This window comes from Euprymna scolopes, chromosome 39, assembly GCF_053919585.1.
Source record: "Euprymna scolopes isolate OS-2025 chromosome 39, ASM5391958v1, whole genome shotgun sequence".
Lineage (NCBI taxonomy): Eukaryota > Metazoa > Mollusca > Cephalopoda > Sepiida > Sepiolidae > Euprymna > Euprymna scolopes.
Window position 1 is genome coordinate 2112776 of NC_136520.1, and position 72089 is coordinate 2184864.

Genomic DNA, 72089 nt, shown 5'->3' on the forward strand with positions numbered 1-72089 from the left:
TTTCTCCAAGTTCAAATACAATTTCCAAGTTCGAATCCAATTTCCAAGTTCGAATCCAATTTCCAAGTTCGAATCCAATTTCCAAGTTCGAATCCAATTCCTCCAAGTTCGAATCCAATTTCTCCAAGTTCGAATTCAATTCCTCCGAGTTCGAATACAATTTCCAAGTTCGAATCCAATTTCCAAGTTCGAATCCAATTTCCAAGTTCGAATACAATTTCCAAGTTCAAATACAATTTCCAAGTTCGAATCCAATTCCTCCAAGTTCGAATCCAATTTCCAAGTTCGAATCCAATTTCCAAGTTCGAATCCAATTCCTCCAAGTTCGAATCCAATTTCTCCAAGTTCGAATCCAATTCCTCCGAGTTCGAATACAATTTCCAAGTTCAAATCCAATTTCCAAGTTCGAATCCAATTTCCAAGTTCGAATACAATTTCCAACTCCGAATACAATTTCCAAGTTCGAATCCAATTTCCAAGTTCGAATACAATTTCCAACTCCGAATACAATTTCTCCAAGTTCAAATACAATTTCCAAGTTCGAATCCAATTTCCAAGTTCGAATCCAATTTCCAAGTTCGAATCCAATTTCCAAGTTCGAATCCAATTTCCAAGTTCGAATCCAATTCCTCCAAGTTCGAATCCAATTTCTCCAAGTTCGAATCCAATTCCTCCGAGTTTGAATCCAATTCCCAAGTTCGAATCCAATTTCCAAGTTCGAATCCAATTCCTCCAAGTTTGAATCCAATTCCCAAGTTCGAATCCAATTTCCAAGTTCGAATCAAATTCCTCCAAGTTTGAATCCAATTTCCAAGTTCGAATCCAATTTCCAAGTTCGAATACAATTCCTCCAAGTTTGAATCCAATTCCCAAGTTCGAATCCAATTTCCAAGTTCGAATCCAATTTCCAAGTTCGAATACAATTTCCAACTCCGAATACAATTTCTCCAAGTTCAAATACAATTTCCAAGTTCGAATCCAATTTCCAAGTTCGAATACAATTTCCAACTCCGAATACAATTTCTCCAAGTTCAAATACAATTTCCAAGTTCAAATACAATTTCTAAGTTCGAATACAATTTCCAACTCCGAATACAATTTCTCCAAGTTCGAATCCAATTTCCAAGTTCGAATACAATTTCCAACTCCGAATACAATTTCTCCAAGTTCAAATACAATTTCCAAATTCGAATCCAATTTCCAAGTTCGAATACAATTTCCAACTCCGAATACAATTTCTCCAAGTTCAAATACAATTTCCAAGTTCGAATACAATTTCTAAGTTCGAATACAATTTCCAACTCCGAATACAATTTCTCCAAGTTCGAATCCAATTTCCAAGTTCGAATACAATTTCCAACTCCGAATACAATTTCTCCAAGTTCAAATACAATTTCCAAGTTCGAATCCAATTTCCAAGTTCGAATACAATTTCCAACTCCGAATACAATTTCTCCAAGTTCAAATACAATTTCCAAGTTCGAATCCAATTTCCAAGTTCGAATACAATTTCCAACTCCGAATACAATTTCTCCAAGTTCAAATACAATTTCCAAGTTCGAATACAATTTCTAAGTTCGAATACAATTTCCAACTCCGAATACAAATTCTCCAAGTTCGAATCCAATTTCCAAGTTCGAATACAATTTCCAACTCCGAATACAATTTCTCCAAGTTCAAATACAATTTCCAAGTTCGAATCCAATTTCCAAGTTCGAATCCAATTTCCAAGTTCGAATCCAATTTCCAAGTTCGAATCCAATTCCTCCAAGTTCGAATCCAATTTCTCCAAGTTCGAATCCAATTCCTCCGAGTTCGAATCCAATTTCCAAGTTCGAATCCAATTTCCAAGTTCGAATCCAATTTCCAAGTTCGAATACAATTTCCAACTCCGAATACAATTTCCAAGTTCGAATCCAATTTCCAAGTTCGAATACAATTTCGAACTCCGAATACAATTTCTCCAAGTTCGAATCCAATTTCCAAGTTCGAATACAATTTCCAACTCCGAATACAATTTCTCCAAGTTCAAATACAATTTCCAAGTTCGAATCCAATTTCCAAGTTCGAATCCAATTTCCAAGTTCGAATCCAATTTCCAAGTTCGAATCCAATTCCTCCAAGTTCGAATCCAATTTCTCCAAGTTCGAATCCAATTCCTCCGAGTTCGAATACAATTTCCAAGTTCGAATCCAATTTCCAAGTTCGAATCCAATTTCCAAGTTCGAATACAATTTCCAAGTTCAAATACAATTTCCAAGTTCGAATCCAATTCCTCCAAGTTCGAATCCAATTTCCAAGTTCGAATCCAATTTCCAAGTTCGAATCCAATTCCTCCAAGTTCGAATCCAATTTCTCCAAGTTCGAATCCAATTTCTCCAAGTTCGAATCCAATTTCCAAGTTCAAATCCAATTTCCAAGTTCGAATCCAATTTCCAAGTTCGAATACAATTTCCAACTCCGAATACAATTTCCAAGTTCGAATCCAATTCCTCCAAGTTCGAATCCAATTTCCAAGTTCGAATCCAATTTCCAAGTTCGAATCCAATTCCTCCAAGTTCGAATCCAATTTCTCCAAGTTCGAATCCAATTCCTCCGAGTTCGAATACAATTTCCAAGTTCGAATCCAATTTCCAAGTTCGAATCCAATTTCCAAGTTCGAATCCAATTCCTCCAAGTTCGAATCCAATTTCTCCAAGTTCGAATCCAATTCCTCCGAGTTCGAATACAATTTCCAAGTTCGAATCCAATTTCCAAGTTCGAATCCAATTTCCAAGTTCGAATCCAATTTCTCCAAGTTCGAATCCAATTTCTCCAAGTTCGAATCCAATTCCTCCGAGTTCGAATACAATTTCCAAGTTCGAATCCAATTTCCAAGTTCGAATCTAATTTCCAAGTTAGAATCCAATTTCCAAGTTCGAATACAATTTCCAACTCCGAATACAATTTCCAAGTTCGAATCCAATTCCTCCAAGTTCGAATCCAATTTCCAAGTTCGAATCCAATTCCTCCAAGTTCGAATCCAATTTCTCCAAGTTCGAATCCAATTCCTCCGAGTTCGAATCCAATTTCCAAGTTCGAATCCAATTTCCAAGTTCGAATCCAATTTCCAAGTTCGAATCCAATTCCTCCAAGTTCGAATCCAATTTCTCCAAGTTCGAATCCAATTCCTCCGAGTTCGAATACAATTTCCAAGTTCGAATCCAATTTCCAAGTTCGAATCCAATTTCCAAGTTCGAATACAATTTCCAACTCCGAATACAATTTCTCCAAGTTCGAATCCAATTTCCAAGTTCGAATACAATTTCCAACTCCGAATACAATTTCTCCAAGTTCAAATACAATTTCCAAGTTCGAATCCAATTTCGAAGTTCGAATCCAATTTCCAAGTTCGAATCCAATTTCCAAGTTCAAATCCAATTCCTCCAAGTTCGAATCCAATTTCTCCATGTTCGAATCCAATTCCTCCGAGTTCGAATCCAATTTCCAAGTTCGAATCCAATTTCCAAGTTCGAATACAATTTCCAAGTTCGAATACAATTTCCAACTCCGAATACAATTTCCAAGTTCGAATCCAATTCCTCCAAGTTCGAATCCAATTTCCAAGTTCGAATCCAATTTCCAAGTTCGAATCCAATTCCTCCAAGTTCGAATCCAATTTCTCCAAGTTCGAATCCAATTCCTCCGAGTTCGAATACAATTTCCAAGTTCGAATACAATTTCCAAGTTCGAATCCAATATCCAAGTTCGAATCCAATTCCTCCAAGTTCGAATCCAATTTCTCCAAGTTCGAATACAATTCCTCCGAGTTCGAATACAATTTCCAAGTTCGAATCCAATTTCCAAGTTCGAATCCAATTTCCAAGTTCGAATACAATTTCCAACTCCGAATACAATTTCTCCAAGTTCGAATCCAATTTCCAAGTTCGAATACAATTTCTAACTCCGAATACAATTTCTCCAAGTTCAAATACAATTTCCAAGTTCGAATCCAATTTCCAAGTTCGAATCCAATTTCCAAGTTCGAATCCAATTTCCAAGTTCGAATCCAATTCCTCCAAGTTCGAATCCAATTTCTCCAAGTTCGAATCCAATTCCTCCGAGTTCGAATACAATTTCTAAGTTCGAATCCAATTTCCAAGTTCGAATCCAATTTCCAAGTTCGAATACAATTTCCAATTCCGAATACAATTTCCAAGTTCGAATCCAATTCCTGCAAGTTCGAATCCAATTTCCAAGTTCGAATCCAATTTCCAAGTTCGAATCCAATTCCTCCAAGTTCGAATCCAATTTCTCCAAGTTCGAATCCAATTCCTCCGAGTTCGAATACAATTTCCAAGTTCGAATACAATTCCTCCAAGTTTGAATCCAATTCCCAAGTTCGAATCCAATTTCCAAGTTCGAATCCAATTCCTCCAAGTTTGAATCCAATTCCCAAGTTCGAATCCAATTTCCAAGTTCGAATCCAATTCCTCCAAGTTTGAATCCAATTTCCAAGTTCGAATCCAATTTCCAAGTTCGAATACAATTTCCAACTCCGAATACAATTTCTCCAAGTTCAAATACAATTTCCAAGTTCGAATCCAATTTCCAAGTTCGAATACAATTTCCAACTCCGAATACAATTTCTCCAAGTTCAAATACAATTTCCAAGTTCAAATACAATTTCTAAGTTCGAATACAATTTCCAACTCCGAATACAATTTCTCCAAGTTCGAATCCAATTTCCAAGTTCGAATACAATTTCCAACTCCGAATACAATTTCTCCAAGTTCAAATACAATTTCCAAATTCGAATCCAATTTCCAAGTTCGAATACAATTTCCAACTCCGAATACAATTTCTCCAAGTTCAAATACAATTTCCAAGTTCGAATACAATTTCTAAGTTCGAATACAATTTCCAACTCCGAATACAATTTCTCCAAGTTCGAATCCAATTTCCAAGTTCGAATACAATTTCCAACTCCGAATACAATTTCTCCAAGTTCAAATACAATTTCCAAGTTCGAATCCAATTTCCAAGTTCGAATACAATTTCCAACTCCGAATACAATTTCTCCAAGTTCAAATACAATTTCCAAGTTCGAATCCAATTTCCAAGTTCGAATACAATTTCCAACTCCGAATACAATTTCTCCAAGTTCAAATACAATTTCCAAGTTCGAATACAATTTCTAAGTTCGAATACAATTTCCAACTCCGAATACAATTTCTCCAAGTTCGAATCCAATTTCCAAGTTCGAATACAATTTCCAACTCCGAATACAATTTCTCCAAGTTCAAATACAATTTCCAAGTTCGAATCCAATTTCCAAGTTCGAATCCAATTTCCAAGTTCGAATCCAATTTCCAAGTTCGAATCCAATTCCTCCAAGTTCGAATCCAATTTCTCCAAGTTCGAATCCAATTCCTCCGAGTTCGAATCCAATTTCCAAGTTCGAATCCAATTTCCAAGTTCGAATCCAATTTCCAAGTTCGAATACAATTTCCAACTCCGAATACAATTTCTCCAAGTTCGAATCCAATTTCCAAGTTCGAATACAATTTCCAACTCCGAATACAATTTCTCCAAGTTCAAATACAATTTCCAAGTTCGAATCCAATTTCGAAGTTCGAATCCAATTTCCAAGTTCGAATCCAATTTCCAAGTTCAAATCCAATTCCTCCAAGTTCGAATCCAATTTCTCCATGTTCGAATCCAATTCCTCCGAGTTCGAATCCAATTTCCAAGTTCGAATCCAATTTCCAAGTTCGAATACAATTTCCAAGTTCGAATACAATTTCCAACTCCGAATACAATTTCCAAGTTCGAATCCAATTCCTCCAAGTTCGAATCCAATTTCCAAGTTCGAATCCAATTTCCAAGTTCGAATCCAATTCCTCCAAGTTCGAATCCAATTTCTCCAAGTTCGAATCCAATTCCTCCGAGTTCGAATACAATTTCCAAGTTCGAATACAATTTCCAAGTTCGAATCCAATATCCAAGTTCGAATCCAATTCCTCCAAGTTCGAATCCAATTTCTCCAAGTTCGAATACAATTCCTCCGAGTTCGAATACAATTTCCAAGTTCGAATCCAATTTCCAAGTTCGAATCCAATTTCCAAGTTCGAATACAATTTCCAACTCCGAATACAATTTCTCCAAGTTCGAATCCAATTTCCAAGTTCGAATACAATTTCTAACTCCGAATACAATTTCTCCAAGTTCAAATACAATTTCCAAGTTCGAATCCAATTTCCAAGTTCGAATCCAATTTCCAAGTTCGAATCCAATTTCCAAGTTCGAATCCAATTCCTCCAAGTTCGAATCCAATTTCTCCAAGTTCGAATCCAATTCCTCCGAGTTCGAATACAATTTCTAAGTTCGAATCCAATTTCCAAGTTCGAATCCAATTTCCAAGTTCGAATACAATTTCCAATTCCGAATACAATTTCCAAGTTCGAATCCAATTCCTGCAAGTTCGAATCCAATTTCCAAGTTCGAATCCAATTTCCAAGTTCGAATCCAATTCCTCCAAGTTCGAATCCAATTTCTCCAAGTTCGAATCCAATTCCTCCGAGTTCGAATACAATTTCCAAGTTCGAATACAATTCCTCCAAGTTTGAATCCAATTCCCAAGTTCGAATCCAATTTCCAAGTTCGAATCCAATTCCTCCAAGTTTGAATCCAATTCCCAAGTTCGAATCCAATTTCCAAGTTCGAATCCAATTCCTCCAAGTTTGAATCCAATTTCCAAGTTCGAATCCAATTTCCAAGTTCGAATACAATTTCCAACTCCGAATACAATTTCTCCAAGTTCAAATACAATTTCCAAGTTCGAATCCAATTTCCAAGTTCGAATACAATTTCCAACTCCGAATACAATTTCTCCAAGTTCAAATACAATTTCCAAGTTCAAATACAATTTCTAAGTTCGAATACAATTTCCAACTCCGAATACAATTTCTCCAAGTTCGAATCCAATTTCCAAGTTCGAATACAATTTCCAACTCCGAATACAATTTCTCCAAGTTCAAATACAATTTCCAAATTCGAATCCAATTTCCAAGTTCGAATACAATTTCCAACTCCGAATACAATTTCTCCAAGTTCAAATACAATTTCCAAGTTCGAATACAATTTCTAAGTTCGAATACAATTTCCAACTCCGAATACAATTTCTCCAAGTTCGAATCCAATTTCCAAGTTCGAATACAATTTCCAACTCCGAATACAATTTCTCCAAGTTCAAATACAATTTCCAAGTTCGAATCCAATTTCCAAGTTCGAATACAATTTCCAACTCCGAATACAATTTCTCCAAGTTCAAATACAATTTCCAAGTTCGAATCCAATTTCCAAGTTCGAATACAATTTCCAACTCCGAATACAATTTCTCCAAGTTCAAATACAATTTCCAAGTTCGAATACAATTTCTAAGTTCGAATACAATTTCCAACTCCGAATACAATTTCTCCAAGTTCGAATCCAATTTCCAAGTTCGAATACAATTTCCAACTCCGAATACAATTTCTCCAAGTTCAAATACAATTTCCAAGTTCGAATCCAATTTCCAAGTTCGAATCCAATTTCCAAGTTCGAATCCAATTTCCAAGTTCGAATCCAATTCCTCCAAGTTCGAATCCAATTTCTCCAAGTTCGAATCCAATTCCTCCGAGTTCGAATCCAATTTCCAAGTTCGAATCCAATTTCCAAGTTCGAATCCAATTTCCAAGTTCGAATACAATTTCCAACTCCGAATACAATTTCCAAGTTCGAATCCAATTTCCAAGTTCGAATACAATTTCCAACTCCGAATACAATTTCTCCAAGTTCGAATCCAATTTCCAAGTTCGAATACAATTTCCAACTCCGAATACAATTTCTCCAAGTTCAAATACAATTTCCAAGTTCGAATCCAATTTCCAAGTTCGAATCCAATTTCCAAGTTCGAATCCAATTTCCAAGTTCGAATCCAATTCCTCCAAGTTCGAATCCAATTTCTCCAAGTTCGAATCCAATTCCTCCGAGTTCGAATACAATTTCCAAGTTCGAATCCAATTTCCAAGTTCGAATCCAATTTCCAAGTTCGAATACAATTTCCAAGTTCAAATACAATTTCCAAGTTCGAATCCAATTCCTCCAAGTTCGAATCCAATTTCCAAGTTCGAATCCAATTTCCAAGTTCGAATCCAATTCCTCCAAGTTCGAATCCAATTTCTCCAAGTTCGAATCCAATTCCTCCGAGTTCGAATACAATTTCCAAGTTCAAATCCAATTTCCAAGTTCGAATCCAATTTCCAAGTTCGAATACAATTTCCAACTCCGAATACAATTTCCAAGTTCGAATCCAATTCCTCCAAGTTCGAATCCAATTTCCAAGTTCGAATCCAATTTCCAAGTTCGAATCCAATTCCTCCAAGTTCGAATCCAATTTCTCCAAGTTCGAATCCAATTCCTCCGAGTTCGAATACAATTTCCAAGTTCGAATCCAATTTCCAAGTTCGAATCCAATTTCCAAGTTCGAATACAATTTCCAACTCCGAATACAATTTCTCCAAGTTCAAATACAATTTCCAAGTTCGAATCCAATTTCCAAGTTCGAATACAATTTCCAACTCCGAATACAATTTCTCCAAGTTCAAATACAATTTCCAAGTTCAAATACAATTTCTAAGTTCGAATACAATTTCCAACTCCAAATACAATTTCTCCAAGTTCGAATCCAATTTCCAAGTTCGAATACAATTTCCAACTCCGAATACAATTTCTCCAAGTTCAAATACAATTTCCAAATTCGAATCCAATTTCCAAGTTCGAATACAATTTCCAACTCCGAATACAATTTCTCCAAGTTCAAATACAATTTCCAAGTTCGAATACAATTTCTAAGTTCGAATACAATTTCCAACTCCGAATACAATTTCTCCAAGTTCGAATCCAATTTCCAAGTTCGAATACAATTTCCAACTCCGAATACAATTTCTCCAAGTTCAAATACAATTTCCAAGTTCGAATCCAATTTCCAAGTTCGAATACAATTTCCAACTCCGAATACAATTTCTCCAAGTTCAAATACAATTTCCAAGTTCGAATCCAATTTCCAAGTTCGAATACAATTTCCAACTCCGAATACAATTTCTCCAAGTTCAAATACAATTTCCAAGTTCGAATACAATTTCTAAGTTCGAATACAATTTCCAACTCCGAATACAATTTCTCCAAGTTCGAATCCAATTTCCAAGTTCGAATACAATTTCCAACTCCGAATACAATTTCTCCAAGTTCAAATACAATTTCCAAGTTCGAATCCAATTTCCAAGTTCGAATCCAATTTCCAAGTTCGAATCCAATTTCCAAGTTCGAATCCAATTCCTCCAAGTTCGAATCCAATTTCTCCAAGTTCGAATCCAATTCCTCCGAGTTCGAATCCAATTTCCAAGTTCGAATCCAATTTCCAAGTTCGAATCCAATTTCCAAGTTCGAATACAATTTCCAACTCCGAATACAATTTCCAAGTTCGAATACAATTTCCAAGTTCGAATACAATTTCCAACTCCGAATACAATTTCTCCAAGTTCGAATCCAATTTCCAAGTTCGAATACAATTTCCAACTCCGAATACAATTTCTCCAAGTTCAAATACAATTTCCAAGTTCGAATCCAATTTCCAAGTTCGAATCCAATTTCCAAGTTCGAATCCAATTTCCAAGTTCGAATCCAATTCCTCCAAGTTCGAATCCAATTTCTCCAAGTTCGAATCCAATTCCTCCGAGTTCGAATACAATTTCCAAGTTCGAATCCAATTTCCAAGTTCGTATCCAATTTCCAAGTTCGAATACAATTTCCAAGTTCAAATACAATTTCCAAGTTCGAATCCAATTCCTCCAAGTTCGAATCCAATTTCCAAGTTCGAATCCAATTTCCAAGTTCGAATCCAATTCCTCCAAGTTCGAATCCAATTTCTCCAAGTTCGAATCCAATTCCTCCGAGTTCGAATCCAATTTCCAAGTTCAAATCCAATTTCCAAGTTCGAATCCAATTTCCAAGTTCGAATACAATTTCCAACTCCGAATACAATTTCCAAGTTCGAATCCAATTCCTCCAAGTTCGAATCCAATTTCCAAGTTCGAATCCAATTTCCAAGTTCGAATCCAATTCCTCCAAGTTCGAATCCAATTTCTCCAAGTTCGAATCCAATTCCTCCGAGTTCGAATACAATTTCCAAGTTCGAATCCAATTTCCAAGTTCGAATCCAATTTCCAAGTTCGAATCCAATTCCTCCAAGTTCGAATCCAATTTCTCCAAGTTCGAATCCAATTCCTCCGAGTTCGAATACAATTTCCAAGTTCGAATCCAATTTCCAAGTTCGAATCCAATTTCCAAGTTCGAATCCAATTTCTCCAAGTTCGAATAAAATTTCTCCAAGTTCGAATCCAATTCCTCCGAGTTCGAATACAATTTCCAAGTTCGAATCCAATTTCCAAGTTCGAATCCAATTTCCAAGTTAGAATCCAATTTCCAAGTTCGAATACAATTTCCAACTCCGAATACAATTTCCAAGTTCGAATCCAATTCCTCCAAGTTCGAATCCAATTTCCAAGTTCGAATCCAATTCCTCCAAGTTCGAATCCAATTTCTCCAAGTTCGAATCCAATTCCTCCGAGTTCGAATCCAATTTCCAAGTTCGAATCCAATTTCCAAGTTCGAATCCAATTTCCAAGTTCGAATCCAATTCCTCCAAGTTCGAATCCAATTTCTCCAAGTTCGAATCCAATTCCTCCGAGTTCGAATACAATTTCCAAGTTCGAATCCAATTTCCAAGTTCGAATCCAATTTCCAAGTTCGAATACAATTTCCAACTCCGAATACAATTTCTCCAAGTTCGAATCCAATTTCCAAGTTCGAATACAATTTCCAACTCCGAATACAATTTCTCCAAGTTCAAATACAATTTCCAAGTTCGAATCCAATTTCGAAGTTCGAATCCAATTTCCAAGTTCGAATCCAATTTCCAAGTTCAAATCCAATTCCTCCAAGTTCGAATCCAATTTCTCCATGTTCGAATCCAATTCCTCCGAGTTCGAATCCAATTTCCAAGTTCGAATCTAATTTCCAAGTTCGAATCCAATTTCCAAGTTCGAATACAATTTCCAACTCCGAATACAATTTCCAAGTTCGAATCCAATTCCTCCAAGTTCGAATCCAATTTCCAAGTTCGAATCCAATTTCCAAGTTCGAATCCAATTCCTCCAAGTTCGAATCCAATTTCTCCAAGTTCGAATCCAATTCCTCCGAGTTCGAATACAATTTCCAAGTTCGAATACAATTTCCAAGTTCGAATCCAATTTCCAAGTTCGAATCCAATTCCTCCAAGTTCGAATCCAATTTCTCCAAGTTCGAATACAATTCCTCCGAGTTCGAATACAATTTCCAAGTTCGAATCCAATTTCCAAGTTCGAATCCAATTTCCAAGTTCGAATACAATTTCCAACTCCGAATACAATTTCTCCAAGTTCGAATCCAATTTCCAAGTTCGAATACAATTTCTAACTCCGAATACAATTTCTCCAAGTTCAAATACAATTTCCAAGTTCGAATCCAATTTCCAAGTTCGAATCCAATTTCCAAGTTCGAATCCAATTTCCAAGTTCGAATCCAATTCCTCCAAGTTCGAATCCAATTTCTCCAAGTTCGAATCCAATTCCTCCGAGTTCGAATACAATTTCTAAGTTCGAATCCAATTTCCAAGTTCGAATCCAATTTCCAAGTTCGAATACAATTTCCAATTCCGAATACAATTTCCAAGTTCGAATCCAATTCCTGCAAGTTCGAATCCAATTTCCAAGTTCGAATCCAATTTCCAAGTTCGAATCCAATTCCTCCAAGTTCGAATCCAATTTCTCCAAGTTCGAATCCAATTCCTCCGAGTTCGAATCCAATTTCCAAGTTCGAATCCAATTTCCAAGTTCGAATCCAATTTCCAAGTTCGAATCCAATTCCTCCAAGTTCGAATCCAATTTCTCCAAGTTCGAATCCAATTCCTCCGAGTTCGAATACAATTTCCAAGTTCGAATACAATTCCTCCAAGTTTGAATCCAATTCCCAAGTTCGAATCCAATTTCCAAGTTCGAATCCAATTCCTCCAAGTTTGAATCCAATTCCCAAGTTCGAATCCAATTTCCAAGTTCGAATCCAATTCCTCCAAGTTTGAATCCAATTTCCAAGTTCGAATCCAATTTCCAAGTTCGAATACAATTTCCAACTCCGAATACAATTTCTCCAAGTTCAAATACAATTTCCAAGTTCGAATCCAATTTCCAAGTTCGAATACAATTTCCAACTCCGAATACAATTTCTCCAAGTTCAAATACAATTTCCAAGTTCAAATACAATTTCTAAGTTCGAATACAATTTCCAACTCCGAATACAATTTCTCCAAGTTCGAATCCAATTTCCAAGTTCGAATACAATTTCCAACTCCGAATACAATTTCTCCAAGTTCAAATACAATTTCCAAATTCGAATCCAATTTCCAAGTTCGAATACAATTTCCAACTCCGAATACAATTTCTCCAAGTTCAAATACAATTTCCAAGTTCGAATACAATTTCTAAGTTCGAATACAATTTCCAACTCCGAATACAATTTCTCCAAGTTCGAATCCAATTTCCAAGTTCGAATACAATTTCCAACTCCGAATACAATTTCTCCAAGTTCAAATACAATTTCCAAGTTCGAATCCAATTTCCAAGTTCGAATACAATTTCCAACTCCGAATACAATTTCTCCAAGTTCAAATACAATTTCCAAGTTCGAATCCAATTTCCAAGTTCGAATACAATTTCCAACTCCGAATACAATTTCTCCAAGTTCAAATACAATTTCCAAGTTCGAATACAAGTTCTAAGTTCGAATACAATTTCCAACTCCGAATACAATTTCTCCAAGTTCGAATCCAATTTCCAAGTTCGAATACAATTTCCAACTCCGAATACAATTTCTCCAAGTTCAAATACAATTTCCAAGTTCGAATCCAATTTCCAAGTTCGAATCCAATTTCCAAGTTCGAATCCAATTTCCAAGTTCGAATCCAATTCCTCCAAGTTCGAATCCAATTTCTCCAAGTTCGAATCCAATTCCTCCGAGTTCGAATCCAATTTCCAAGTTCGAATCCAATTTCCAAGTTCGAATCCAATTTCCAAGTTCGAATACAATTTCCAACTCCGAATACAATTTCCAAGTTCGAATCCAATTTCCAAGTTCGAATACAATTTCCAACTCCGAATACAATTTCTCCAAGTTCGAATCCAATTTCCAAGTTCGAATACAATTTCCAACTCCGAATACAATTTCTCCAAGTTCAAATACAATTTCCAAGTTCGAATCCAATTTCCAAGTTCGAATCCAATTTCCAAGTTCGAATCCAATTTCCAAGTTCGAATCCAATTCCTCCAAGTTCGAATCCAATTTCTCCAAGTTCGAATCCAATTCCTCCGAGTTCGAATACAATTTCCAAGTTCGAATCCAATTTCCAAGTTCGAATCCAATTTCCAAGTTCGAATACACTTTCCAAGTTCAAATACAATTTCCAAGTTCGAATCCAATTCCTCCAAGTTCGAATCCAATTTCCAAGTTCGAATCCAATTTCCAAGTTCGAATCCAATTCCTCCAAGTTCGAATCCAATTTCTCCAAGTTCGAATCCAATTCCTCCGAGTTCGAATACAATTTCCAAGTTCAAATCCAATTTCCAAGTTCGAATCTAATTTCCAAGTTCGAATACAATTTCCAACTCCGAATACAATTTCCAAGTTCGAATCCAATTCCTCCAAGTTCGAATCCAATTTCCAAGTTCGAATCCAATTTCCAAGTTCGAATCCAATTCCTCCAAGTTCGAATCCAATTTCTCCAAGTTCGAATCCAATTCCTCCGAGTTCGAATACAATTTCCAAGTTCGAATCCAATTTCCAAGTTCGAATCCAATTTCCAAGTTCGAATCCAATTCCTCCAAGTTCGAATCCAATTTCTCCAAGTTCGAATCCAATTCCTCCGAGTTCGAATACAATTTCAAAGTTCGAATCCAATTTCCAAGTTCGAATCCAATTTCCAAGTTCGAATCCAATTTCTCCAAGTTCGAATCCAATTTCTCCAAGTTCGAATCCAATTCCTCCGAGTTCGAATCCAATTTCCAAGTTCGAATCCAATTTCCAAGTTCGAATCCAATTTCCAAGTTAGAATCCAATTTCCAAGTTCGAATACAATTTCCAACTCCGAATACAATTTCCAAGTTCGAATCCAATTCCTCCAAGTTCGAATCCAATTTCCAAGTTCGAATCCAATTCCTCAGAGTTCGAATCCAATTTCTCCAAGTTCGAATCCAATTCCTCCGAGTTCGAATACAATTTCCAAGTTCGAATCCAATTTCCAAGTTCGAATCCAATTTCCAAGTTCGAATACAATTTCCAACTCCGAATACAATTTCTCCAAGTTCGAATCCAATTTCCAAGTTCGAATACAATTTCCAACTCCGAATACAATTTCTCCAAGTTCAAATACAATTTCCAAGTTCGAATCCAATTTCCAAGTTCGAATCCAATTTCCAAGTTCGAATCCAATTTCCAAGTTCGAATCCAATTCCTCCAAGTTCGAATCCAATTTCTCCAAGTTCGAATCCAATTCCTCCGAGTTCGAATTTCCAAGTTCGAATCCAATTTCCAAGTTCGAATACAATTTCTAACTCCGAATACAATTTCCAAGTTCGAATCCAATTCCTGCAAGTTCGAATCCAATTTCCAAGTTCGAATCCAATTTCCAAGTTCGAATCCAATTCCTCCAAGTTCGAATCCAATTTCTCCAAGTTCGAATCCAATTCCTCCGAGTTCGAATACAATTTCCAAGTTCGAATCCAATTTCCAAGTTCGAATCCAATTTCCAAGTTCGAATCCAATTCCTCCAAGTTCGAATCCAATTTCTCCAAGTTCGAATCCAATTCCTCCGAGTTCGAATACAATTTCCAAGTTCGAATCCAATTTCCAAATTCGAATCCAATTTCCAAGTTCGAATCCAATTCCTCCAAGTTCGAATCCAATTTCCAAGTTCGAATACAATTTCCAACTCCGAATACAATTTCTCCAAGTTCGAATCCAATTTCCAAGTTCGAATCCAATTTCCAAGTTCGAATCCAATTTCCAAGTTCGAATCCAATTTCCAAGTTCGAATCCAATTTCCAAGTTCGAATCCAATTCCTCCAAGTTCGAATCCAATTTCTCCAAGTTCGAATCCAATTCCTCCGAGTTTGAATCCAATTCCCAAGTTCGAATCCAATTTCCAAGTTCGAATCCAATTCCTCCAAGTTCGAATCCAATTTCTCCAAGTTCGAATCCAATTTCTCCAAGTTCGAATCCAATTCCTCCGAGTTTGAATACAATTTCCAAGTTCGAATCCAATTTCCAAGTTCGAATACAATTTCCAAGTTCGAATCCAATTTCCAAGTTCGAATACAATTTCCAACTCCGAATACAATTTCTCCAAGTTCAAATACAATTTCCAAGTTCGAATCCAATTTCCAAGTTCGAATCCAATTTCCAAGTTCGAATCCAATTTCCAAGTTCGAATCCAATTTCCAAGTTCGAATCCAATTCCTCCAAGTTCGAATCCAATTTCTCCAAGTTCGAATCCAATTCCTCCGAGTTTGAATCCAATTCCCAAGTTCGAATCCAATTTCCAAGTTCGAATCCAATTCCTCCAAGTTTGAATCCAATTCCCAAGTTCGAATCCAATTTCCAAGTTCGAATCCAATTCCTCCAAGTTTGAATCCAATTTCCAAGTTCGAATCCAATTTCCAAGTTCGAATACAATTCCTCCAAGTTTGAATCCAATTCCCAAGTTCGAATCCAATTTCCAAGTTCGAATCCAATTCCTCCAAGTTTGAATCCAATTCCCAAGTTCGAATCCAATTTCCAAGTTCGAATCCAATTCCTCCAAGTTTGAATCCAATTTCCAAGTTCGAATCCAATTTCCAAGTTCGAATACAATTTCCAACTCCGAATACAATTTCTCCAAGTTCAAATACAATTTCCAAGTTCGAATCCAATTTCCAAGTTCGAATACAATTTCCAACTCCGAATACAATTTCTCCAAGTTCAAATACAATTTCCAAGTTCAAATACAATTTCTAAGTTCGAATACAATTTCCAACTCCGAATACAATTTCTCCAAGTTCGAATCCAATTTCCAAGTTCGAATACAATTTCCAACTCCGAATACAATTTCTCCAAGTTCAAATACAATTTCCAAATTCGAATCCAATTTCCAAGTTCGAATACAATTTCCAACTCCGAATACAATTTCTCCAAGTTCAAATACAATTTCCAAGTTCGAATACAATTTCTAAGTTCGAATACAATTTCCAACTCCGAATACAATTTCTCCAAGTTCGAATCCAATTTCCAAGTTCGAATACAATTTCCAACTCCGAATACAATTTCTCCAAGTTCAAATACAATTTCCAAGTTCGAATCCAATTTCCAAGTTCGAATACAATTTCCAACTCCGAATACAATTTCTCCAAGTTCAAATACAATTTCCAAGTTCGAATCCAATTTCCAAGTTCGAATACAATTTCCAACTCCGAATACAATTTCTCCAAGTTCAAATACAATTTCCAAGTTCGAATACAATTTTTAAGTTCGAATACAATTTCCAACTCCGAATACAATTTCTCCAAGTTCGAATCCAATTTCCAAGTTCGAATACAATTTCCAACTCCGAATACAATTTCTCCAAGTTCAAATACAATTTCCAAGTTCGAATCCAATTTCCAAGTTCGAATCCAATTTCCAAGTTCGAATCCAATTTCCAAGTTCGAATCCAATTCCTCCAAGTTCGAATCCAATTTCTCCAAGTTCGAATCCAATTCCTCCGAGTTCGAATCCAATTTCCAAGTTCGAATCCAATTTCCAAGTTCGAATCCAATTTCCAAGTTCGAATACAATTTCCAACTCCGAATACAATTTCCAAGTTCGAATCCAATTTCCAAGTTCGAATACAATTTCCAACTCCGAATACAATTTCTCCAAGTTCGAATCCAATTTCCAAGTTCGAATACAATTTCCAACTCCGAATACAATTTCTCCAAGTTCAAATACAATTTCCAAGTTCGAATCCAATTTCCAAGTTCGAATCCAATTTCCAAGTTCGAATCCAATTTCCAAGTTCGAATCCAATTCCTCCAAGTTCGAATCCAATTTCTCCAAGTTCGAATCCAATTCCTCCGAGTTCGAATACAATTTCCAAGTTCGAATCCAATTTCCAAGTTCGAATCCAATTTCCAAGTTCGAATACAATTTCCAAGTTCAAATACAATTTCCAAGTTCGAATCCAATTCCTCCAAGTTCGAATCCAATTTCCAAGTTCGAATCCAATTTCCAAGTTCGAATCCAATTCCTCCAAGTTCGAATCCAATTTCTCCAAGTTCGAATCCAATTCCTCCGAGTTCGAATCCAATTTCCAAGTTCAAATCCAATTTCCAAGTTCGAATCCAATTTCCAAGTTCGAATACAATTTCCAACTCCGAATACAATTTCCAAGTTCGAATCCAATTCCTCCAAGTTCGAATCCAATTTCCAAGTTCGAATCCAATTTCCAAGTTCGAATCCAATTCCTCCAAGTTCGAATCCAATTTCTCCAAGTTCGAATCCAATTCCTCCGAGTTCGAATACAATTTCCAAGTTCGAATCCAATTTCCAAGTTCGAATCCAATTTCCAAGTTCGAATCCAATTCCTCCAAGTTCGAATCCAATTTCTCCAAGTTCGAATCCAATTCCTCCGAGTTCGAATACAATTTCCAAGTTCGAATCCAATTTCCAAGTTCGAATCCAATTTCCAAGTTCGAATCCAATTTCTCCAAGTTCGAATCCAATTTCTCCAAGTTCGAATCCAATTCCTCCGAGTTCGAATACAATTTCCAAGTTCGAATCCAATTTCCAAGTTCGAATCCAATTTCCAAGTTAGAATCCAATTTCCAAGTTCGAATACAATTTCCAACTCCGAATACAATTTCCAAGTTCGAATCCAATTCCTCCAAGTTCGAATCCAATTTCCAAGTTCGAATACAATTCCTCCAAGTTCGAATCCAATTTCTCCAAGTTCGAATCCAATTCCTCCGAGTTCGAATCCAATTTCCAAGTTCGAATCCAATTTCCAAGTTCGAATCCAATTTCCAAGTTCGAATCCAATTCCTCCAAGTTCGAATCCAATTTCTCCAAGTTCGAATCCAATTCCTCCGAGTTCGAATACAATTTCCAAGTTCGAATCCAATTTCCAAGTTCGAATCCAATTTCCAAGTTCGAATACAATTTCCAACTCCGAATACAATTTCTCCAAGTTCGAATCCAATTTCCAAGTTCGAATACAATTTCCAACTCCGAATACAATTTCTCCAAGTTCAAATACAATTTCCAAGTTCGAATCCAATTTCGAAGTTCGAATCCAATTTCCAAGTTCGAATCCAATTTCCAAGTTCAAATCCAATTCCTCCAAGTTCGAATCAAATTTCTCCATGTTCGAATCCAATTCCTCCGAGTTCGAATCCAATTTCCAAGTTCGAATCCAATATCCAAGTTCGAATCCAATTTCCAAGTTCGAATACAATTTCCAACTCCGAATACAATTTCCAAGTTCGAATCCAATTCCTCCAAGTTCGAATCCAATTTCCAAGTTCGAATCCAATTTCCAAGTTCGAATCCAATTCCTCCAAGTTCGAATCCAATTTCTCCAAGTTCGAATCCAATTCCTCCGAGTTCGAATACAATTTCCAAGTTCGAATACAATTTCCAAGTTCGAATCCAATTTCCAAGTTCGAATCCAATTCCTCCAAGTTCGAATCCAATTTCTCCAAGTTCGAATACAATTCCTCCGAGTTCGAATACAATTTCCAAGTTCGAATCCAATTTCCAAGTTCGAATCCAATTTCCAAGTTCGAATACAATTTCCAACTCCGAATACAATTTCTCCAAGTTCGAATCCAATTTCCAAGTTCGAATACAATTTCTAACTCCGAATACAATTTCTCCAAGTTCAAATACAATTTCCAACTCCGAATCCAATTTCCAAGTTCGAATCCAATTTCCAAGTTCGAATCCAATTTCCAAGTTCGAATCCAATTCCTCCAAGTTCGAATCCAATTTCTCCAAGTTCGAATCCAATTCCTCCGAGTTCGAATACAATTTCTAAGTTCGAATCCAATTTCCAAGGTCGAATCCAATTTCCAAGTTCGAATACAATTTCCAATTCCGAATACAATTTCCAAGTTCGAATCCAATTCCTGCAAGTTCGAATCCAATTTCCAAGTTCGAATCCAATTTCCAAGTTCGAATCCAATTCCTCCAAGTTCGAATCCAATTTCTCCAAGTTCGAATCCAATTCCTCCGAGTTCGAATCCAATTTCCAAGTTCGAATCCAATTTCCAAGTTCGAATCCAATTTCCAAGTTCGAATCCAATTCCTCCAAGTTCGAATCCAATTTCTCCAAGTTCGAATCCAATTCCTCCGAGTTCGAATACAATTTCCAAGTTCGAATACAATTCCTCCAAGTTTGAATCCAATTCCCAAGTTCGAATCCAATTTCCAAGTTCGAATCCAATTCCTCCAAGTTTGAATCCAATTCCCAAGTTCGAATCCAATTTCCAAGTTCGAATCCAATTCCTCCAAGTTTGAATCCAATTTCCAAGTTCGAATCCAATTTCCAAGTTCGAATACAATTTCCAACTCCGAATACAATTTCTCCAAGTTCAAATACAATTTCCAAGTTCGAATCCAATTTCCAAGTTCGAATACAATTTCCAACTCCGAATACAATTTCTCCAAGTTCAAATACAATTTCCAAGTTCAAATACAATTTCTAAGTTCGAATACAATTTCCAACTCCGAATACAATTTCTCCAAGTTCGAATCCAATTTCCAAGTTCGAATACAATTTCCAACTCCGAATACAATTTCTCCAAGTTCAAATACAATTTCCAAATTCGAATCCAATTTCCAAGTTCGAATACAATTTCCAACTCCGAATACAATTTCTCCAAGTTCAAATACAATTTCCAAGTTCGAATACAATTTCTAAGTTCGAATACAATTTCCAACTCCGAATACAATTTCTCCAAGTTCGAATCCAATTTCCAAGTTCGAATACAATTTCCAACTCCGAATACAATTTCTCCAAGTTCAAATACAATTTCCAAGTTCGAATCCAATTTCCAAGTTCGAATACAATTTCCAACTCCGAATACAATTTCTCCAAGTTCAAATACAATTTCCAAGTTCGAATCCAATTTCCAAGTTCGAATACAATTTCCAACTCCGAATACAATTTCTCCAAGTTCAAATACAATTTCCAAGTTCGAATACAATTTCTAAGTTCGAATACAATTTCCAACTCCGAATACAATTTCTCCAAGTTCGAATCCAATTTCCAAGTTCGAATACAATTTCCAACTCCGAATACAATTTCTCCAAGTTCAAATACAATTTCCAAGTTCGAATCCAATTTCCAAGTTCGAATCCAATTTCCAAGTTCGAATCCAATTTCCAAGTTCGAATCCAATTCCTCCAAGTTCGAATCCAATTTCTCCAAGTTCGAATCCAATTCCTCCGAGTTCGAATCCAATTTCCAAGTTCGAATCCAATTTCCAAGTTCGAATCCAATTTCCAAGTTCGAATACAATTTCCAACTCCGAATACAATTTCCAAGTTCGAATCCAATTTCCAAGTTCGAATACAATTTCCAACTCCGAATACAATTTCTCCAAGTTCGAATCCAATTTCCAAGTTCGAATACAATTTCCAACTCCGAATACAATTTCTCCAAGTTCAAATACAATTTCCAAGTTCGAATCCAATTTCCAAGTTCGAATCCAATTTCCAAGTTCGAATCCAATTTCCAAGTTCGAATCCAATTCCTCCAAGTTCGAATCCAATTTCTCCAAGTTCGAATCCAATTCCTCCGAGTTCGAATACAATTTCCAAGTTCGAATCCAATTTCCAAGTTCGAATCCAATTTCCAAGTTCGAATACAATTTCCAAGTTCAAATACAATTTCCAAGTTCGAATCCAATTCCTCCAAGTTCGAATCCAATTTCCAAGTTCGAATCCAATTTCCAAGTTCGAATCCAATTCCTCCAAGTTCGAATCCAATTTCTCCAAGTTCGAATCCAATTCCTCCGAGTTCGAATACAATTTCCAAGTTCAAATCCAATTTCCAAGTTCGAATCCAATTTCCAAGTTCGAATACAATTTCCAATTCCGAATACAATTTCCAAGTTCGAATCCAATTCCTCCAAGTTCGAATCCAATTTCCAAGTTCGAATCCAATTTCCAAGTTCGAATCCAATTCCTCCAAGTTCGAATCCAATTTCTCCAAGTTCGAATCCAATTCCTCCGAGTTCGAATACAATTTCCAAGTTCGAATCCAATTTCCAAGTTCGAATCCAATTTCCAAGTTCGAATCCAATTCCTCCAAGTTCGAATCCAATTTCTCCAAGTTCGAATCCAATTCCTCCGAGTTCGAATACAATTTCCAAGTTCGAATCCAATTTCCAAGTTAGAATCCAATTTCCAAGTTCGAATACAATTTCCAACTCCGAATACAATTTCCAAGTTCGAATCCAATTCCTCCAAGTTCGAATCCAATTTCCAAGTTCGAATCCAATTCCTCCAAGTTCGAATCCAATTTCTCCAAGTTCGAATCCAATTCCTCCGAGTTCGAATCCAATTTCCAAGTTCGAATCCAATTTCCAAGTTCGAATCCAATTTCCAAGTTCGAATCCAATTCCTCCAAGTTCGAATCCAATTTCTCCAAGTTCGAATCCAATTCCTCCGAGTTCGAATACAATTTCCAAGTTCGAATCCAATTTCCAAGTTCGAATCCAATTTCCAAGTTCGAATACAATTTCCAACTCCGAATACAATTTCTTCAAGTTCGAATCCAATTTCCAAGTTCGAATACAATTTCCAACTCCGAATACAATTTCTCCAAGTTCAAATACAATTTCCAAGTTCGAATCCAATTTCGAAGTTCGAATCCAATTTCCAAGTTCGAATCCAATTTCCAAGTTCAAATCCAATTCCTCCAAGTTCGAATCCAATTTCTCCATGTTCGAATCCAATTCCTCCGAGTTCGAATCCAATTTCCAAGTTCGAATCCAATTTCCAAGTTCGAATCCAATTTCCAAGTTCGAATACAATTTCCAACTCCGAATACAATTTCCAAGTTCGAATCCAATTCCTCCAAGTTCGAATTCAATTTCCAAGTTCGAATCCAATTTCCAAGTTCGAATCCAATTCCTCCAAGTTCGAATCCAATTTCTCCAAGTTCGAATCCAATTCCTCCGAGTTCGAATACAATTTCCAAGTTCGAATACAATTTCCAAGTTCGAATCCAATTTCCAAGTTCGAATCCAATTCCTCCAAGTTCGAATCCAATTTCTCCAAGTTCGAATACAATTCCTCCGAGTTCGAATACAATTTCCAAGTTCGAATCCAATTTCCAAGTTCGAATACAATTTCTAACTCCGAATACAATTTCTCCAAGTTCAAATACAATTTCCAAGTTCGAATCCAATTTCCAAGTTCGAATCCAATTTCCAAGTTCGAATCCAATTTCCAAGTTCGAATCCAATTCCTCCAAGTTCGAATCCAATTTCTCCAAGTTCGAATCCAATTCCTCCGAGTTCGAATACAATTTCTAAGTTCGAATCCAATTTCCAAGTTCGAATCCAATTTCCAAGTTCGAATACAATTTCCAATTCCGAATACAATTTCCAAGTTCGATTCCAATTCCTGCAAGTTCGAATCCAATTTCCAAGTTCGAATCCAATTTCCAAGTTCGAATCCAATTCCTCCAAGTTCGAATCCAATTTCTCCAAGTTCGAATCCAATTCCTCCGAGTTCGAATCCAATTTCCAAGTTCGAATCCAATTTCCAAGTTCGAATCCAATTTCCAAGTTCGAATCCAATTCCTCCAAGTTCGAATCCAATTTCTCCAAGTTCGAATCCAATTCCTCCGAGTTCGAATACAATTTCCAAGTTCGAATCCAATTTCCAAGTTCGAATCCAATTTCCAAGTTCGAATACAATTTCCAACTCCGAATACAATTTCCAAGTTCGAATCCAATTCCTCCAAGTTCGAATCCAATTTCCAAGTTCGAATCCAATTTCCAAGTTCGAATCCAATTCCTCCAAGTTCGAATCCAATTTCTCCAAGTTCGAATCCAATTCCTCCGAGTTCGAATACAATTTCCAAGTTCGAATCCAATTTCCAAGTTCGAATCCAATTTCCAAGTTCGAATCCAATTCCTCCAAGTTCGAATCCAATTTCTCCAAGTTCGAATCCAATTCCTCCCGAGTTCGAATACAATTTCCAAGTTCGAATCCAATTTCCAAGTTCGAATCCAATTCCTCCAAGTTCGAATCCAATTTCTCCAAGTTCGAATCCAATTCCTCCGAGTTCGAATACAATTTCCAAGTTCGAATCCAATTTCCAAGTTCGAATCCAATTTCCAAGTTCGAATACAATTTCCAACTCCGAATACAATTTCTCCAAGTTCGAATCCAATTTCCAAGTTCGAATACAATTTCCAACTCCGAATACAATTTCTCCAAGTTCAAATACAATTTCCAAGTTCGAATCCAATTTCCAAGTTCGAATCCAATTTCCAAGTTCGAATCCAATTCCTCCAAGTTCGAATCCAATTTCTCCAAGTTCGAATCCAATTCCTCCGAGTTCGAATACAATTTCCAAGTTCGAATCCAATTTCCAAGTTCGAATCCAATTTCCAAGTTCGAATACAATTTCCAACTCCGAATACAATTTCTCCAAGTTCGAATCCAATTTCCAAGTTCGAATACAATTTCCAACTCCGAATACAATTTCTCCAAGTTCAAATACAATTTCCAAGTTCGAATCCAATTTCCAAGTTCGAATCCAATTTCCAAGTTCGAATCCAATTCCTCCAAGTTCGAATCCAATTTCTCCAAGTTCGAATCCAATTCCTCCGAGTTCGAATACAATTTCCAAGTTCGAATCCAATTTCCAAGTTCGAATACAATTTCTAACTCCGAATACAATTTCTCCAAGTTCAAATACAATTTCCAAGTTCGAATCCAATTTCCAAGTTCGAATCCAATTTCCAAGTTCGAATCCAATTTCCAAGTTCGAATCCAATTCCTCCAAGTTCGAATCCAATTTCTCCAAGTTCGAATCCAATTCCTCCGAGTTCGAATACAATTTCTAAGTTCGAATCCAATTTCCAAGTTCGAATCCAATTTCCAAGTTCGAATACAATTTCCAATTCCGAATACAATTTCCAAGTTCGATTCCAATTCCTGCAAGTTCGAATCCAATTTCCAAGTTCGAATCCAATTTCCAAGTTCGAATCCAATTCCTCCAAGTTCGAATCCAATTTCTCCAAGTTCGAATCCAATTCCTCCGAGTTCGAATCCAATTTCCAAGTTCGAATCCAATTTCCAAGTTCGAATCCAATTTCCAAGTTCGAATCCAATTCCTCCAAGTTCGAATCCAATTTCTCCAAGTTCGAATCCAATTCCTCCGAGTTCGAATACAATTTCCAAGTTCGAATCCAATTTCCAAGTTCGAATCCAATTTCCAAGTTCGAATACAATTTCCAACTCCGAATACAATTTCCAAGTTCGAATCCAATTCCTCCAAGTTCGAATCCAATTTCCAAGTTCGAATCCAATTTCCAAGTTCGAATCCAATTCCTCCAAGTTCGAATCCAATTTCTCCAAGTTCGAATCCAATTCCTCCGAGTTCGAATACAATTTCCAAGTTCGAATCCAATTTCCAAGTTCGAATCCAATTTCCAAGTTCGAATCCAATTCCTCCAAGTTCGAATCCAATTTCTCCAAGTTCGAATCCAATTCCTCCCGAGTTCGAATACAATTTCCAAGTTCGAATCCAATTTCCAAGTTCGAATCCAATTCCTCCAAGTTCGAATCCAATTTCTCCAAGTTCGAATCCAATTCCTCCGAGTTCGAATACAATTTCCAAGTTCGAATCCAATTTCCAAGTTCGAATCCAATTTCCAAGTTCGAATACAATTTCCAACTCCGAATACAATTTCTCCAAGTTCGAATCCAATTTCCAAGTTCGAATACAATTTCCAACTCCGAATACAATTTCTCCAAGTTCAAATACAATTTCCAAGTTCGAATCCAATTTCCAAGTTCGAATCCAATTTCCAAGTTCGAATCCAATTCCTCCAAGTTCGAATCCAATTTCTCCAAGTTCGAATCCAATTCCTCCGAGTTCGAATACAATTTCCAAGTTCGAATCCAATTTCCAAGTTCGAATCCAATTTCCAAGTTCGAATACAATTTCCAACTCCGAATACAATTTCTCCAAGTTCGAATCCAATTTCCAAGTTCGAATACAATTTCCAACTCCGAATACAATTTCTCCAAGTTCAAATACAATTTCCAAGTTCGAATCCAATTTCCAAGTTCGAATCCAATTTCCAAGTTCGAATCCAATTCCTCCAAGTTCGAATCCAATTTCTCCAAGTTCGAATCCAATTCCTCCGAGTTCGAATACAATTTCCAAGTTCGAATCCAATTTCCAAGTTCGAATCCAATTTCCAAGTTCGAATACAATTTCCAACTCCGAATACAATTTCCAAGTTCGAATCCAATTCCTGCAAGTTCGAATCCAATTTCCAAGTTCGAATCCAATTTCCAAGTTCGAATCCAATTCCTCCAAGTTCGAATCCAATTTCTCCAAGTTCGAATCCAATTCCTCCGAGTTCGAATACAATTTCCAAGTTCGAATCCAATTTCCAAGTTCGAATCCAATTTCCAAGTTCGAATCCAATTCCTCCAAGTTCGAATCCAATTTCTTCAAGTTCGAATCCAATTCCTCCGAGTTCGAATACAATTTCCAAGTTCGAATCCAATTTCCAAGTTCGAATACAATTTCCAACTCCGAATACAATTTCCAACTCCGAATACAATTTCCAAGTTCGAATACAATTTCCAAGTTCGAATCCAATTTCCAAGTTCGAATCCAATTTCCAAGTTCGAATCCAATTTCCAAGTTCGAATCCAATTCCTCCAAGTTCGAATCCAATTTCTCCAAGTTCGAATCCAATTCCTCCGAGTTTGAATCCAATTCCCAAGTTCGAATCCAATTTCCAAGTTCGAATCCAATTCCTCCAAGTTCGAATCCAATTCCTCCGAGTTCGAATCCAATTCCTCCGAGTTTGAATACAATTTCCAAGTTCGAATCCAATTTCCAAGTTCGAATCCAATTCCTCCAAGTTCGAATCCAATTCCTCCGAGTTTGAATCCAATTCCCAAGTTCGAATCCAATTTCCAAGTTCGAATCCAATTCCTCCAAGTTCGAATCCAATTTCTCCAAGTTCGAATCCAATTTCTCTGAGTTCGAATCCAATTCCTCCGAGTTTGAATACAATTTCCAAGTTCGAATCCAATTTCCAAGTTCGAATACAATTTCCAAGTTCGAATCCAATTTCCAAGTTCGAATACAATTTCCAACTCCGAATACAATTTCTCCAAGTTCAAATACAATTTCCAAGTTCGAATCCAATTTCCAAGTTCGAATCCAATTTCCAAGTTCGAATCCAATTTCCAAGTTCGAATCCAATTCCTCCAAGTTCGAATCCAATTTCTCCAAGTTCGAATCCAATTCCTCCGAGTTTGAATCCAATTCCCAAGTTCGAATCCAATTTCCAAGTTCGAATCCAATTCCTCCAAGTTTGAATCCAATTCCCAAGTTCGAATCCAATTTCCAAGTTCGAATCCAATTCCTCCAAGTTTGAATCCAATTTCCAAGTTCGAATCCAATTTCCAAGTTCGAATACAATTCCTCCAAGTTTGAATCCAATTCCCAAGTTCGAATCCAATTTCCAAGTTCGAATCCAATTCCTCCAAGTTTGAATCCAATTCCCAAGTTCGAATCCAATTTCCAAGTTCGAATCCAATTCCTCCAAGTTTGAATCCAATTTCCAAGTTCGAATCCAATTTCCAAGTTCGAATACAATTTCCAACTCCGAATACAATTTCTCCAAGTTCAAATACAATTTCCAAGTTCGAATACAATTTCTAAGTTCGAATCTAATTCCCAAGTTCGAATATATTCCTCCAAGTTCGAATCAAGTTCGTAAAGTTCGATAGCAGTTTGTCAATCAGTTCTAAGTTTGAATCCATTACAGTTCGTCCATGTTCGAACCCAATTTCTCCAAGTGAAGATTCAAACCCAACTCATTCAAGTTCAAATCTTGTCTGTCGTTCGAATCCAATTCATCAAAGTTCGAATTCAGTTCATTCAAGTTCAAACCCGGTTCGTTCTCCAGATTTTTATTTTTTTTTATCAAACTCACATCTAGCCTTGTACCTAACTTCTTAGTATGAGGTAAATAAAATAACTGCGCATTATTATTAATAGAAAACGAAGACAAAAGATAAAAAATATAATCAGTCTCTTTTTTTTCCGACAATGGGGCAGATCGGACATCAGAAATTAACAAAAAAATCTAACAAAATATCATAGTTAATCCATGTTGTCGTAAAAACATAAATTAAACATAAAAATGTATGACGTCACCAGATAATTTATTGATCAAAATCGAACGATCTTTGTCTGATCCGATATTCGATTATTCTTATCGATTTTTACAATCTATTAAAAATTATATCCACTCCTGTAAAATAATAATAATGATAATAATAATAATAACAAAAATAATAATAATGATAATAATAATTAATACAGTAATGATAGTAATAATTATAATGATAATAACGATGAAAAATAATGATGCTGCTGATTATAATAATGTTAATGACAATTATAATAATGATAAGGATAATTATGATAATGATAATAATAATAATAATAATAATAATAATAATAATAATTTTAATTAATAATGAAGACAATGAAAGGAAGTCTCATTATAACATTTAATAAACAGCTTTATTTGCTATCTTCGTTAGTAGAGTATACAAGAGAGAGAAACGGGTTAATAGGTGGAAGTGTAAAGATAGAATTAATATATTGCCGGCTTGTTGAGGAAAGTACAGTTCTGTTTACACATCTTTATAGCTAGTAGTCGTCGGGACGAAGGAGGCCGGTTAGAGAAAGAACAGGAAAAGTCTTCAGTGTCGTAGTATGTGTGTGTGTGTGTGTGTGTGTGTGTGTGTGTGTGTGTGTGTGTGTGTGTGTGTGTGTGTGTGTGTGTCGATGAGAGATGTTCTTTAGCATGATAAAGAAGGTTCGTTTGGATACCGCACGTGGAAATAAATGTGAGTTTGAAGGGAGCCATTGTTAGCTTGTTGCACTCACGTACACGACAGGAGCAGGATAAAAGTAGAATGGGAGTTTCAGATTTCATCTTTTATGTACTCAGTCACGTGAGTGAGAGCTGGCTTGTGATTGGAAAAGCCAGGGAGAAAATGGATTTCAAATCTCGAGTTGCAAGAATTAGCTCCTGCCAGTGATTGTAGCTACTTTCGGCTGGTGCATAATAATAGTAATGACGGTGAAACTACTACTACTACTACTACTACTACTACTACTACTAGATTGTCCCAAAAGCTCTGGCCCTGTCGGTGGGGCATTAGAATACACCGACTGCCCCCCCCCCCCTGCAGCGGGTAAAAGTCCCTCAATGGGAGTTCTGGATATGACCTTAAACTATATCCAGTGGTGAGACCCCAGCTTGTGGGCTTTGGGGAGTGTGGAGCCACCCTTTAATTACCATTGCTCCCAGGTCCACTCTGATCCGGAGTGGTAGTACCTGTTAGGGTTCCAACTATGGGTTAAATAGAAACCGACTTGAAAACAACAAATATATTCTAATAAAAAAATTTTCTTCAAAATCTTTGGATTCGGCATTAAATAACCTGAAAAGGGTCGATATGCCGTAAAACAAAAACAACCAACCAACCAACCAACCCAAAAGTTCTTAAACATTTTCAAAAAAAAAAAAATTGAAATTTTACCCGGCAAGAAATAAAAAAGAAAACAAAAATTAATTCTGAAAATAAAGAGCATCGTTTTTAAAAACTTTCTGCAAACGTTAAAGTACGATTCAACCAGATTCGAATCAAAACATTCTTGACATGTTTCCTTCACTTCATCAAGTGAGTCAAATCGACAGTCCTTCATAAACTGCTGCACTGAGCGGAAAAGGCCGTAATCTGATGGAGCACAGTCAGTATTGTAGGCTGAATGTTGCAGAACCTTAACGCCATCCCGTTCTTCAAACTTGTCTTTGGTTTTCCTGGCGGTGTGTGTGTGTGTGTTATATTATTAGTCTACCGGAAACCCCCGGAAACAAATTATAATAGTCGATTGCTATAAAAGTTGTAATATTTGTAAAAATAGGATGTTGTCATAGCAAAATAAATATTTATATAGAAAATTATTTATGTTTAGATGTAAAGAATAATTTAAAATAGATTGACCTCTAGAGTTTGTTGACTGATGTAAAGGTCATTAGTTAAAGTTTAGTGAAAAGATACGATGATTGGAAGTTAGAGATCGGGAGCGAGAAGGAGAGCGACTCAAGTCGAACGGTGATGGCTCCCAGTAGAGGAGATAAAAACGCATTAGTCTGTGATCAATGGCAGCTTTCCAAATTGTGGAAATTGGAAATAAAGGTTGCCGAAAATAAAACCCGAGGTCTGTAATTTTCTTGGGAAGAGTTTCCACTGCAGTTTTCCGTCTAACGAGATCAAGGATGGACCAGATGTGTTGCCATATTTCTTTCCTCTGAAGAGAAGATATTCGCATTCTTTGAAAAGGATTACTAATCTTTTGCTTGAGGTATGAAAAATTAATTTATGGACCCCCCTCGCCAATCTTTCACGAAAAACACCCGTCTAGCTGAATCCACTGTAAAAAATTTCCCACACTCTAGATCTGTGCCTAGATCAAAACACGGATTCCATGAACAAAGCTTCTTTCTTAGAACTGCACGCCTGTGGAACTCTGTTCCGTCTGCCTGCTTCCCACCGAACTACAACTTGGATGCGTTCAAGTCCAATGTTAACAAATTCCTAATGAACCGCCCCCTTAAGTAAACACTTCATCAAATCTCCACACTAACGTAATGTACTTGCAATAACCCTTATCCCTGAGTGGCTTCCGGGCCTTGATAAGTGGTGATCACTGTGTAAAAAAAAAAAAAAAGGTATTCTGTCGAAAAATAATTTTTAATTTACGGTTTTCATTGATGCTTCTTATATATATATATATATATATATATATATATATATATATATATATATATATATATATATATATATATACAGTGATGATCATATTTATTGGCACGGTAAAATAAAAGTTAAATTTTGTCTAATAAATTCTAAAAAAGGGATTAAATTAAAGAAAATAACAAAGTATATTATGTATTTTTAACTGGCCTTTCCGATGCAGCAATCGGATTTTAGAAAAAATAAATAACAAAGGAACAACAAACATAATTGCAAAAAACCCTTGTTCAAAATTATTGGCACGATTTATTTAATAATCAATTGTATAGCCTTTGGCCTTGATTACCTTCCTCAGTCGCTTTTCATAGTTTACAACCAAGTTGTTGCACTCTTCAGTAGTAATTTTAGCCCACTCTTCCTGACAATAATCCTCCAATTGAATAAGATTCTTAGGCTTCCTTTGCATTACCCTCAATTTTAATGTTCTCCATAAATTTTCAATTGGATTAAGGTCTGGGCTTTGTGATGGCCACTCCAAAACATTAATATGATTGTCCTCAAGCCATTTCTTAGTCAGTTTAGCTGAATGCTTTGGGTCATTATCTTGCATGAACCACCAACGACGACCAAGTGAGAGCTCTTTAGCAGAGTCTTTCAGGTTTTCATCCAATATTTTAACATAATCTTCCTTTTTTATGCTACCTGTGACCTTAACAAGTCGCCCTGGTCCAGAGGCAGCAAAGGATCCCCAAAACATCAAACTGCCTCCACCGTGCTTCACTGTGGGTATGGTGTTCTTAGGCAGGAAAGCTTCGCCAGATTTTCTGTAAATATAAGACACTTTATTATGGCCAAATAACTCTATTTTCGTTTCGTCAGTCCATAGAACACGTTTCCAGAATGCAACATCTTTATCAATATGACGTTTTGCAAAGGCTAGCCTTGCTTTCAGGTGCATAGGCTTCAATAAGGGAGTCTTTCTCGGACGACATGCTTTTAAACCAGCTCTCTTCAAAACTCTACCAACTGTATGTCGAGATACATTCACTCCAGAGGTGCTCTGTTCATCAACAATCTCCCCAACAGAGATCCTTGGGTTTTGTTTTACTTGTCGAACAATTTTCCGTTCATCTCTTGGGGAAAGAATCCTTTTTCTCCCTCTACCCTCTAAACTCATAACGTGGCCTTGCGATTTGAACTTGTTTATTATGGCTCTAACAGTGGATTTGGGAAGGTTTAGCTTCTTTGAAATCTTATCATAGCCCTCCCCATTGGTATGGCATGCTACAACAAGCTTCCTGACGTCTTCGCTGTGTTCCTTAGTTTTAACCATGGCGATTGAAAATTATAATTTAGTCACTTATAATAGTTTAAATAAATCGCTATCTAAAAATTATCTGAAAAAAATTATTCACTGAATTAGCGTTAAACAAGCATAATATGGCTATAAAAAAGTTCAGAAAGCACGTAAACCGGAAATTGATTGATATTATACTGATACTAAAAGAAAAACAAAGCCGTGCCAATAATTTTGAACAAGGGTTTTTTGCAATTATGTTTGTTGTTCCTTTGTTATTTATTTTTTCTAAAATCCGATTGCTGCATCGGAAAGGCCAGTTAAAAATACATAATATACTTGGTTATTTTCTTTAATTTAATCCCTTTTTTAGAATTTATTAGACAAAATTTAACTTTTATTTTACCGTGCCAATAAATATGATCATCACTGTATATATTTACCAGTGGTGAAAAAACCGGACTAGAGTGCTCAATGTGTAGTCAGAGCAGTATATAGGAAATTTATTACTGTGAGTCCAGAATGAGTTTACATATTGTTTCAGCTAGAGGAAGATCCTCAAAAAGAGGAAATATCCACATAGCATCGTTAGAATTCATACATGGACTAAGTTATAAAATCAAATAAGAATGGAAAAATCATAGATGAAGGGGAGTTAGAAAAGAAGGGGGAGTGGAAGGGAGAGGACGTTGGAATTTAAAGTAGTAGGATCTTCCTCTAGCTGAAAGAATATGTAAACTCATTCTGGACTCACAGTAATAAATTTCCTATATATATATTTATAAGTAATAAATTTCCTATATATATATATATATATATATATATATATATATATAAATGAAAATTACAATTGAATTTACCAAAATGATCCAAGATGGTAAAATTAAAGTACATTATAAATATTAAAGAATTAATATGTATAAAATTATCTCAGTCAGATATAAAAGCTCGATAATACCAAATAGGAAATAGAGCTTATAATATGAACAAATAAAGGACTATCCATTTATCTAGTGTTTCCTTTTCACATTAAATATGTTTTTAACTCATTTCAAAGTGTTTTTAACATATTTCATTAACTGTTTGCTCATATATATATATATATATATATATATATATATATATATATATATATATATATATATATATATATATATATTCAGAAAGTGTGAGAGAATATATATAAATATTTTCCACAGCCAAACCAACGTCGCAGCCTACAAGAGCTAGGAAAGCCAACAAACCGGAAGTTCAAGACTCAAGTTTCGCCTTCATTTGGGCTCATCAGTTAGCTTTGATTTCGACAGATTCGGTTTCGATTCTACCTGATGACCCTAATACTTTTTTTTTTTTTTTTTAATTTTGAAATCACGACTCGTTAATAATATATACGAAATCTGGACAAATTAAAATATATTTAAGCGTATTTTACGACCGGGCAAAGCCGGGCGCCCCCTCTCCCCGCTAAGTTTTATATAAACTTAAAAAAAAAAAAACAAGTATATATGACGTAATAATAATCTTCACTATTATATAAAAGAAACTGTGTGTGAATATGTGAGTTTGTTCCCCATGGATTCGAAAACGGCTGGACCTATCTTTTTGAAATTTCACACGAAGATATTTGATATGTCTGGAAGTGTTCTTACGTAGGTTTTGTACCGGAATGCTTCTGAGAAGTATCGAAAATCGATAATCTAAAACAACCTAACACCACAGGTGGATTTCAGAAGTTTTATCACCGCACAAAAGCAGAAAGGTCCAGCCTATAAAATCAACTGCAGATTCTTGATAAGATAGGAGCGCGTTCGAAATGAATGTTTCCTTTTCGAAGCACGATTAAATCATGATACTTGACTATTCAAATTAAATGATTTTGTAAAAATAATTTCATCTGTCTTGCGTTAGTTCTTCCCATGAGTTACGTATACAAACTGAACGATTTGAGAGGGACCTTCAAATTGTCCTGGAACCGTTTCCGCTGTTCTTCTGCGGGTCTTTTACTTTTGGACAACGCGCCGTAAATGAGTTGTCTTGGGAGCCTTAAATCAGGCACGCAGCATATATGACCTGCCCAACAAACCGTGCACTGCTGTAACATGGTGTATACTGGACACATCGGTTCTCCTCAGATCACTGAAATTAAGCAATGTTGAGCTTGGTAAGTACCAGATGGATGACCATTTAGGAATTCTAGGCGCTGTATGTGCTCTCTGCTTATCTCGGCATTTGATTCCAGTCGTCCTGTACAGACACTTCACTTTCCACAGGTATTTAACAATGTTGACACAGAAGAGGTGTGTTTGGAAATTATGTATCTTCTTTCAAAAAAAAAAAAAAATCACGCACAGGCACCGCTTCGTGAGTATCAATAGTCTGTCAAAGACTGAAGGAGCTATATATATATATATATATATATATATATATATATATATATATATATATATATATATATATATACTAGCGAGGGGTACTCGGCGTTGTCCGGGTGGTTGGGGGGGGGGGTTAAAAAAACTTAAGTATGAGGATCGAACCCGAACCGTTGAGGCAAAGTTGTAAATTAAAGTGAAAAAAAAAGTGCGATGTTAACCATTGCCCCACCGCGAGATGCTAACGGAAACACGTTTGAATTTAATTAATTACTTGGATTTAGCAGGTGCCCGTTTTAATGAGTTAATGAGGTCAAGTTTGACTGCGGGATGGTATTCATTTACTGCTGGACGCTTTTTTTTCCCCCCACCCCGAAGATGTTACAGGAAAAAAGACTAACCCACATGCGGCGAGCGACAAATATTGAATATTTATCTTCCCGAAATCGAGCAAATTAAATAGACAGGCGAGCTTCGTTGTTAACCGTGAGATATTACGATTTATATGTGATATAAAAAGTTTTAAAAAGTTATGTACCGACCGACCGCTTCTCTGAAAGAAGCCTTTTGTAGACACACAGAAAAAGCAAACACACATACACACATACATACATAGATTTTCGATTTTATATTTTTATATATATATATATATATATATATATATATATATATATGTGTGTGTGTGTGTGTGTGTGTGTGTGTGTGTGTGTGTGCGCGCGCACGCGCGTGTGTGTAATCAATTTTATTCAACCTAAACCTTTTAGAGCAACGTTTCGATTCAAAGGAATGCGAAGAAAGGGAATCCATGCTTCAAATTAATGGATTGATACATGTGGAGTAGGGTTAGGGTTAGGGTAAGTGTTAGGGTTAGAATCGATGACTAATTTGATTTATTCGTGAACAAATCGATTAGCAGGTAGAGTCATATTAAACATACCTATCTTAGGTAATTATGAGAAAAATGATGGGGAAAAAATGACATTTTACATTTATGCACTTATGGAGAAAAAATTATTGAAGAGACCGGAAATAAAATTCTCTCTCTCTCTCTCTCTCTCTCTCTCTCTCTCTCTCTCTCTCTCTCTCTCTCTCTCTATCTATCTATCTATCTAGCTAGCTAGCTAGCTATCTACCTATGTCTCTGTTTCTCTCTTTATTTCTTTCTCTCTGTCTTTCTTTCACTTTCTCACTACCTCTCCTCTATCCATATTAGGTAAATATACCTAAGAGGAAGAATTGAATATATATATATATATATATATATATATATATATATATATATATATATATATATATATATATATATATATATACAATTCCGGTTAAATATATATATATATATATATATATATATATATATATATATATATATATATATATATATACAATTCCGGTTAAATATATATATATATATACTAATATATATATATATATATTTAATATATATATATATATATATATATATCAAATATATATATACTAATATATATATATATACACTAATATATATATATATATACTAATATATATATACTAATATATATATATATATATATATATATATATATACTAATATATTAGTATCACTCTTGAATACTTTTAACTTAGTATATATATATATATATATATATATATATACTAATATATATATATACACTAATATATATATATACTAATATATATATATATATATATATATATATATATATACTAATATATTAATATCACTCTTGAATACTTTTAACTTAGTATATATATATATATTTATATATATATATATATATATGTATATATATATATATATATGTTGCGTTGTGTGCACTCAGTCTATATAACTGCGTGGACAAAATGGTCGCCGGACAAGTTTACCGACGAGTGTATATTTTGACCCTAACCCTAACCCTAACCCTTTCTTTACACTTTTGTCGGTTGTCATTGACTCCACTAGCGAGGAGAGAGAGTGTTGTTAGAGATAGGTGGCGTGGCGGGGGGGTGTTGACAGATGACAGATGACAGACTTGATCTCACCGCGTCGGCGGCTTCTCTCCTGAAAACCAAAACATCTTTGTTTATATTGATATCGGTCACGTTTCTCTAGTCAGCTGCGAATGTCAACTGCATTCCGATCTGGTTATGAAATATTTGTTGATGTCATTATTTTCGATTGTAGGCCAATTTCCTTTTGTTTGTTTGGCCTTGAAACATAACCGAGTTCCAAAATGTGTGTCACTAGCTCAGGTGACGCTCGTGCAACATTCAATGTTGTCATGGTTGAAACGTGACCCTCATATCACGTTCTTGGCTTGCCTCTCCGATTTCTTCAGCCTGTCCCCTTATTATATAACATATATATATATATATATATATATATATATATATATATATATATATATATATATATATATATATATATATTTGTCACACTAATATATATATATATTTTTTTGTCATACGAATATATATATATATACATATTTGTCACACTAATATATATATATATATATGTATATATATATATATCTTCCACACTAATATATATATATATATATAAATATATATATATATATATATGCATATATATATATATATAGATATAGATATATATATAGTAATTTATAAAATATATATGGCGATTAAGCTACACTGAATATTCCGCGTTTCATCCACTCTAGGACTCTTCAGGCTTATGCACATAAGCCTGAAGAGTCCTAGAGTGGATCGCCATATATATTTTATAAATTACTAACACACTGAGGTGGAATATACCTCTCAAATATATTTGTTCTAAATTTCAAATAAGTAAAATATTTGTTTATTTCCCTAATATTACGTTGTGATTTGGCTTTGAAGCGCACTTGATGCGTATTTTATATATATATATATATATATATATATATATATATATATATATATATATATATATATATACATGCTAGTCGTACCCGGCCACGCGTTGCTGTGGCCCAGTTTGTGTAAATAGAATCCCCTCACCCAAAAAACAAAGACAAAATTCATTTTTTAAGAAGGGATTAATGCGGTAAATTGAGATGCGTCGCTATACAACTTATGCTCTCTACCGATCCAAGTCGTGACAACAGGACCATTGCCAACACCCTCAAAGCGCATATAAAGTTTTTGGTCACAGTTATGGTTTTTTGGTGTGGTTTCAAGTGAGGGCCATATCATGCCACCCCCATCTTCGAAGTGGTTTGAAAGTCAACACCAAAGTGTACCTGGATGATCTTAAGCTGAAGAGTGTGACGATTCCCTGGTACAATCGAGTGGCCGCTGGCGGACTCTGGGTATGGCAGCAGAACGGCGCCGGCCCACAAGTCCAAAGACCCCCAGGCTTGGCTTTGTACCCTTCTCTCACTGCCCCCTCCTCCGCCGATCTGGACCCGTTGGACTACTTCGTTTGGTTATACATTGGGAACATCACTAACATGACCTCTCACAACATCAAAACCAGCCTGATCGCTACCATCTACCGAGTATTCGCCAAGCTTTCGCCGGCGCTTGTAGAAACGGTGTTAAATGTTTTTGAATCCTAAAGGTGGGGGGGGGGGTATATATTTAAATGCTGCCCACATCAGCATTATGTGACACAAGTCCGGAAAGTGGGAACCCCGAAGGCTTCCCTAAAGAAGGGGCACTCCTGCAATTTTAAAAATTGCCTGAGTAACCCCGTCGGCATTCCCCGGTCGGGGCGCCTCAGGCAGCAAACAATAAACTTGCCCCACCGGAAAGCCCGGTGGCAAGGCCTGGGAGGGTGGACCTCCTAGGTATTACCCAGGCGGGGGGGGGGTACGACACCAATGATTTCGACGATCATTTTTATAACCACAAGTTATAATAACCAACCAATCAGAATCTTCCAAAGTTATAATAACCAACCAATCAGAATCTTCCAAAGTTATAATAACCAACCAATCAGAATCTTCCAAAGTTATAATAACCAACCAATCAGAATCTTCCAAAGTTACGATAAAAATTGTCGAATTTTGGATTCAATCAGTTCGCTGTCGTGTCCGTCACGAACCTGCATTTGATTCTCCGCCGCCATCTTTGTTACTAGGAATTACTTAACACTCAAGATTGGGACTGCACTGAATCTTCGCCGCCATCTTTGTTACTAGGAATTACTTAACACTCAGGATCGGAACTGCACTGATTCTTCACCGATATCTTTGTTACTAGGAATTACTTAACACTCAAGATTGGGACTGCACTGAATCTTCGCCGCCATCTTTGTTACTGGGAATTACTTAACACTCAAGAGTGGGACTGCACTGAAACTTCGCCGCCATCTTTGTCTCAACACTTAACAAAAGGCATGCTCCCAGTTCCGACGGTGTTTGAGTTGTTGTTTAAGGCGGCTACATTGAATAGATGTCAGCTCTACTACATAATAAAGTTACCGGACTTGATTTTTTTTCAATAAAAGTTTTAAAATAAAGCGGTAGTGTTGTTTTCTTTAGGGCGACAACTTTATCGTTCCACCCTGTATTTGATCAATGATCAAACGAAGAAGAAATCTTGAAACTATTAATAAAATAAAAAAAATGCATTTCTCTTTGTAATGGTATTTTTGTCATTTTTTATATGTAAAGTTTCCCAACACGTTGTATGCAGTCTCTGTCGCAAACGATAGCAAGAATAAGAATAGGAAATAACTCCAACTTGCTTGTTCTTTGTAGCAGCAATTTTTATTCCTCACAAATATTTTTGAATGGTATATACTCCGACCAACTACAAGTTCTTGTACCACCTCGATGTAAATACCGCCGACAAACCCGACAAGCAGCAAAATCGCACCCCTACACAATAAAGATCCCTAGATGTAAGAAAGCCTTCTATTCTAATAGTTTCATCCCCAGAATTGCTAGACTTTGGAATTTCTTCCAGGGTTACTGCTTCCCTGACTGTACTGACATGCAGAAGTTCAAGTGTAATGTAAACAGACATCTTGCTGCTCAACTCCCTACATAGTACCCTTGCAATCATGTCCCCGATATTAGCCCCCTACATCAAAGTGTCACCGAGCCTTGTTTGAAAAGGCATTAAAAAATCCAGGTTTGCATACACTTTTTCTTTGAAGAGGACTTCCAAGTAACTATATACATCTCCGTCTGTTCCGTCTGCCTGCTTCCCTCCGGACTACAACTTGGATGTCTTCAAGTCCAATGTTAACAAATTCCTAATGAACCTCCTCCTTAATTAAACACTTCATCAAATCTCCACACTAACGTAATGTACTTGCAATAACCCTTATCCCTGAGTGGCTTCCGGGCCTTGATAAGTGGTGATCACTGTGTAAAAAAAAAAAAAAAAAAATAGTGTTAGATGCCCCTGTTGTATTATAATTGTTTCCAGGACGTTATGTGTAACAACTGGACGGTAACACTAGCGACCGACGCACTATGTAACACACGTTACACTACGTCCGCGATTCTTTGTTAACAGTTTATCAGTTCGAGCTCATTTTTGTTTCAATTTTCTTATCACTTTGTTTTTGCTGGGGATGGGGCGTTCTACCGGATGCCAAACATTCTCCTATTAGTTTAGTTACTCCAACCGAGAGATCTTTTTAAGATTCTAACCGCCCCCCTTTTTAAGTACAATTGTTTGTATTTCTCTTGCACTTGGTTCACCGGGTATATTCGCCAGATAGTTTTTGAAATTCTTTTTCATTAACCCGGTTGCTCCTACGATGACTGGCATGATTGACACCTTCTTAAGATTCCAGTTTCTTTTCATGTGGTACATAAATCCTTGGTATTTTGTTATTTTCTTCCTCTCTGCTCTGTTAAGGCCAGCCTCATTAGGGACGCTTACTTCAACTAGGGTTGCTACTTTCTCCCTCTTGTCCCATACAACTATGTCCGGCTTTATAGGTTTCTAGGTATGTAGCTGTAAGAATTTCGTAGTCATAGTCGTAGTCGTAGTCATAGCTCCAATATGTAGTGCTTTGTGCATCAAAGCGTCGCATACTTTGAGCAAATCAAGAAGCATACGTGAAAACATGATTTAAAAGAATGCATTCATTCATTTGGTGCTTCTACACTATCGGGACAAAATTTCGGAAATCGTAAAACTGAATTTCACATGAAAACAATGGCGTCTACGTATTCCTCGTATTTTTAAAATGATTATATCCAAAAATTACGAAAATTTATAAGGTAGAAATTTATTTATTAAAGAAAATAAAAATAGAATTTGATGAAAACGATCGTAAGACACAGGAGAGTTCAAAAGGGAGGTAATTTTCCAGATTGATTTAAACAAGGTGGCAGCAATTTTTCACCTGCTAACATGATTTAAGTTGTTTTCTTTTTGTTGTGTCTGTATCAATAACAACACGAACGCAGAAAGTAAAGGTAAAACAAATATATTAAGACGAAAAGATAATACATATTTACAAAGATGCAGTTGTACTGCAGTTAGAAGATTGTCCGGCAGAGGGTGTGTTAAAGTCTTTCATGGAGCAACCGGCATATGCGTCTTGCCTATCCGGCGTTCGAACACAGTTCTTCGGTCTTGCTGACTTGATCCTTCAGCTATATCTTGTTCACCCACGTATACTAATTAATGGGCGTCTCCACAACACTTTTTGTTTTTATAATAATTCACTAATATTCAGGTAATTTCGAATGCATAATATGGAAACTAACATTGTAATTTATTAGAATTGACAAAAAAATTAGTTGAAACCATTGTTTTTTTATCTCAAAAATCCATTTATCGACTACAGAATCTCGTCCCAATTCTGTAGAAGCTCCAATGTTTGTTTGTTTTTAATTAAAATAACCACTTGTGGTTATAATAAAATGTCTTTCTTATCAGAAAACGTATTTATTTGTGATGGGACGATTCAAATACTTTTTCTCGCTCTCGCTACGATTACCGATTCTGAACTAAATCTCCGAATCCGATACAATTACCAATTCCGATTCTTTACAAACCATTAAGTCGGTATCCCCCCAATTATCATAAAAAGACATGTTGCATGTACATATATTTTCTCAAATATAAAAATTGTGTTAGTTAGTGCTGGTGTGTGTGTGTGTGTGGGGGGGGGGGGGTGATTTATAGATTTTAGTTTTACTCGTACCCCAAAATTAATAAAAAGGGGAAAATTTTGTTTTCAACAAAATCAAATAAAACAAAAATAATTAAAGAAATCGTTTTTGGCATCGAACAGTAGACGCAACCTTTTCCGATTTCGATGCCAATTCCGATACCCCAAAACGTTTTGACATTTCCGATTCCAGATTCCGATTAATCGCCCCAACACTAGTAATTATCTTAGGATAAAATATTATTATGAAAAAAAGTTGTAGCGTTGATGTACGCATCGCCGTACAAAATCAAAATGCATAAATACGTTTGTACGCATATTGTTTGCGCATACATCATCTATAAAATAAATCTCACCTGTCTGTTTAAATGTATGTATGTATGTATGTATGTATGTATGTATGTATGTATGTATGTATGTATGGGGTGGAGAGGGCTCCCGTAAGCCGTGGTGAAGGCAACCTTTCTAGGAGAAGCAAATCTCTGATTAAAAAAAAACATAAAGCGAAAGACCAGTACCCGCATTAAGCTGGTCTGCAGTTTAATTTGTTGCTGGCTATCTTGCTCTTGCTTGTTGCTGGATCTCAACATTTTGAACCGAGAGAGAGACTTAGCTGTCGTACAAAGCTAAGACTCTGTAACATCACCTGTGTATAGATACTCCCTCAGGCATTTGTCTATAAAAATGGTCCTGTGGCAATGGAAAAGTTATGACGCAGGGAGGCTTTAAATGCTGGAAACATGTAATAATTGATCTCAATGACCGTCTTCAGTATCATGCCTGCGTGAGCGCGTGAATTCACCAGTAGGACTAAGAAAGAAAAAAGTCATTTCAGGGCTCATGGACATTAAGTGTCTGAGGGAGTGGCACTCGTCTGACAAGACGTTTGCAATCATCACATCATCATCATCATGTATGTATGCCTAAATCTTTCGACAGAGGAGACGGATTTTCACGAGATTGGTATCGTTTTGAAGCGCATCTCTTCGGACGACAAATATCGAAAAATTGACAAGAAACATTAATTCCTTCACCCTCAACTGGGCACTTTAAACTGGGCAGTTTTCTACAGGGAGGGGTCGCTTTTTTCACTCATATTGTTGAAATTCATCCCCCCTCTTTTCGGTTGACTAACTTTAATTTAAACCTACGCCACTTTCGGTTTGGCGATGGGCGCAGCAATAAAGACGTCACATTTTTTTTGTCACGTTCTTTTCCTTCTTTGCGTCACGGGTTCGAGCCAGCCTGTCTAATTCCACTTTTTTTTTGTTGTTCAACACACACCTCAAAGCACCCCGGCATAGTTGGTCACCCAGGCTAGTCCCCCACCCAAAAAACAAATAAGGAAGTTCTTGCGGAATTTTTAATTTTGATTTCAAATGATGTATTTTCAAATAAAATTTCCTCATAACACCTTTACTTTATATATATTATTTTAAAGCTCGTTTTCTTTTTTTTTTACATGGAGTTCACCACTTATCAAGGCCCAATGGCTACTCGGGGATAAGAGTTATTGTGTGTACAGTAATCAAACGGATAGTGTAGCAATAGTATTGGAGAATTGGTAAGGTGTCATTACTTAGGGGAGGCGGTTCATCAGGAATTTGTTTGTGTTGGACTTGAATACATCCAGGTTGAAGTCGGGAGGGAAACAGTCAAGCGGAACAGCGTTCCACAGAGTGCAGTTCTAAGAAAGAAGCTTTGCTCATGGAATCTACGTTTTGATTTTTTTTTTTACATAGGCGTCACCACTTATCAAGGCCGATAGGCCACTCAAGGATAAGGGTTAAAGAATGTAGAGTAGTCAAAAGGACAATATAGTAATCGATAGTAATGGAAGTTCGGTAAATTTGTTAACTTAAGTGGAACGGCTCATCAGAAATTTGTTCACGTTGGACTTGAAGACAACCATATTATAGACAGCTGGAAAGCAGGAAAACGGAAGACAATTCCACAGGCGTGCAGTTCTAAGAAAGAAGCTTTGATCATGGAATCTATGTTTAGGTTTAGGCACAGATAAAGAGTGGGGAAAATTATTGATAATGTTTTCAGCTAGTCTAGTGTTTCTTGTGAAAGTTTAGCGAGGGGGGACCATAGATTGAAGCTCAGTTGAACACTTTCCATGAAAATAACGATAAAGCAGAGACAAACTCGCAACATCTCTTCTGTGAGATAGAGGTTGCAGCGAAGAGAAAAGGACATCTCCCACCAGGCCACGAAGCCTATTTTGAACCCTATCAAGGCAGGACAAGTCTTTTCTAGCAGCTCCTGCCCATATGTGGCAACAGTATTCCATCCTTGGACGTATCTGGCTCTTATATAGATAGAGAATTGCATCAGCAGTGAGATATCTACTGGATCGATAGAAGGATCCGACCATTTTTCCAGCGGCCTTAGATTTAGGCACAGATAAGGAGTGGGGAAAATTATTGACGGTGGTTTCAGCTAGTCGGGTGTTTTTTTTTTAAAGATTGGCGGGGGGGGGACCAGAGAATGGAACTCAGACGAGCACTTGCCATGGAAATTTCGCTCTATCTGATCGTTTAGATTACAATCGTTTTAAAACTATTATATCTTCTTTTCAGAACGTTGAATACAAGATGGTGAACAGTAAATTCGCACAGTTTTCTTATTTCAATTCAAGTTAGGCTGAAAAGCTGTTGAAACAGGTCATGATATCAACGAAGTTTTCAGCCCAGGAACCACTAGTGAACGCACAGAACAATGGTGGTTTAAGAAATTTCGTCGCGGCGACAAGAGTCTTGAAGATGGTGAGCGTAGTGGTTGGCTATCGCATGTTGGCAATGATCAATTAAGAGCCTTAGTCGATACCAATCCATGCACAACTGTTCGAGAATTTGCTTCAGAATTAGACGTAACGTATACAACGATTTCTAACAAACTGAGATAGATTGGAAAGACAAAAAAAAATCTTGATAAATGGGTGCCACACAAATTGAAAGATAACCAAAAGAAATGCCGTTAAGAAGTGCCACCTTTTCTTATTTTACGTAACAAGAACAATCTGTAACTTGCAATGAAAAGTGGTGATTTAAGAAATTTCTTGGTGACACGTATAAGTGGTGCAAAACTTTCTCGTCGGAAATTAATGTTACCTGTCCTATATTTTTTCATGGTTGATAGCACTTTTCTGAAGACTGAAACGCTCAAACTCTTAGCAATCTTAAAATCATTATCGAAAGAAATGCATGTCATTTTTTGTGCTTTTTTGTTGTTTTTGTGTCTTTAATTATAATAAATGTCTTTCTCATAAGAAAACGTATTTATCTTAAGAAAAAGGGTATTATTATTAAAAAAAAAAGACCTTCAAAAATTCTAAAGTGTCACAGCTTAAAGTGACGACATTCCATTTCAAAGGTTTATTCGTATGTCTGAATGCCTTTCAAAATGGGTTCCCTTTTCTATGACGTCAGGTTACGTTTGTATCGCGCATGCGCACAAGGGAGCAAATTAAAAAGAAACTAAAAAAGAAAAGAAAAGAAGACCTAAAGTCGCGTCGTTGCAAATCGTTTGTGCACGTGTCAGAACACGAAATGTCAAGTTTGAAAAAAAAAAAAAAAAGAAAAAAGAAAGCACAAAAAAAAACAAAAACAAAAAAAAACCACAGGGGGAAATCTTTAATGAATGCCTCGCATCGCGACTGTACCAACGTCTCCCACCTCCGTGTTTGTTATTGCAAACATCCCCACCCCAACCACTCGTTTTTGTTTTCCCGTATCCTTTTGTAGACCTCGTTTTCCGTTTTGTTTTAAAATCCCAAACTCGCCCCGTCTTCATTCTAATCCACTCCTTTTGTTTTTTTGTTTTTTTTTATTATTTTCTTTTATAAATTTGTATACAATTAAAAGATTCCGTCGTCACTTAAAAAATATCTGCTGATCCATATTTCACCAGTACAAGGAATCGACGTCAAGTTCAAAATTAAAACAGCATATATTGTGAAGACATTAAACTAAACAAGTATACGGCAGTTCAAGAGGCAGTGTTATATATATAATTTCACTCTATTTTTTTTTTTTTGCCTCCATAAACACATATGCCATAACAATGTACAGCACTCGTCTGCTTTCAATAAAATCTCCCCAATTATCTCCCTTTCATGCTTTCATTCTTTCTGTTTCACTTGTTGCTTCTCTTTTCGAATAATTAGCAACAGTAGTCTTCTGAAGCGACGTGGTGTCTATGGAAACCAGTAATAAAAAGCGTCGCTCACCTCCTTACGTTTTTTTTACGATTTTGAACACCAGAAAATTCATCATAACTTTTGTTTTACTGAACGAAAATTGAAAATATTTTTTTCACAATATAACTGAAAAGGTGATCTATAAACTGTAATAATTGTTTGAAATTTGGGTGAAAAATGGGTGAACGGTAAAGTTTTAAAACAGTTCTAAATAACAAAAACTGCTGCTTAACCCTATATGTAGTGTTTGAATGATATATATATATATATATATATATATATATATATATATATATATATATATATATATATAATCACGAGGAAGAATTGAATATATATATATATATCTATATTTATATATATATCTATATATATTTGTCACGCTAATATATATATATATATATATATATATATATATATATATATATATATATATATATATATATATATATATATGGATATACAGGGTGTCCACAAAGTCTGGCTACATAATGTAGCCAGACTTTGTGGACACCCTGTATATATATATATATATATATATATATATATATATATATATATATATATATATATATATATATCATATATATATATATATCAAATATATATATATCATATATATATATATATATCATATATATATACATATATACATATGCCACACTAATATATATATATATATATGTATATATATATGTATATATATTTGTCACACTAATATATATATATATATATATATATACATATGCCACACTAATATATATATATATATGCATGTATATATATATGTATATATATGTTTGTCACACTAATATACATATATATATATATGTATATATATATTTGTGTGGCAAATATATATATATCTGCCAAACTAATATGTATATATATATATATATATATATATATATGTATATATATATATATATATATATATATATATATATAGAGAGAGAGAGAGAGAGAGAGAGAGAGAGAGTAGGATTTATTAAAATTTCTTAAAAAAAGAATTACTTTCCAAAATAAAAAATTATTTATTATTTTGATTGGAATTCATTATTGAGACGAGTATATTTATTAATTTTATTTATTGCGGACTATTATCGTTTTGGCCAAGAAAGCCGGCCAGAGGCTTACCTGGCCAAAACGTGGTGAGACGACAACAACTATGGATGGCAATAATTGCTGAGAATGCAGTCAGGAGATTCAGAGTTCCTATCCCGTCGCGGTTACCATCTGATGACGGCAAAAGGAATAGTTGGCCGAAACGTCGTGAAACAACTAAGAAAAGATGAGGATAATAGTCCGCAATAAATAGCATGGATAAAAATTATTTGTTTGAACCAAAGAATACAATGTTTAAATTAATATCCTTAATTACTGGGTTTTTAATGTAATTTTCAAAGGAAAAATTCTAGCAAAATATTAATATTGGTTCGTAATTATTTTGCTAAATAGTGCATACATAGAAAATATTAAAGATTAAATGCCTTTAAGGAACATAGAGAAAGGGAATGAGTTTTTAAAGCAACAAAAAAAAAAAGGATATGATAATTGGTATCCAAAAATATAATTATCCTTGGAAAATGTAAGATGAAATTAAGTTCTATATTGCTTGAAAATTGGTAAAAAAAATAAAAATTCACTGGTAAAACATCCAAAGCAGAGGGCAGCAATCTTTTGTAAAATTGTATCGCTTTCATTTTTGGTGTTATCAGACATCAGTAGTATGTTCCTTTGAATAACTTTTAAATCCAACTGGTCATGGTTGAAGTTCAACTCAATTAAAGGTCATAATAAATATAGTTTTTATATTTTTATATTCTGGGTTAAAATTATATTACTATCCGAGAGATTCTGAAAAATTTGAACCCCGCCGGTAGGCATTTTAAAAAACCCGCTTACATGCAAATAAATGTCTCTAGATAGGTCTGAGGAGATGTACTTACATTGAAAATCCATGGATTAAGGAAATTAATTAAAACATTGCATTCTTTGGTTTAAACAATAAATTTTTATGGTCCCCCCCTCGCCAATCTTTCACGAAAAACACCCGTCTAGCTGAATCCACTGTGAAAAATTTCCCCCACTCTATCTGTGCCTAAATCAAAACACGGATTCCATGAACAAAGCTTCTTTCTTAGAACTGCACGCCTCTGGAACTCTGTTCCGTCTGCCTGCTTCCCACCGGACTACAACTTGGATGTCTTCAAGTCCAATGTTAACAAATTCCTAATGAACCGCCCCCTTAAGTAAACACTTCATCAAATCTCCACACTAACGTAATGTACTTGCAATAACCCTTATCCCTGAGTGGCTTCCGGGCCTTGATAAGTGGTGATCACTGTGTAAAAAAAAAAAAGTAATTCTTTTAAAATAAAAATTGAATAAATAAACTCTTCTTTTATTTGATCTATCTATAATTTCATTTGGTTGCGATTATCTTTTATGAATATTTCCTTCAAATATTTTGGCTTGAAACCACAAGATTCACTAACCTGAAATCTAATTCATTCCAATACCTGGAAATTACACACACACACACACACACACACACATATATATATATATATATATATATATATATATATATATATATATGATGATGATGATGATTGCATGATGATAGCAACGTCTTGTAAGACGAGTGCCACTCCCTCAGACACTTAAAGTCCACGAGCCCAAAAATGACTTCCATCGCCACAGGACCATTTTAATAGACAAATACCCGAGGGAGTATCTATACACAGATGATGTTACAGAGTCTTAGCTTTGTACGACAGCTAAGTCTCCCTCTCGGTTCAAAATGCTGAGATCCAGCAACAAGCAAAAGCAAGATGGCCAGCAACAAGTTATACTGCAGACAAGCTTAATGCGGGTACTGGTCTCCCGCTTTATGGTTTTTAAAATCAGACATTTGCTTCGCCTAGAAAGGTTGCCTTCACCACTGCTTACGGGAGCCCTCTCCACCCCAACACACATATACACAGACACACAAATATACACGGTGCTAGTTGGCCATTGACCCAGAAATTATATATATATATATATATATATATATATATATATATATATATATATATGTATATATGTATATATATATATATACATATATATATACATATATATATACATATACATACATACATATATATGCATATATATATATACATATATATATACATATATATATACATAAGTATATATACATATATATACATATATACATATATATATACATATATACATATATATATATATACTTAACACTTCCGATTCCGATTAATAAATGCTATGCATATATTTTGTGCATATATTTTATGTATATATTTTATGCATATATTTGATGCATATATTTTATGCATATATTTGATGCATAAATTTTATCATATATTTTATGCATATATTTTATGCATATATTTTATGCATATATTTTATGCATGTATTTGATGCATATATTTTATCATATATTTGATGCATATATTTTATGCATATATTTTATGTATATATTTTATGCATATATTTTATGCATATATTTTATGCATATATTTTATGCATATATTTGATGCATATATTTTATCATATATTTTATGCATATATTTTATGCATATATTTTATGCATATATTTGATGCATATATTTTATGCATATATTTGATGCATATATTTTATGCATATATTTGATGCATATATTTTATCATATATTTTATCATATATTTTATGCATATATTTTATGCATATCTTTTATGCATATATTTTATGCATATATTTTATGCATATATTTGATGCATATATTTGATGCATATATTTTATCATATATTTTATGCATATATTTTATGCATATATTTTATGCATATATTTTATGCACATATTTTATCATATATTTTATGCATATATTTTATGCATATATTTTATGCATATATTTTATGCATATATTTTATGCATATATTTATGCATATATTTGATGCATATATTTTATGCATATATTTTATGCATATATTTTATCATATATTTTATGCATATATTTTATGCATATATTTTATGCATATATTTTATCATATATTTTATGCATATATCTTATGCAAATATTTTATGCATATATTTTATGCATATATTTTATGCATATATTTATGCATATATTTATGCATATATTTGATGCATATATTTTATGCATATATTTTATGCATATATTTTATGCATATATTTCATGCATATATTTCATGCATATATTTTATCATATATTTTATGCATATATTTGATGCATATATTTTATGCATATATTTGATGCATATAGTTGATGCATATATTTTATGCATATATTTTATCATATATTTTATGCATATATTTGATGCATATATTTTATGCATATATTTGATGCATATAGTTGATGCATATATTTGATGCATATATTTTATCATATATTTGATGCATATATTTGATGCATATATTTTATGCATATATTTTATGCATATATTTGATGCATATAGTTGATGCATATATTTTATGCATATATATTTGATGCATATATTTGATGCATATATTTTATGCATATATTTGATGCATATATTTTATGCATATATTTTATGCATATATTTGATGCATATATTTTATGCATATATTTTATGCATATATTTTATGCATATATTTTATGCATATATTTGATGCATATATTTTATCATATATTTTATGCATATATTTTATCATATATTTTATGCATATATTTTATGCATATATTTGATGCATATATTTTATGCATATATTTTATTATATATTTTATTCATATATTTGATGCATATATTTTATGCATATATTTTATCATATATTTGATGCATATATTTTATGCATATATTTGATGCATATATTTTATGCATATATTTTATGCATATATTTTATGCATATATTTTATGCATATATTTTATCATATATTTTATGCATATATTTTATCATATATTTTATGCATATATTTTATGCATATATTTTATGCATATATTTGATGCATATATTCTATGCATATATTTTATGCATATATTTTATGCATATATTTGATGCATATATTTGATGCATATATAAATAAAACCATCTGAATGTAAAGAATGTAGGATCCAAAACTTTAAATTATTTTGATGAAAAATTTTTAAAATTTCAAAAATTAAAAAATTACAAGTTAAGTTGAATCCTTAGTTGCCATATTCTTTGCTTTCCGAAACCCCAACCTAAAGATTCTAGGGTTATAGTCAGCTAACGTACTTCCTAATTTCCGACGTAGCACAACAGGAAGCGGTAACAAAGCAAATCAGTTCCTATACATTTTCTCTTACACCTATATCTCCACTGCGCATCTACTCTATTTTTATCTCATTTTTTCCGATTTTTTCATATATTCATCACTAGCTGTACCCCAACACGCGTTGCTGTGGCTTGATTTGGTGAAATGGAAAAAATCCCAAAATAAAAGAAATGCATCTTTCTTATATTCTTAATTTCGCAGTACTTGTGGATACACAATTTTTTCTTGTTCCGTTTTCTGAGTAGATATAGTGATTTTCTGGTTTGACGTCTCTTGAACACGCTACATAAATTGTCCATGTCAGAAACAGTCAGTAAGTAGATGTAAGCCACACAATTGTAAAGATTGTCCCTGAACTTTGTTGACGGTGATTGCAGACAACAATCGAATTGAGAATTACAATCTTCTAAAATGAAATGGCGTATCCGATGGAATCATAGGAATGCGTAAAATGAGGACATCTTCACATTTGAAAGGTCCTGTCAAAATTGTTGCTTCTATGATGTTGTTCATTAATTTTTTTATTGCAAGCCATGTGCCATTGAAAGTTGGGTTGGTAACATGACAATTGCCGGATATGCGTTGGCATCCCTGGCAAATCTAGTGAATTAAAAAATTCTGTTGGATAATTAACCAATTTATCTGCTTCCACAACATTGTCGACGGACTTGTATGTGACTACCTCGCTAGGAATTTTTAGCTGAATAATATCGTTAAGTTCATGGACGTCTTTGTTTTGAGCTGCAAGAATAGCTCGTTCACACAGCCAACTGGAATTCTTATAATTAATTTAAATATCTGGAAAATCCTTTTTAACCAACTCTTCTTTTGATGTAATTAAATTACAGAAGTTAAGAGGCAACGAAATTTGCCCTTAACTTGGATCAGCCGGCATTTTCCCGTTCTCAATTTCCAACAATTGATGCGAAAATTTATGTGCAGATCGATCATTCTGCAACTGGATACGCATATTTTGAGTTAAGTTTAATGTCTTCATATGGCGCCAAAAAGTAGAGTATTCGAGGCAAGCATTTATTTCATTTGCTTGCATTTATCGAGGAATTACAATTAACGTTTGTCTGAAATCTCCTGCAAACAATATTACGGCATTCCCAAATGGTCTGACATTGGCACACAAATTATGCAAGGATCGATCAAGAGCCTCATGTGGCTTTTTTTTGTGCCATTGTGCATTCATCTTCAAACAATAAGTTTGCATTTCTGCAATATTTTTCCCATGTTGGATGTTTTGTAGATATTGAAGATGGGAGTTTTGACAAATGTAATGTTTAATAGTAATTTTAAAACAGAATAAGCAGTTCTTCTATCTGATAGTAAGTTCACAACTATTCCGCATGAAGCAAGAGCTAAGGCTATGTCGATTTGTAATAGAATGGCTGCCAAATCAATTTAATTAGAAAGGTTTTATCAGTTCTTCCTTGTGCTGTTCTAATTAGCAGTAATTTTCAAATAACTTTCTATTCTTACTGTAAGACATTTAAGTGACGAAGACCTAATTTTTCCATGTTTCGACAATGCCTTATTCATTGTAAGTAATTTAGGTGACTAAAATAGGATAAGGGATTAGAGAGATATATAGAAGGAAATATAAAGAGATAAGAATAGAAAAAGACAAAGAGAAAGAGAAATAGAGAAAGAGAGGTAAATATAGAGAGACAGAGGGATTGAGAGATAAGGACAGAGAAGGAGAGAAATAGAGGAAAGAGAGAAAGAGAGCGTGGGAGAGAGATATAGAGGGAGTGTGTGAGAGAGAAAGGGGCTCATAGAGAGATGGAGAGGGAAATAGAGAAAGAAAGATAGAGAGAGAGAGAGAGAGAGAGAGAGAGAGAGAGAGAGAGAGAGAGAGAGGGGAATAGAGGGAGAGAAATAGAGATGAAAAGTGTGAAAAAGAGAAAGCGGGATAGAGACTTACTATACATATATATATATATATATGTGTGTGTGTGTGTGTGTGTGTGTGTGTGTGTAACTACTTCATTTACTCACATAAATTAATATATGAAATTATGAATTTATGTGTAAACTTTAACTATTTACTTCAACAGTGCTCAATACAGTGTAGCTTAATCGCCATATATATTTTATATATATATATATATATATATATATATATATATATATATATATATATATATATATATATAGTAAGTTTAGGTAAAAATGCGCTTTCGTAAATAATTGAATTCATTCAAAACATATCGCTAAAACCAAAACAAACAACATTTACATATATATACATACTAGCAAAAGTTCTCGTCGTTGATTGGGTTCAAAAACAGCCTTCAGAAAATGGACTTATTAAAGTATGATAGGTTATGATAAGGAAGGGTTGTAAAGAGATCGCTTCAAATTTGGGGGTATCAAAACCAAAGCAAAATATGATGAAAATAAAAATAAACTAGAAAAACCCCATAATTTATTATACCATACCTGTTCACACTGAAGCACTTATCACAATATTCTGTGGATCTATATTAAAAAACCTTGTTAAACTTTGTGACATATTTCCATTCTATGGAGGTCAGGTGCGAACGATACCCCATAATTTTATTATACCATATTTCTTCAAACTGAAACATAATTATCAAAGTATACTTATGCAGATAGATATGAAAAGTCTTTATTAAAGTGTCTGCCTATTTCCATTCTAGTAAGGCCAGGCGCGAACGCAGACCCCACAATTTTATTATACCATCCCTATTTAAGTTAACATACTTATCAAAGTATTCTTATGTACATCTATATCAAAAACACTTGTAAACGTTTTTTTTTTAATTTAAAATTTTTTATTTCCATACTTTGTGGACCAGGCGCGAACTCAGACCCCATAATTTTAACGAACCATCATTCTGCCAGATCAAAGAAACCCATTCCTGTGTCTCGATACATCGTCTATCATTATATGTAACCAGTTTTTTAAAATAGTCAACCATATAGGAGCCTATTCGTGACCACACACACACACACACACACACACACACACACACACACACACACACACACACACACACACACAACACACACACATTCAGCTGTATGTATATATATATTGGCTGAGGCGATTTGAGCACTATAAAAGTGGTGGCGGGTGTCTATTTAAATAGACATTCCAACGAGTTATTTACGGGCGTCGATTCCATGGTCGAGTGGGAGAACTGCCGACTGTCAACACGACGGTTCTAGGCTTGGGAAAGATGCTAGTCTAGCGGCACTGATGAGTTGTGATACAACGAAACAGGACTGTATGTCGATTACTACAAATATATATATATATATATATATATATATATATATATATATGTATATATATATATATATATATATATATATATATATATATATATATATATATATATATAGATATACACATTGCAACATTTAAAAATGAATTTTTTTTAATATCGTTTTTTATGTTGAACAAAATTTTATAAGAAATATAAGCGGATATATTTGTTATTAATAATTTAAAGTTTAAAAAATATATATATTAGCGTTGGGACGATTAATCGGAATCGGAATCGGAAATCGGAAAAATCGGAACTTTTTAAAGTATTTAAAAATGAATTTTTTAAATATAATTTTTTTATGTTGAACAAAATTTTATAAGAAATATAAGCGAATATACTTGTTATTAATAATTTAAAGTTTAAAAAATATATATATTAGTGTTGGAACGATTAATCGGAATCGGAATCGGGAATCGGAAAAATCGGAACTTTTTGAAGTATCGGAATGTTAGTAATTATATAATAATTATATAATAATTATATAATAATTATATAATACTAAATAATTATATAATACTAAATAATTATATAATACTAAATAATTATATAATACTAAATAATTATATAATACTAAATAATTATATAATACTAAATAAATATATAATACTAAATAATTATATAATACTAAATAATTATATAATACTAAATAATTATATAATACTAAATAATTATATAATACTAAATAATTATATAATACTGAATAATTATATAATACTAAATAATTATATAATACTAAATAATTATATAATACTAAACAATTATATAATACTAAATAATTATATAATACTAAATAATTATATAATACTAAATAATTATATAATACTAAATAATTATATAATACTGAATAATTATATAATACTAAATAATTATATTAAACTAACAATCAATCGAAAATCTACAACGACAAGGGTATTTTCATGTTCGTGAAAATATATGCAAACTTAACATATGTTTTTATGATAATCGGAAAAAATAACACATTTACAGTAAATATTTAGAGATTTATAAAGAATCGAAATCGGAATCGGTAATCGTATCGGAATCGGGAATTTAGTAAAGAATCGATAATTATATCAGAATCGAGAAAAATATTGGAATCTTTTTTTAAATAACTTTTGTTTATTTAATCTTGGATTTCTTCTTTACAGCCGCTTCGTTAATGGGTTGGCAATTTTATGATTTTATGTGTTCATAAAAATTTCCTGATTCCCACCAACTCATCAGATGTTGTTTCCATTCGATTTTACCAACAAAAAGTGTATTTTGTACATGATAAACCTGGGGTTTGGGGAAAAGAATTTCCATCCCCACGTTGTTACAAGTCGGCCATCTTCGGTGTCATACTAACCAAAATTTCTGTTTTAAACCTTAATTTTGTAATTTTTATTTTTTGTTTAAATTTACATTTTTCCCCTATTATCATATATATATATATATATATATATATATATATATATATATATATATATATATATATATATATATATATATATATATATATATTTAAATAAGGGGGTAGTCACCAACAATCTGTATTTTTTAACATCATTTTATTTACAATGATCCAAACATAATTCTCAATGAAAAACCAAGACACAGAATAATAAAATAAAGTTAAAAAATACACATTGTTGGTGACTACTCCCTTATTTAAATATACATCTTTCTTTCGTTGGAATTTATTAACCCATTTTATATAAATATATATATATATATATATATATATATATATATATATATATATAATTTATATAATCAGAAAAAACAACACCTTTTTTTTAGTAGTACACAATTTTTGTTTTTATTATTTTTTATGACATGTTATTATATTTTTTTCTTAGTCTGACAGCTGTTTCGAAGGGTAAAAGGACAAACGGTTGTTTTAATTATAACATACCGAATTTTCATTATTTACCGTTCTCTAAGATAAAGAAAATATTTAATGATTTAGGACTAACAATAACCTTCAATGAAAACTACAAAACCGTTAACTTTCTGGACCTTACCCTAGATATAATAAATAAAACTAATGAACCTTACCACAAACCTAACCAGGCATTGTACTACATTGATAATCACCCACCATCCATGAAAGCTGCAATAATACCAAACATATCTAAAAGACTATCTAAAATATCAATTAATGAAGACAAATTTAACAAAAATAGGGAGTACTATAACGAAGCAATAAAAAAATCAGGTTACAATAAAAGAATACAGTACATAAAGAACCATAATGTTTAACACACTAACTTTAGGACAAATGTAAATATAATAGCATATAATAGAGTAATGAATAGAAATAGAAATAAAATAGGAACAAATAACAGAACTGATAACAACATAAGTACCAGCACTCGTGAAAAAACAATAAGAAGGGAGAACAACACTAACACAAATAGAAAGAATAGGAGGAAGCAACAAACATGGTTCAACATCCCATACTCTATACATATTAAAAATAATATTCCAAAAGAATTCTATGAAATAATAGATAAAAACTTTCCACCAAGCAATAAATTAAGTAAAATCATAAACAAAAACACTGTAAAAATTTCTTACTCAACCTCACCAAATTTAATTAGAAATATAATAGGAACGAACAGAGCCAAAATAGAAAAAGCAAATAATAATAACTTAGAAAATAATAGGAATGAAAACTGTGGATGCAACTGCCGTGTAGCTATGGAATGCCCGTTAGAAGGAAATTGCCTCGTATCAGATGTTGTATATAAATGTGAAGTTAAAACTAATAGAGGTGTAAAAGCATACATTGGTAGTACGAGCACTCAGTTTAAAACCCGGCTAAACAATCATATTTCATCATTTAACAAAAACAATAATAGTAGCAGAAATATAATAAATAACACGGCAAACACTAATAATACTAATAATAACCATAGTGGGAGGGAAACAAATAGAAAGAAAAATAATAATGACACTGCACTTGGGGAATGGATACGTGAGCTAAAAAGCAAAAATATAGAGTACACTTTGAAATGGTCCGTGATAGGTAGGGCAAAAAGTTATCATCCATCAAAATCAGACAAATGTTCCTTATGTTTACTAGAATCCTACAAAATACTAACATCTGATAAAAACTCATTGTTAAATCACCGTACAGACAACATACAAATATGTCTGCATAAAAATAAGTTCCTAATATCAAGATATAGATAATAAGTAAACAAATAGATAGACAAAAAACTGAACAAAAATATTTTCTTTTCACCAAAAAAACCGAGTTTAAGATAAATGAATAAAAAATATTAGAATAGCAAATAAACTTATAAATAACAAACCTGAACACAACATAAATACACATGATTAATAAATAATAATATGATAAATAAAAAAATTAGCAAAAATGACAAAGATTAATAATTGAAACAAAAAATAAATAAGTTATTTCCCTTTGACTACTAAATTATAAGGTAAATGCACAAATTCTAAAAGATGTAAGTTAATGACTGAATAAATAAGAAACAAAGAATTGATAGAGTTAATTCCCTTTAATCGCAAAATCAGAAAAGACCGTAAACTTGACACTAAAAATTATAAATTGGAAATAACGAAAATAATTAACAAAAAACATAATATAAGAATAAGAAATAATAAATATGTACATAATGATAACCATTTTAGCCTAATAATAAAATAAATACGAAAAAAAAACAATAACAGAAAAAAATACGTATAGACGGCTAAAAAATAAAATGTAACGTAAACACCCAAGAGATACGAAAAAAAGGAAAAAATTACTAGCTTAAGAAGAAGTTAAAAAATTAATTAAATAATTTCGTAAATAATAAATCAAACGTAATAAAAGAAGAAACAAAATAAGAATGCAGAATTAACATAATTGATATTAGATACATAAATTGGAAAGAAATTAAAAAACCAAAAAATACGAAAATAAGGCTAACAAAAAGAAAATATAGATCTATAAAAAACCCATGGAAAATTTTTAAAGATGGCAACCTCGATAAAAAAATTCCATCCCATGTGAGTTTTAAAAACAATTTTTTGACTGTAATTAATTGATTTTAATTGTCTCCGAAGAGAACGGTAAATAATGAAAATTCGGTATGTTATAATTAAAACAACCGTTTGTCCTTTTACCCTTCGAAACAGCTGTCAGACTAAGAAAAAATATATAATAACATGTCATAAAAAATAATAAAAACAAAAATTGTGTACTACTAAAAAAAAGGTGTTGTTTTTTCTGATAATATAAATTATATTGCTCTGAATTCTCATCGAGCTAAACCGAGGTTAATATTGGTACAATAATCAATATAATACCATTTAAAAGGTATTAAAATTGATTGTTAAAAAAATCCACATATATATATATATATATACATATATATATATATATATATATATATATATATATATATATATATATATATATTCAGTAATGTGATTGATAATTTAAAATTCAAATTAGAATTAAATTAAAAATCATAAGTTGAAAAGCTACAATAAACATCCATATGAATGCTTTGACCTTAATTGCTGATTTCAAAAGGCGAAGAATTAAAAGATACATCTGCCTTACTTTTAATACTAGGTTTATTTATGGTGTCTTTTACATATATTAAAACCCCTTCCCAATACTTTTGCTGATGAGGAAACTTTGGTTTTTTTTAAATACTATATGTAAAAATTATTGTCCGTTGCTTAATGTCTACCATAATATAAACATTGTTTTCCGAAACGATCGTACAAATTATTGATCTTGTTGTTGTTCCTTTTATGAAACGGATTTTTAATTTAATTCTAATTTGAATTTTAAATTATCAATCACATTACTGAATATTAAATTAGCTCTAGGATATTTACCTATCGAGCTTATTATATATCTAAATTACAACAAGCACTTTTTCTTTTCTTGTATTTTAATTAAACTAGTAATTTTACTATTACATTAAAATACACTCTGCTCTTTAGACTATTGTTTTAATCTCCTTTAAATTATATATATATATATATATATATATATATATAGTCTTTGAAGTTTTTAACATTTGAAACCACACAAAAAATTATTTTTTATCATTCATCAAAAAAAACATCTAGTCAGTAAGTCATTTAATCACCTGCAATCACTGCATCAACTCTCAAATTTACTATAATACCAATTTTTATATTTTTTAAGGGATCATCAGTTGTTTACCATGAAACACTGTTTCGGGGATTTAAAAACAAAACAGTGTATTACATCATGGCTCCCCAGCAGTGTTGATCAAACACCACCACCCTTAATCTTAGGAAGAAGACAAGTTACAAAAATTTTTTTTTTTTCCCCAATTTCCTATTCTTAATTGTAATTACTAACCTTTTCATAGTATAAAAATGAATATATATATATATGCTTTTATTTTATTTTATACTTATTATTTTTATTTTTATTTTTATCTATATGACCATTTACAATTGACTCAGTATGGTCATATATAAGTATATATCTGTTTACTTGTGCTTTATATACATATATATATATATATATATATATATATATATATATATGTGTGTGTGTGTGTGTGTGTGTGTGTGTGTGCACTCCTATACCAATTTATAACCCTAGTAACTCTGATACATTTGACCCCTATTATCAAGCACCCCGAACTAGAGTATTAAACTAGGTAATTACACCCAACACATTATCCCAGACCCCCCCATTTCTCTTTTTTTAAATCTAAACTTACCTGAACGTGTAGAACTTCTGAGCCATCACAACTTAGCCCCTATTCAATGAACCATTATTATTATTATTATTATTATTATTATTATTATTATTATTATTATTATTATTATTATTATTATTATTATTATTATTATGCATTAGGAACACAATTGTTAAAAAAAGTTATTTTAGGAGAGAAAGTTGCTGCAGAATGCCGAATTTGTGGTATGACCTCAGAGTCAGTTGCGCACCTTGCAGCAGAGTGTAGTGAATTAGCCCAGAGAGTACCGCAAAAGAGACGATCGCATGGGATTCCGGATATATTGGGAGGTCTGTAAGAAGGTTGGGGTGAAGTGTGCTGGAAAATGACTTGAGGAGGTTCCTGATGAAGTGAGAACAAGTGAGGATGGAAATGTGGAGGTATGGTGGGACGAAAGTGTCATAACGACCAAGCAATTGGAACATAATCGTCCGGATTTGGTCGTCATTGACGAAGTCTAAAAAAACTGGCAGATTGTAGACTTCTCAGTACCATGGGACAGGAATGTGAGAGAGAAGGAGAACGAGAAGTGGAGCAATTATGCTCCATTGGCCTTGGAGATAAGGCGTATACACGGGGTTAAAACACAAATAATCCCGATCGTAGTAAGTACGCTAGGAGTAGTATCAAATTTATATGAAAAAACTACGAATCCCCGATGTTTTAGGCAGCCTTCAGACTTCTGCTCTTGTAGGTACCACCAACATTCTAAGGAAAACCCTTTATCTTTTAAGCTCCTGGTTTGGAGCCGGGATTGAGGGAAATCCTCTGGACATAAATCCCATCCCTTTCCAGGGAGACGTTGTTAAACGAAATCAGAATTATTATTATTATTATTCTACATGCATATTTTCATAGTTTTATATCCTTTATATTAATTCATATCTTGCAATTTTTAATTTTACTTAATTTCTTAGAGACATTTCAATAGATTTAAATAGATAAAAGCACTTAAGTTGGATGTAACTAAGCTGTCCTTGAGAGGACACGTCTTAGTTATTGCAAACAACGCCCTCCAACCGCATATATCTTTATATATGACATGTATCCAACGACTAACCGCTGTATCTACCTACAGTCAACTCTCCTCTTCCCTTTAGTTCTTATCCCTTTCTTTCTCTCACCCTACCTTCGCCTTCAAAGTTTTACCCATCCTACGCCCTCCTTTTCAACTCTTTCTGCCCCCCTTCCTTCTGTTCATATCCGTGTCTGGTTGAATATTTTAACTCCTCCCTCGCCCCTTACCACCTTTCAATGTTTAGTAAATCTTAAAACTTAACTGTTGTCGAATAGGAATTGAAATTCTTTTTTCTTTTTTTTTTTTGTTTGATTCTTCTAATATCGTTTTTCGAATTATATGTCTGATGAAGTTACTGGATCGTTTTTTTTTTCTGAAAATAATTATTCTAGCAATGGAGATTATACAATTGAGATAATCTCCTACAGAATAAAATGACTGCAGAAATTCCCCTCTGAACCAAAGTATCGTAGTTTTTCAACAACAGATGCCACATACAAATTCAATACATCTAACCTAATAGCCAATATCTTATGTAGCTTTCGAACACCATTTTAGACACATTCACCCGTGATATTAAAATGCTGTATTGCATTTTACGAGCAACACGATCACAATCAAAAAACTTTAGAGGGAGAAGTTCCTAGTTTTCTCTCTAAATATTTAGTCCTACCACTACTCTCAGTTGTCGGCGGAACAAATTCTACACTTTCCACAACTTCTGTACTTTCACTGCCTGAAATTGGCTAGTAAAACATTGACCTAACATAATGTTCACAGTTTTCGATTTATAAATAACAATGGATCCCTCGCAAAGTCCATCCACTCTGATTAGCTTACCTCTCATATTCCGGAATCCAATTATATGCTTCATAAACAAACTGTTACTAAAATTAAAATATGGCGTCACTAATAAACATGTTACTTCCCACTGTGTCAAGTTCGTTTCATGCTTCCGGCATTGTGTGTGTGTGTGTGTGTGTGTGTGTGTGTGTGTGTGTGTGTGTGTGTGTGTGTGTGTGTGTGTGTGTGTGTGTGTGTGTGTGTTGCACTTCGCAATTCGCTGGGGTTTGCTACAAACATTAACAAGTCTAAAAATATTGTGTATCCACAAATATTGAGAACATAAACAAAAAAATGCGTCGCTAATGGTTCTTATTATAGTTCGTGCATGCGTGTGTTTGTGTGCGTGTGTTTGCCTGCTTGGTTAAAAAAACTTTTGTTGTTAAAACAATTGCAAAAAAACATAATAGATATATATAAATATTACAGAATGCAACTTTGTGTGAAATAAATAAATGTACTCAGCAAACTTACACTATATATTTTAATTTTTATTGTATTTCTATTTAAACAAACTGAGCCACAGCAACGTGTGGTCGGGTACAGCTAGTTTTAAATAATCACCAGAAAAGCTAAAAACAGCAAGATAGATAATTATCTACTTAAACTTAGAAGTAAGGAATATGAACTATCTCACTCGTATTTTTTAGCCTTTTTCATTAATTCGTAATATATATTATTATTATTATTATTATTATTATTATTATTATTATTATTATTATTATTGTTGTTGTTGTTGTTCTTCTTGTTAGTGTTATATTATTATTGTTATTATTATTATTATTATTGTTATTATTATTATTGTTATTATTATTGTTATTATTATTATTGTTGTTAGTATTATTTTTTATTTGATTATTATTATTATTGTTGTTGTTGTTGTTACTGTTATATTATTATTATTGTTATATTATCATTATTGTTATTATTATTATTTTTATTATTGTTATATTATTATTACTGTTATTATTATTACTTTTCTTCTTCTTCTTCTTCTTCTTCTGATTATTATTATTATTATTATTATTATTATTATTATTATTATTATTACTATTATTATTTTAATTAAATAATTTTCAGTAAAATGATGTTTGTGAATCTTAGACTTCGCCGGATATCGTACAGTAACAGATGGGTTGTACCAGCTTCCTCCAAAGGAGAAAGTTTCATGGTTATTTCAAATTCACAAACAGTCCTCATTTGCTTGGACACCCCCATTCAGAAGAGATACCGACGTTGGGTTTTTGCAGTTCTTGCAAGGACTTTTTAATGGAAATCACTCGAGACAAGATATGAAATCACATCATGTAAGAAGCTAACACAAAGCACAAGACTGTAGGTAGATAGAAACAGGGAGCAGAAATAGAGTTCCACAACCTGGAAGTTCTTGGAAAAAAAGCTTCTGGGATAAGAGGTGGTATTACAATGAGGTAATAAAACAGCGAATCGATTGAGACCACTAGACTAACGAATTAAACAAGCTGCAACAAAGGAAGCGGGAAATGTATCTGACAATAATACTCCATGAATGGTATGATAACAGATTTTTAGAGATAGAAAATGTTTAGGGTGATATAGAGAACCGATGACCTCCTACATACAGCGCCTGGTATGCATTTATCGGATACTGACTAGGCTCAGCATTGCTTAACTTAAAAGCTGTTTATTAATATAAAGATTACTAGCGGGGGGGGGGACAGTTTTGCCCAGGCATAAAGTACACTTAAATATATTTTAATTTGTTCAGATTTCGTACATATTATTATAGAGTTGTGATTTCAAAAGTAAAAAAAAGTATTTAGGTGCCATCAACTAGGATTGAAACCGAAGCTGTAGCATTTAAAGCTGGTGACGTTACCACTGTACAAGATTAATGTAGAAAATGTATAACAATATTTACAATTCTGACCCATTTTTGACCCCTTAAAAACTATTTTAATTGGCTAAAGAGCCATAAAAGAACGCGCCATGAAAAAAAATCTCATCATTTGAGGCCCCTTAGCGCCGCTCTGCGACTTTAAGTTTCGGTGGACATAGGGTTTGAAAATATGGACATAGGGTTTGAAAATATGGACATAGGGTTTGAAAATATGGAGACAGGGTTTGAAAATATGGACATAGGGTTTGAAAATATGGACATAGGGTTTGAAAATATGGAGATAGGGTTTGAAAATATGGACATAGGGTTTGAAAATATGGACATAGGGTTTGAAAATATGGAGACAGGGTTTGAAAATATGGACATAGGGTTTGAAAATATGGACATAGGGTTTGAAAATATGGAGATAGGGTTTGAAAATATGGACATAGGGTTTGAAAATATGGACATAGGGTTTGAAAATATGGAGACAGGGTTTGAAAATATGGACATAGGGTTTGAAAATATGGACATAGGGTTTGAAAATATGGAGATAGGGTTTGAAAATATGGAGATAGGGTTTGAAAATATGGACATAGGGTTTGAAAATATGGACATAGGGTTTGAAAATATGGAGATAGGGTTTGAAAATATGGACATAGGGTTTGAAAATATGAACATAGAGTTTGAAAATATGGAGATAGGGCTTGAAAATATGGAGATATGGTTTGAAAATATGGAGACAAACAGAAAGACAGATAGACAGACAGACATATATCTTTTTATATATTAAATTATGTGGAATGTATTTTAAGATGTCATTTGTAGATCTGGAGGGAGAAACAGATCTGGTAGAGGCCAACAGATGTACACCTGCATCTGTTGAATAATAGTGGGCGTTTGTGGAATTGATGAGTTGGCGAGAGATTGCGGTTCGCCGAAAGCTGTTGTTGTTGTTGTTGTTGTTGTTGTTGTTGTTGTTGTTGTTGTCCGTTTTTTTTTTCTTTCTTTGTTGATAAGTTGTGAGATGAGAGTGTTGAAATGATGACCCGAGGCGGAGATGTAATGAAAATACGCGTGAAACTAATTAGAATGCACAATTGTAAAGCAGTACGTGTGTGTGTGTGTGTGTGTGTGTGTGTGTGTGTGTGTGTGTGTGTGTGTGTGTGTGTGTGTGTGTGTGTGTGTGTGCGTTGAGTGAGAGGGTAGGAGATGGAAGAGAGCGAGGGAGGAGAATGAGAGAAAGAGGAAAACAGCCAGAGAGCAATAAAAAAGACGACTATTTAAATATATAGAAAGAGAGAGAGAGAGAGAGAGAGAGAGAGAGAGAGAGGGGGGAGGTGGAAGGAAGTGGTAGATACATAGACAGAAATAGCAAAAGAAACGGAAACAATCATATATATAAATAATAATAATAATAATAATAATAATAATAATATATATATATATATATATATATATATTATTATCATTATTATTATTATTATTATTTACTATGATAATTATTAAATACCTACTGACACTGTTTCATCCTTTCGGGTATCATCAGTGCTGGGTGTCACGATTAACCCCAGTCGAGAGATTCGACCTCCGGCAACAGAAGTCATGTCTGGCTTCATTAGCAAGGACCCGAACCATTCGGCTACCGTCAATCGCGAAAGATACAGTTGAAATTTAAACATTAATTTTTATTAAAAGCTTTTAACATCAGTCAGAGTGATCTAATCATTATATGACGATCTGCGCATATGAGCTAAGTTGACCGACTTTATTACAACTGAAAGTGCTCAACGATAAGAAACAAGTTTCATCCTTTCGGGAATCATCAGGGTGTCACGATTAACGCCAGTCGAACTTGGAGAGTTAGAAGAAGAGAGCAAGTTCAATTCTATAAGAGGAGATTATCGGGATAATATAAAGCTCAACAAATTTCAATCGAGCTTATCTACTTAGCATACACCCTCTCGCTTTAATTCTGATGCAATTCTCTATCTGTATAAAAGCCAAGTACGTCCAAGGATGGAATACTGCTGCCATATCTGGGCATGAGCTGCTAAAAGAGCCTATCCTGCCTTGACAGAGTACAAAATAGACTTCGTAGCTTAGCGGTGGATGCCTTTTTCTCTTCCCTGTAACCTCTCTCCCACAGAAGAGACGTTGCGAGCCTGTCTTTGTTTTATCGTTATTTCCATAGCAAGTGCTCGTCTGAGCTCCAATCTTTCGTCCCCCCGCGTCAATCTTTCACGAGAAACACCTGTCTGGCTGAAACTACTATCAATAATTTTCCCCACTCTTTATCTGTGCCTAAATCCAAACGTAGATTCCATGAACAGAGTTTCTTCCTCAGAAGTACTCGACTGTAGAACTTTCTTCCTTTTGCCTGTTTCCCACCTGACTACAACATGGATGTCTTCAAGTCCAACATAAACAAATTCCTCACAAACCGCCCTCTTAAGTAAGATACTCTATCAAATAGCAAATACTAATGATTACTACAATACTATCTCATTGATTACTGTACACGCAATAACCCTTATCCCTGAGTGGCCTCCGGGCCTTGATAAGTGGTGACCCCATGTAAAAAAAATAAATCATCATCATAATATTACGCCTGAAAACATACACCGTCTCTAAGTACTGTTGTTCTCTCGGTTACCTTAGTCGATAAAAACCTTTAGCGTAAATCCCCTACATATATATCTTACATACGGATAAAAAAGAACCACAACCCAACTACCCCTATACTTTCCCCCGAATCTTAAACACATAAACTACCTGCATTATTTAAAACTATGATAGAAACCCTATACTCCTTTTTAAACTACACTTTATATAGTATACTCCTCCTTTATCTTAGAATCCAATATTGTCCCCCTAACAACATCAACAATTTTATTAATTTATTTCGTTCCTGATGAATTCCACGCTAGACGTCACATCCCCATTATGTTACCAAGCACCTTCTCTACTCTCCTGATGAGAAGCATTAGGCTTCGAAATACTTTGGTATAAAGAGTCCCCTTTTATCTCCCAACTAAATGCATATATACTCTTATAAATAAATGAATAATTCTATATTTATCAATGCATAGTTTTTGTGACTTCATTTTCCATTCTTATTTTCATCTTGAGTTGAGCATATTGAGAAGTGATACACAAATTATCATTAGCATATAAGCGACGCTCTTTGTGTAAACACATCGAGCGGAGGTATTTCGGACGATGTCAAAACATCGTTAAACTCATGACTCGCTCAGCAGCCGCCAATAACGTAATGGTTATGAGCCTTGACTGTCGTACAGACGGTCGGGTTTCAATCCTGGCTTGAGGTAGTTGCCTGTTTAGCCGCACTGATGAGCTGTGAAACAGCGAAACAGTATTGTATGTGGATGACTATATATATATATATATATATATATATATATATATATATATATATATATATATATATATTTGAGGTTGCGATTTTCAATATATATATATATATATATATATATATATATATATATATATATATATATATATTTGAGGTTGAGATTTTTCAAAGGTAAGATAACCAGTGAAATATAACGAGGTTAATACAAAAGTGCTCAATACCGGGGTAGAGCAAGATTAAGAATTCTGCTTTGGAATATAAGCGTTGTTGCAAGAGGTATCTAGTTACTAAATACTAGAAGACTGAAACATGCTCATGACTGTGTAACAACACATTACTGCTTATGAAAAGACAAATTGAAAATATATATATATATATATATATATATATATATATATATATATATACTAAATTGTTGGGAATCAGAAAAATCGGAATCGAAAAAATTTGTAGTGATTTCCCGATGCCAAAAACGATTCTTTTAATTGTCCTTTGTTATTTGATTTTGTTTAAAGCAAAATATTCCATTGCTATCAGCAATTATTATCAACTAGCGGGGGTACCCGGCGTTGCCCGAGTGTTTGTTTCCGGGACGGGGGGGGGGGAGTTTTAAAAAATGTTATGGTAGGTAAGTAGGAAGGATCAAACCCGGAGTCATGAGTAAAAGTAGGAAAATAAAGTGTGAAAAAAAACAAAAAACATCTGCAACGTTAACAGTTCGGCCACCAAGAAAAGTCCATTCCAGTTGTTTAGAAAAAAAAAAAAAAAAAAAAAACGACTATGGTAGGTCGGCGCGAACGTGAAAATATAATGTGAATTGTCCAGCACGCTAACCACTACGCCACAGAGCACTGCAGCTTAGTTTAGTGATTTTAAATAACTTCACATGAAAGAACTACGAAGCCAAACCGGTGTTCTCTTCTCAACTGTTCCTTTTGAACGATCCCCAAACGGTGTTAAGTGGTGGCAGGGGGAGGAGGAATTTATTAGAGAGAAAATATTTTACCACTTCCATTGATCTTAACCGATTTTGGCCGTGACTTCTCAGCAGAAAAGGTATAGAAATCTAAGATTATCGAGGAATTTGAGAAATAATAAGCCTATAACACACCTCAGATATTGTTCTGCCGTTTGTGCATATTATATTTGCATGAAATATCTTGATTTTTAATCCTATTAATGTCAAAATCAGACGGGAAAAAATGAGTTCATTTTATTTATATATATAATATATATATATATATATATATATATATATATATATATATATATATATATATATATAATAATAATAAAGAAAGAAAGATAATGATAAAATAATAGATATTTATTGATTTTAAAATACCAGTAAAGGTAAAGTCTATAGACTATTTTCCACAACTGTATTTTACGTTTATGGAAATTATCAGCATATTTTACTTTTTATTTTCTTTCTTTTTTTTTATGGACAATTTTTTTTTATTTTTTTTTATTTGGAGACGTTCACTCGGAACAAGGGGAGTTAATCGAATAATGACTCTTCAAAACTATAAATTTTAATGATTATTTTTATTTATTACAAAAGTTTAATTTTGTAAAAGAAAGTTTGTTTTTCTTTTTTAAAGTCATATATTTTTAATGATTTACCTACAATGTAAAGTCTGTGGACGGATTAGTCCAATATTATTGAAAGGAGGTTACGGGTGTTTTTTTTTTTTTGGAGGGGGGACAAGGGTGTCACCACATATCAAGGCCCAAAGGCCACTCGAGAATAAAGGTCAACAGTGTAGTAATCATTAGTGGTTGAAATTTTTTAATTTGGTATCTGATTATTTAACAAGATGGCTCGACAAAAACTTGTTTACATTAGATTTGAAGACGGCAATATTTTAGTCTGCAGGAAACCAGGATAGCAGAACAGAGTTCCGTAGGCAGGCAGTTCTAAGAAAGAAGCTCTGTTAATGGAATTTGCATATAGATAGGGAGTGGGGGGAAATTGTTGATAGTGGCTGTAGCTAGACAAGTGTTTTTTGTAAATATGTCTGTAAATATTCTATAGTTGAATATTTAGAGATTTATAAATAATCGGAATCGGTAATTGCATCGGAATCGGGAAAAATATTGGACTCGTCCAATCACTTATATATATATATATATATATATATATATATATGTATATTTTAATTTTTTTTTTACACAGTGATCACCACTTATCAAGGCCCGGAAGCCACTCAGGGATAAGGGTTATTGCAAGTACATTACATTAGTGTGGAGATTTGATGAAGTGTTTACTTAAGGGGGCTGTTCATTAGGAATTTGTTAACGTTGGACTTGAACACATCCAAGTTGCAGTCCGGTGGGAAGCAGGCAGGCGGAACAGAGTTCCACAGGCATGCAGTTCTACGAAAGAAGCTTTGTTCATGGAATTCGCGTTTTGATTTAGGCACAGATATAGAGTGGGGGAAATTTTTCACAGTGGATTCAGCTAGACGGGTGTTTTTCGTGAAAGATTGGCGAGGGGGGACCAGAGATTGGAGTTCAGACGAGCACCTGCCATGGAAATAACGATAAAACAAGGATAGGCTCTCAACGTCTCTTCTGTGGGAGAGAGGTTGCAGGGTAGAGAAAAGGGCATCCCCCACTTAGCCACGAAGTCTATTTTGTACTCTGTCAAGGCAGGATAGGCTGTTTTTGGCAGCTCCTGCCCATATATGGCAACAGTATTCCATCCTTGGACGTACTTGGCTTTTATATAGATAGAGAATTGCATCAGTAGTGAGATATCTTCTGGAGCGGTAGAAGGATCCCACCATCTTTCCAGCGACCTTGGCAACAGACTTGATGTACGTGTTCCATTTCAGATCAGGAGTAAAGATCAAACCCAGAAGCTTGTCAAAACACACACACACACACACACACACACACACATATATATATATATATATATATATATATATATATATATATATGTATATATATATATATGTGTGTGTGTGTGTGTGTGTGTGTGTGTGTGTGTGCGTGTGTGAACTTAGCTTCGACTCAACATTTTATTGAGTCTCGCAGTTCCTTGCTCGACAAATAAAGTTGAGTTTTCTCGCTCTGACATTGATATAGAAACCTATATTTTCTACTTAAATATTTAAATTCATTTTTTTTTCTAAATACTCAGTCATGGATATGCGGACGACTACATGAAAGTTAATTAATTTGCATATTTATTTGAAAAACGGGCGTTAATTAGTTATTCTTGTTTTATGGTTTCTCATGAGATGATTGGCTTTATTTCACTATTAAGCTGAATTTTACTATGCATAGTTTCTACATTCTGCATAATTGTGCAAAATTTAAGAGGAAAATGTTCTAGCAAACAGAAATATTTTTCTCTCTCTTTCTCTCTCTCTCTCTCTCTCTCTCTCTCTATATATATATATATATATATATATATATATATATATATATATATATATATATGTATATATATATATATATTCCCTTCTCCACTTGCACGTAGCACTCTTTCGAAAATAGATAAATAGATAAATAATATAAAATAAGAACGTTACTTGTTATCGTGTCAAAAGAAGGAAAAATCCTACTCACGTGATTAGGTATCTTTTTAAAAACATTTACATAACTTTTTTATTTTTATTTATGTCTGTTTAAGCTTCTTTTTTGTCAGGAATTCAGTTGATTACAACCCTTTCTGCATGTTCTTTACATTACAATAGTACAACCCTGAATCTGACGGACCCAATACTACACCGTTCAATACTGTAAAACTGAAACGAAGCTGATCTGCTTGAAAAAGGCATCATTTTCTTCTTATTCATATTTATATCAATTCGTTGCTTTAAAAAACTAAAGTAATTACGTGTTTACTTTTTTAATATCCCATTTTGATTTTTCGGATTATTTTACTAAAATAAGTAAAGCTTAATTATTTTTCAAAACTGTTTTTGTTTATTTGTATTTCGATATTTTGTCGATATTATTTAGTAAGACTGTTTTGCAGAAAAGCCAACAAACGACTACCCGAAAAAATAAATATACAATAAATGTTACCATAATCAATAAAAGTTCAGTTCATGTTTTTTTGTTTTGTTTTGAAATAGTTTTTAATGCTCTTTACTTGAAATAATTTCAGCGAACCGAAATTAAAACTAAATTTGAGGCGATAACTACTTAAATGAATTTTTATATAAACTACACATGCCGTAATCGAATATTCCTCAAGCACAAAATAACGGAAAATAAAAATATGTTTATAAATATTCCTTACGTTGACGGAACTCTCTTAAATTGTTAACACAGAATGCTCAGGTGCCCCTCCTTCAAATTGAAAACGGGGCTCTCCATTTCAAGTCGCTGCCATTTTGATTTTTTTAAACCGGTTCGTGAATTAAATAAAAACATCTTTTTACAAACAACTTAAAAATACAAACCAATGAACTTTTCTACCATAAAAGTAACTTTTATTGACTATGGTAACATTTATTTCTTGTATATTATTATATATATAATATTTTCTCTTTGTAAGGAAGCATCATTTTGTTGGTCACTCTTGGCTACGAATGGAAACAAAACTGATATAAAAATATATTTTCGCGAAAATTATCTTTACTTTCATCATATTTTGCTTAGGGTAAAATTATTGAGTATCAAAACCTATCTCTTTACAACCCTCTCCTTTTTATAACCTATCATACTTTCATCAATCCATTTTCTGTAGGCTGTTTTGAACCCAGTCAATGATGGGTACTTCTGCTAGTATATATATTACATTTTCACCCCCAAACAAGGCACATTGCCACTTTGATGTAGGGGATACTATCAGGGACATAAGCTAAGTGTTAATCGTGACACCCTGCACTAATGATTCCCGAAAGGATGAAACACTAATTTCTGTAGGTATCTAATCATTATTATTGTAAATAATTATATATATATATATATATTGTCCGATAAAATGCATGCCCATTGGCTGATAGGAAGGGCGCGGTGGATACTAGTAAGCTGATTGGCTAACTAAAATCTCAATAGAAGAGGAGCATATAAAAACGATAAACAACCACAAAATTCGCGCATAAGCCTGAGGAGTCCTAGAGTGGATGAAACGCAGAATATTCAGTGTAGCTTAATCGCCATATATATTTTATAAATTACTAACTAGCTCTACCTACGTATTGACCACTTTTGAAGTGAATACTTAAAGTTTACGCATAAATCTATACTTTCGTATATTAATTTTATGTGAGTAAATGAAGTAGTTATATATATATATATATATATATATATATATATATATATATATATATATATATATATATATTGGTAGCATAATATATATCGTCTCTATATCTCATTCCCTATCACAGATGGTTACGTTTCCAACCCGTTTCCTAGACCAGCAAGAACAACCCGCAGATTCGTTAAGGCATTTGTTTTAAAGTTTGAAGAGAACTGGAGCAACCTCAGCAGAACATTTTTTTAATAGCACAGCCGGGA